Below are 65,326 nucleotides of genomic sequence, written 5' to 3' on the forward strand. Positions count from 1 at the left end.
ATATATAGAACTCATTAATCCATGTTTGGTTTGTTCTTAAAAAAGTAAACTGCTCTAAGACATATTATGTAATGGAGAGAGAAGTTCATATTACGTTTAATTCATTCCGTGGCAAAATTGGCAATGCAGGATTCTGCCCAACGGACTCTGTACTGTCTGTGAGTTTCCTTTGCTGGAAAAGGAGTCTGAGAGATTGACAGATACTGACAAATATCCAAATATGTGAATTATTATTTTCATTTCATACATTGACATTCACAGCTGTAGGTCTAAGTAATATCTCCTAGATTAAATATCTATTAAATCTTTAAAAACTGAGTTGTTGGCTGCTCACAACGCATTTCCTTAATGCAACTCCAGACATAATACAGACACAGCTGATCCTAGACCAGGAGACTTGTATGCAGGACATGTTCAACATGTCAGGCAAATGAAAGAATTTAATTATTTCCCGTATTAGACTACATGTAATACAAGTTGTGCTCTTGTGCCTTGCTGAAATATGTTATGCATAAAAAAGGCTGGGAATCAGGAAAGATGTTTAAGAGAAATTCTGTTTGATATGTGCCTTGGCAAAGATAAGAGAATTAAAGAAGTTGGAGATAAGTAATTTAATTTCTCTGCCACCTCGGTGGAATAGATAAGGGCGTAATGGAGAGGAGGAAAAGGAAACCAAAGGAAAAGGCCAAGCTTTTAGCCTGCATGAAAAGATTGTTGCTGGTCAATAATTAAAACTCATTTCCGAGATGAGAAATGCGGCTTCAAATTAGAGTCTGACGCACGTAGTAAGTACGGATCATTTTTGTGTGTCTATTATGTCCTAGTTTATCAACATCAACATTGCTATGTTCTTGCCAAAAGATACACAGACGAAAATCTTAGTTCGAAAGAGGCAACTCTAATTAGATTGTGGACTCTAATATTAATTAAATCTTATCAGCTCCCTATGTGACTAATTCAAAGTCGGATCATCTGTGTTCTCTTCCACTGAAAGGCAACAAACAAGTGAACGAAATAAAAAGTGAATTTTTGGCTCAGTTTGGCCGCTGGAGTGGTTTTTCACTCCGTTGCTTTTGGGCACAAGCACTCAATAGACACGTTTCATGACTGACAACAAGCAGCAACTCAGTGTGACAGTTCAGACAGACTGATTTCCAAACTCACTAGAAACTCTAGTTTCTCTTATTTTCCTCCAGACCCTCTTTTCTCAGTTCCCATTTTTCTCATGAAGTTATACAACTTCAAATTGTCACACTCAACTTGAGCAGACATGTCTTTATCACAAATTGCGGTGCCTACAGCAACATTCTGCTTCTGTTTGTCTGCACTGACATATCTATATATCTATATCATATATATATATATAATTTTGTGCTGCAATCCAACTGAATGGCAGATGGCTTTACATTTTTTGCTTCAAAACATTTTTTGATTAAAAGAAGGTTACCTCCCCTTTCTCTGAGAGGGGAGGCTCATGAGAGAGAGACATCATGGCTTTCAAATGAGCAAAGTGGCAGTTGGTCAAGGCCACACCCCCACTCTCCACCTTGCCCACCCTCTCTCCTCCTCAATAGCTACAGACACAGAAATGGCACATACTAAAGAAAGCTCATTGTGGGACTGGCTCTGGTGGCTGTAATTCTGCACCAAGGCTGAATTTCGGGAAAGAGACTTCAGATCCAATATTAGGGGACCACTAAGGCCTATATAAAAGAGACTTCAGATCCAGTATTAGGGGACCACTAAGGCCTATATAAAAGAGACTTCAGATCCAGTATTAGGGGACCACTAAGGCCTATATAAAAGAGACTTCAGATCCAGTATTAGGGGACCACTAAGGCCTATATAAAAGAGACTTCAGATCCAGTATTAGGGGACCACTAAGGCCTATATAAAAGAGACTTCAGATACAGTATTAGGGGACCACTAAGGCCTATATAAAAGTATCCAAAGAGCACCTTCTCATGGGACCTTTAAACCAAATTGTGAAATTGTGCTTTTGCACATTACACCTAAGGAGAAATACGTAATTTTCTAGTTAGGTTTTGTCAGATATAGTGTGATTGTGTTGAACCATGGTCAGTATTACAAGATATATGTATATCAAGATAAGATGACTGTCATTGCTGCCCTTGAGAGGACATACTGTATTGAAAGCAACAAGACATTCCTATAACAACGGCAGATTTAGAAGGGAGGAGTAGTCCCTATTTGACATTTACAGCAGTCAGTTTTCCTGTTTTTGAACAGTATAATACAAGTAAATGAAACAGCATTGTGCCAGCACTGATCAAACCAGACAGCATACTCATATCCTCAGAAAGTCAGAGGGATTAAACTTTAATTTCTTTCTATAGGGAGATTGGGTTGTGTTTGGATAATTACATTATCAAGAATAGACAGAAACCACTAAAGTTATATCAAAGTTCATTTTTACTTGCGAACACAACAAGGAGCCATTTAAAGCACTACTCATAGTACAGAAAATGTCTATCGAAAAGCTCTCTACAGCCGCTTTTTATAATTAATGATATGTAGTGATTATACAAAGTCAATATTGTCTCTTTTATCTGGTCAGGGAGGGCATGTCCTGTCCTCAGGCTCCAGACCAGGATATATTAGTGGCTCCCATGTTATCCTTTGGGAGTGCAATCATTTTAATATGCCATTCTTATGCTAACAGTTTTCAATTTATCAAGACAGTAGACTGTAAATCTCAGTTTTCCTAACGGGTTGTTTCTAAATCATTTTAAAGCTGTCTAAAATGTCTTCACTCATCTCACAGTAATAAATGTTTGTCTGTATGCCTTAAGCCAGCAACAAACACCTACAAGATTGAATCAATGGGGAAGAAAGAGATTGTCGGCTTAAAAAAAGAGGCCAGGTAAACTGCAGTGAGATTTCCCACTGGGCAAGAAAGGATAAACTCCCTGGGATTACTTACCCCATTTTTTAAGTTGAAGTTTGCCCAGCAATCGACCCAGTGCCACACAACCTCCTCCCAAGAATGATTACCTGCTGAAAAATCGGACCTACTTACAGTATGTACCACATGCCACCTGTTTTGCTCCCCCTTGCGCTAACAATAACAGGATAGTGAAATGATGAATTGCCTCATCATATCTGTATAAAAAAGACATATCGACAGCTCAGTGTTTTGTCTCTGACTATCTGAATGGAGTGCACTACTAAGAGCTTTTACATATTGTTAACAAAAATATAATATAAAATATATTATTAAGGAGGTCATCTATATATTTCGGCAGCTCTCTTACATTGACCAGAACTATACTTCAACAATAAAAGATCAAATTTACTCTTGTGCTCTTTCCATGTTCAGGTTTCTAGTAAGGGCAAGCTGTGGGCAGTGATTATAAGTGAAAGTGAACGGTAGAAAATGACATGCTACATGTGCATTGCAAGGTCAACAAATGTGATTGAAGCGATCGCTGAATGAACAAAGCATTCTGTATCACGTATTATTATTATTATACACAATCAGCTTTCTCTTGGATTATTCGACCTAAAAGACTTATTTCAGCAGACAAGATAGTTTAGGGACTACATTTAGGTGGGGTTGTATTAAATTATAAAACCTGTGGCAAACCGGTGCATTTTTTAAATGCAGCAGAGCAAATGGTGCGTGGTCAATTAATTGTTGTTCCTTGTCCTCTGCTGCTGAAAAGCAAAGAACATGTGTAAAGTAATGCAAAATGGATGATCTAGCCGTACCAATTTATAACAGCACTGAAGGGCAATGAAAGTAATTTACTGAGCTGATCTTTGCTGCATGGCCATGGTCACTTTCCTCTGCAACTGCTGTTGAGTGATATATACTTTTTCCACAGCAACCAAGCAGAGTGTGACAGATGGAATTGTAGGAAAAAGGGGGCTGGAACAGCTTGCTGCCACACATGCACACACTCTCTCTCTCTCTTACACACACACACAAACACGCACACACGCACGCGCACACACACACACACACACACACACACACACACACACACACACACACACACATACACGGTATGCTTGGTAGGAAGTCTTGAAACTGTCTGCTGCTTGCCCATGAAATAAGCTGCTCCCACACAGTTCCACTACGTGCTTTAATTTTGGGCTTCAGTGGTCAGAACTTCATTTTGTGACCTGCTTTTTCTCAGCTGAACTTCAGAGGTGAGTTTTTTTTTCCCCCAAACTCACTTTTTATGTATCTTTTGAAAGTAAACAAGAAAATTCTACTGACGTCTACTTCCTTATTACGGTACACTAACATCTAGACAATAATCAGTAGACGTTATACTGATACTGATGTGAGCGTGTGAGTGTTTTCCTGTCAAAGTGTATTGTAAAAAAGGGGTAGAGTTTTTTTAATTTTTTTTTATACCCAATGTCTCAATATTTATGAGCTTATAATTACATAATGGCACAGGATGTGCTTTGAGATAATGGCTGTGACTTCAACCCCTTTTGTTACTATTTACCAGCCATTTTAGGATTGTAAAACAAATACACAGTTTTGGTGATATTTGGTTTTAACATTTATTAGACCTGTAGATTCGATTACAAATCATTTTCACGGCATACTAAAAATAGTAGTTATGTTTAGGGTCTACACTGTACATCTCAATATTTTTTACTGTGTAACATATGGGGGGGGGGGGAATCATATCATATATCAGTGACATATCATAGAATGAACCTCATATTCGGCCATGGATCCGCTGCAGCTAGAAATGCACTGATTCTGGCTCTGCTGAAATTTCTCCAGGAACTCTGCACTGGGCCAGTGCCATATCTTGACATGCTCTGTGCCTCTGCCTGCCAAGATTGTGTCATAAAAATATGCATAGTACAGGTGTCGCTTGTTTACATACTGCATGTTGAATATGCTGCTTAGACACACGTAGGGTGATATCGGGCCTGATTTCACAAGCTACTCAACTTGCATTGCTTCCCACACAGTAGCTTACCGGCAACCTGCTATACTAGCTCCATCTCAGGTCAGATTATAAATCATAAACTGCAGCCATCACAGTTTAGTTTATCAGCAATCCTGCTAATGAAATCACTGAATAGCTGCAAGCGTTTACTCAGCAAATAGTTAGAGCAACTTAATGTGAAGAGCATAAAACATAAAATGTCTGTACAAATCTACAAAAAGATCTGCTCATACTGGCAATAGACCATAGTCCTGAACTGAATGATATATTATGGTAAAAAAAATAAGCTTATTAATTCATTTCGACTTTCGACGTAAGTGAAAGAGGGGCGGAAGTGATTAAAGCTACAGACAGAACAGTGTGCTGGGTTCATTTTAACCAGAGAACTATACTGAGGAAAGCCCTCATTTGTTTTCCTAACAAATTATCACTGGATTAGACCTGGACCTTGATAAGATTATAAAATCCGTTAATAAATCTAATTATTCAGCTCATTCACTTCAAATCAAATACATTTAGTGTCGTGTCTACTTTTCAAAATATTTCATACACGTTTTGCTTCTTTTAATCTGAAATCATTTTCTTAGCTTTTAGAGGAAATGAGGGGAGAATTGCTTTGGTGCAATATACCGTATTATAAGTAATACAGCTTTAATGGCCAAGTAAGTGTGAACATATACAGTACAGTGAATTAGAATCCAGCTAAAAATGCAAATGGTGCTGGAATAAATAAAGAATTATTAATAAAACAGTTTGATTATATATCTGAGGTAGGTGGATATGACAGTATATATAATGTATGTATGACAGATATTTACATGTTGAAATTGTTGAAATTTATTTTGCACTGTCCCCAACAGCTAAGCTGCTAAACACAGCTAATCCATGAATAAAATGTGTTTCAGGCCTCTGTTGTTTTCTTATCTCTACATCAAGGCCACCCATACAAATGCTTGTACCTATATTGGAGTCAGCATCAGACTGAACCAAAAAAAGACTATCATGCACATCATTGTGAGTGATACCAAAACAAGTTCTCCTGACGTACAGAATTCCATACATTCTATATGACAAAGTTGATTGCAAAGCTGTACTGATGTATGCTGAGCTGCTGACTGCTGGTTAAAATGAAATTAGTCTTGCTGTCTAGAATCCCCACCCTCTCCGCTCTCAGTCAAGAGCCCATTAGTAAACCAGTGACAGACTCCATTCTGTTCCAGAAATATATAGCCCTTCACTGACCTTGTTTGATTACATCGCTGCTCACCATTTCTCTTTTGTGTGTCCAAGAAAGAACCTCCTTAGTCAAGTTACTTACCCAAGTATCTGCTCCTGGATTGATTTCTGGGTCACTTTCCTCATCATTAGCATCAAGTGTGAGAGGGTTTTCTAAGAAAACCCATCAAAATGGATGGGCTCGTTGCGTTTTTTAACAGCACTTTAACAGGACAATAAAGAAGATTCTTTACTGCCCCATAGCACCGAATAACCACAATACAGCTTTGAGGAGCTGATAGTGTTATTGATCAATACTGTGACCCTCTGACACCATTAAAATCCCGCCTGGGTTTGAGTGCCACTGAGTTATTTGGTGTTAATTATGTATCAGACTCAAACAAGAGGAACCAAGATGAGAAGAACCAAGATGAGAGGGTGTTTTTCACCTTTTGGGATAAGAATAACACAGCACAGCAAATAAAAAGATGACATTTTAATGTGTGTAAGTTCAGATGTTTAATCATGAAAAAATATATCCGGTAGTTTAATCACTTATAAGAAATGATGGCTTTAGAAAATAATTGGAAACCCTATTTGTTAAGCTTTCACACACTTAGATCCATATTCTCTCAACTTGTTCCTCAGATCTGCACACATCACCGAAAAAGAACTGAGCATCTTCAGCGTGACAAGATGGCGAGATGGGAGATATGTCCACTAATCTTGTCTCTGTGACATTTCCTGAATGGTGAAGCGGTAGAAAACAGGATAAAAGAAGAGACTGTGATATCGCTTTCCCTGCTCAGTCATCAGTGTCACATTTCACCAGGCAATAAATGAGATCCCTGGCAGTTCACTTGAGCCAGCACCTCGGCTCTCTGTGCTCATCGATGATAACAAAGAGCGGAGTAAACTGGCCATTTTGTCTGAGACAGGTGGCTGAGTGGCATGCTTGATTTATCTTTGTGCTTGGGTTGACGCTGAAAGAAAGAGACTCTGTTTCCAACACCCTTGGAAAGAACAGTTGTACTGTGTGGATACCAAACACTCAAACTGTGTTCTGAAGTTACATATCAAAGCTGGTGACTCTCATATAATGAGGTGGAAAACAGAAAGGAGGAGTTCTAGTCTGTTCAACAGTAGCGTCATATCTTTTCTTGAGGTTTGAGAATTTTGCCTAAAGCTGTATCCAAATCACCTTAAAGGTGCTGTAGGTAGGATTGGGAAGATCCAGGACTTGCATGAGCAGTGATTAACACGCAGTTAGACCCCCCCCCCCGGCCCTGATTGGTGCATCTGAACAGGGAGCGGTGGAGTTTTGCAAATCACACTACAGGCTGTAGGTGGTGCCAAAGGAGCCAGATTTTTTTTTTTATTATTACCAGCTTCATGTAGTTCTACTGGAACATAGGGTCAGTTTCAGCAAATATGACAGAAGGTTAGTTTTATAAGTCTTACCTACTGCACCTTTAAACCGTTTTCCTTGTGAGATGCTTGTGCTTTATTAGCCCTTTTTAAAAAGCATCTTACTGACAGCCTCAACCTGACTTTTAATCTCACTGCTCAGCTAAAGAATAAGTGCAAACCTCTAACCAGCTATACAAAATCAAATTATAATCATGCAAATATGCATACACTTTTCAATCTAAATGATTTAAACGAACACTGACTCTGCTGTAGGGTTGTGAATATTTAAAGGAAAAAAAAACAACGGGCTATGTAATCATCTACTGCCCAAATTCAGTACAGGAAACAAACATAATCATCTGGTAAATGTTAGCTGCTAAAGCCAATATTCACTCATCCTTTAGACTAAATATTAGATGAGAGCCTAAAACTTTTTCTAATCAACATCAATAAGTAAAGCAATTTGGCCTCGAATTACACACCGCCGTGGAAACTTTGTAAAGGGGTCATTCACTTACATTTTTGAACTCCTAAAGTAATGACCTATACCACTGCAAACAGACAGATCCCAATGACAAACAAACAGGGCCATGTTTGCCCTGCAAGCTGAGCAGCTGTGATTATTCTCCTCTCTCAGCTTGTCATCTGAACAGATAACAGCATATGCATACATTACACGTTTACAACCACAAAGTGTATGGTTGATGCCAGTATGATAAGCAGTGTGATAGACTATTTATCCCTGTACTGAACATGTTCTGCCTTTTGTCTCCCTCCAACGAAGTCAGGGCTCAGCTGCAGGAGTCTAATGGGCCTGTATGCTAATGTTGGATATCCAACTATGATATAAATTGGCATATTTATTTCAGAGCTAAACTGTGACTGCGTATATGCCAGCTTGAGTTAAAAGCATCACAGTTTACTACACAACAGCATAGAAGACTGGAGGCGCATGGAAAACACTGCCTTCTCAATCATTTCAATGAGACTATGTTTGTGTGGGCTCTGTTAAAAAACATTTTTTTATTTATTTTTTTTAAGATAATTTTTTGGGGCATTTAGGCCTTATTTGATAGGACAGCTTAAGACATGAAAGGCGAGAGAGTGGGGGAATTACATGCAGCAAAGGGTCGCAGGTCGGAGCCGAACCTGCAGACGCTGCGGTGAGGACTGAGCCTTTGTATATGGGCCTCACGATTCGATATTATCGCGATAATTATGTTACGATACGATATTATTGCAATTTTAAATATATGGCAATATTCTGTGATGTATTTCATTGTATTACTACCTCTTTTGTGTGTCCCCAAAAGAAAACTGTGCCAGCATCTGTTTTATCTCAAAACATAAATGTTTCTGTTTGTTCATCTCACTTTGATTTTATTGTTCCAAAATGGGATTGTCAAGTAGACAATCTGACCAACACATACTGTATACTATAGAAGATCGATACTTGGCGTCTGTGTATCGACACAGTATTGTCACGGAAAATATTGCGATGCTATGCTGTATCGATTTTTTCTCCCACCCCAAATATTAACCACATATGCTAATGTTACCATTTATCTTACTGCATTGGGGAGGTCTGGTTTGGTAGAAGAACACAGCTAGCAATTTATCTTAAATATATTTCATCAAGGAATATAAATGGAATTGCTGAATAATGCTTACCAGCATTAGTGTCAGTTTCGTTCCACAAGCATGAATGACATCTGTTGTATATAGAACGTGCTGGATGAAGTGCAGCAAGTAAGCCTATTTTTCTTATTATTAAGCAATACAATTTTAATAATTGTAAAAAAATTTCAGAACGTAGAAAACATATTTTTTTGTAAACGACATGACATCCGCTCAAGTAAAGACTGTGGGCATGTGCAGGATGCACAACTTGGAAGCAAACAAAGAGAAAATTGTTTTGTCATTTGCGCTGGTTGAGCAAATGGAGTATAGGACCTCCATTTTGGAGTCCGATGTCCAGTTCTAATAATGCATCTGTACTAGAGATGGATGTCCACCTTCACCTCACCTTTCTACTTTTTTTCTCAGGCATCATTTGGCAGTGGAAAGTGAACGATAGTGGAAAAATAGTCGCAAACCCTAACATGATCCTACGTCAGTCGAACAATAACCATTTATTTGTAAAAATGTTGATCCAAAACTATATTGACAGAAAATGCTGCAATCATTGATAGTGCAAGAGGTCCATTTGTAAGAAGGATATCTGAATGTCGAACTGTGGAAGATATGGCCTATTGTTAGTTAGTTGGAAATGTAAAAACACAATGGCAACATATATCACACCAACTGCAGAGGCTCCATTCAAAAATGCACCTGTGGTGTCTGAGATATCACACAATATGAATACATATTGTATTTATTATATTATCAACCTTTGCAACCAGATAAGTTCTGTTTTCATTGTTATTGAAAAAAAAACAATTCAATAAGAACTTCCTATACATCTGCTGATACAGTATGTGTGACAGTCATCTGTATTCATCTACTTTAACAATATTTAAGTCCAAACTCATAAATCGCACCACTGACTGCTCTGCCATCTTTATTTCCTTCATCCCACTCATCACTGATGGGCTGATGACAGTAGGGAAGATTGTTTTTTGACCGCCTCATCAATCACATGCCCAACGATACTGTGAGTTTGCACATTAAGGAATATACACACATTTGGATAATGTTAATGTGCAATATAATTCACAAGTAGCTGGTGTTATCTGAGATTATTGCTTGACAGAGATATATTTCACAGATTTGTGCAAGGTAAGTTTAAATGCCATGCCATGCTGTTTGTACAGTGGAGCCTGCCTGGTGCATGTATTTAAATTCACAAGTACCTTTGATTTCTTTCTATATGTTGCTACAAAATGCATTACTGATTTTGTGTTTTATACAGCAAAAAGTTAGTTTTAGATCGTTTATTCTGAAACAACATACTGCAGCTGTATTTTCAGTCTCTAGAGAGTAGATTCAAGTCAGTCAGACATCACTGAACATATTCAGGGACATTCCACTGCTAGTTTGATGGAAGGAGAAGAATTAAATGCACTTGACATGTTCATTCTAGCGAAAGAATATGTCGTCCAAACAGCTTGCCTCTCCTCTCTGTTTGTAATGGTTTGTGGATGTCACTGGAGTTCTCTTGCAAGCTGAAAAACTCTTTTTTAGCTCATATTTAAAAATGACAGATATTCCATTCAGCCAGTCGAAACTCTGCATAGGAGGTGGAAGCAAAGTGGCCAAGGACCGATGTAAATATGGTTTTTTTTAACCAACTATTGGATGGATTGATATGAGATTTGCTATTGACATTCACGTTCTGCACAGGGTGGAAACACTTTGGTGATTCTCTGACTTTTCATCTACCACCATGAGATTGACATTTGACTTGGTTCTTACTGAAATGCCTCAACAACAATTGGCTGGATCTCCATGACATTTGGTACACATATTCAAAGTGCCCAAAGGAACATTACTAATGACGATTGTCACCTCCTGACTTTTCATCTTGCACCACCAGCAGGTCAAAGTTTTCACGTATCCAGTGGCATATCTCCTATCATCTAGATGGATTGACGCATACTTTCACATGTTCACATTCATGGTTCCCAGATGATGTATCCTTATGACTTTGTTGAGCCTCTGGCTTTCCCCCTAGTGCCACCATGATGTTTACATTTGTGGTTTTAAGTGAAATTATTGAATTGATTGTTATCAAAGGTGGTACAAACATTCATGTTCCCCTCAGGATGAATTGTAATACTTTTGGTAACTCATTCTATGCTTTGGTTTGTGACCAAAATTCTGTTAACCTAATGCGATTTCCATCAGCCAGCATTTTCATTGTCAGCATTATGGTTTGCTGTCAGCATTTTGTTCAGGCACCTCTGTGCTTGGTACAGTCTCACAGAGCTGCCTCCCAGTGTGGCTTTAGACTCTCATTTGTATATCTTGGATAACCTGTGAGTACAGCCACTGTGTAGTGGATTACACTGCTGCAGTCTACAAGACTAACTGCAAAATATATATCAAATAGATGATGGAGGTCGGATTTTTCATAATCAAAAACACAAGGACATATAAATGTCCTTGGAATTAGGTTATTAGGACCAATAACCTAATTCCAATTTTCTACAAATCAGCAATATACCAGATGTTAGTTTTCGGGGTAACATAACATGATGTAGTATTTTTATAAACAAAGGTAATGTCATTAAAAGTATCTCAATTACAAGTTACCTTCTGACACCAAAAAAAGCTCATTTTCATTGAAGCTCCTAATAAAAGTAAGTTATATTTAAAAGCCTGTGAAGCACGGCACATCAGAGGGAGCAGCCATATGGCTCAGATCAAAACCTCCCCTCGACTGAAAAGAAAACTCTGCTAATGAAACGCTTCCCGATTAACTCAGCCACTCTAATTAGACGGGAATTTATTCCACATCAATATTTCACTATGTCAGCAGAAATGCCGCCTTGGCCATGAGATAATGGAGAATACAGCTTCTTGCTACCAGCCAGCCCCCACTGCCATCACACTATACACACACACACGCACGCACGCACGCACACACACACACACACACACACACACACACACACACACACACACACTATAAATGTGAGTACACACACAGGCACGGCCGACCCACTTATTTAATCATTTGTCTTTTCACACTGATGAGGTATTTTCCCTGGTGCCGGATTTTGAGGGATGGAGTGATGTAAGAGGTTAAAAGTCAAAAGTTGACCAAGGAGGCTATTTAAAGCCCAAATGTAGATAGATACACCCTCCGGATGATTGCAAACGTGAAATTAAGAACATTTTGACTTCTTATTTTAATTACCAATCACCTCACATCTTTTTGGCCTACAAAATAATAAATGTTTCCAGCATGGACCCTGCTGTCCTGCCCCCTGCTGCTGCGCCTGAGCCTGTCCTATGTTTCAACCCTGCCCCCTCCCCGGGATGCTGGCCAGGGTCCGCACACGATCAATTTATGACCCCACAGGTTTAACATCCTCCATTTGTTTCACTATGTCACTAATATTACTCATTATCCTGCCTACCTTGAATATCTCTCCCTCTTTTCTTTGTCATTACTGAGTAGCCATCCTTGTTACAAACAAACCTCAGCTTACATGTCATGTCACAACATTAGCCTAATCCAAATTCAAACTCCCAGATCAATATACATTTGAATTTAAAAATGTTCTTAATGTCTGTATGTTTTATTACCATCCAAATGTCCTACATCTTCTTGTAATGTTTTATTGTACCAATTGTACTTTTTTGGGATGTTATTGCATTAAAGAAATCATTTATTCACATGCAATTCAACATTCATGTTCATTTTATAAGATTATTCAGCATGTTATCTGCATGAAGTAAAACGTCTTCACGAATGGCACAATAAACCATCTGCTGTCAATGTCAATGTGCATTCAAGAATTGTACATTTTAAATATGTCTGTGTAAGTTCTTGATAGTTGCAATAGGGTTAATGTTAGGTTTTGCTACACACAAGTTGGTTTTATGTTTCCTGTTTTGATGCCTTGTGAACTACAAAAAGTAACTGGAGCCAGTTGTTTGTAAGAACTGTAAAATCATATTTACATTTGACCAGTTTGAGGTGTAGGCTTTTGTATTTTTAATAAGTCTGGGTAATAAGGCTTGTTGACGATGTTCATTGTTGATTATATTGTGTCAACTGCAGGCTGATATGCACTTTTTCCTACCTTATGTAGGTTACTTTGACACTGCTATCCATGCACCTTTTACTGGTATTTATTTGTCCTCGTACTGTTACGGTTGTGTTCCAGTTGGACTGTGTGTAGAACTTGTATGTATTTATGTGTCTTGTATGTGTTTATACTTGCTGCACACCTAATCGCCCTTAGGGGACACAAATAAAGTTCAAGTAGAAGTTGAAGGCTGGGTTTGTGACTTATTTGGGCCAGATATTGTAATTGTTTCTTTCTTTGTTCAGAACCATGGCATTCATCATGGCAATCAACACTCCCATCATTCACTGAGAAAATAAACTGGTCCACTGATTGCAACCCTTGTTTCCTGGTGGTTTGTAGCTCAAGTTAGAACCTTATTACAAATGGTCCTTTGAGCTGGAGTTGAACAAGCGATCTAAGGACCATTTGTAATGCCGTGGTTTGATTTACCAACCACCCACTCTCTCCTCAAGAGGCACGGATGTGGTTAAGAGGGCAAACACTCTTAAACACAAACCTCACCCCTGACTGCAAACCGCAGAAGCGACCACAGACAATGCCATTCAGTTCCTTATTTACAACACTGAAAGAAAAAAAAAATGGAACAAAAACAATCTACGGATATAAATATATAAAGTGATGATTTCCCTTCTGTTAAGTAAAACAGGACTAAGGACTTTGAAATAATGTATGTTTTATGCGGTGCATAACCTCGCCAGTGTAGAGAAGAGGAGTCACAGACAGGAAAGCAGGAAAATGAAGCAGGTTGAAGTGGAAATGAACAGAAGAGATAAACAGCAAATTAAGTGGGGGGGGGGATTGAATAAGATTAAAAAAAGCACACGAGGGGAGAGATTCAGATTTTTTTTTACTGCTACACAGGAGTCCTATTATTGATGAAGAGCAAACTGCTCATTCACCTCACTACCAGCACATTCTAGGCTGGTGTGAGAACAATTTTAAACAAAACAGATAATTACCCAAGCCCTTGGGCAGCGGTGCAGGGGAGTGGAAACACGAGCGTGCAGTACACAACCACTTTAGCTTCATTAGCACTGTTGTAGCCAGTGAGTCACTCTGGGAGCTAGTCTGCCGGCGACCTTCATAGTGCACTCATATGCACATTGTGTGCCCTGTTCAATTCTACGGGATGAAGTAGTTTAACTTAATTCACTAAAGATTATTGGCTGAGCAGACCAGAAAATTAAAAAACTACCTAAAACACACATTAGTACATTAGTTTTTTTTTTTTCATTTCCACTTCAAGACTGGAATCATGAATGTTTCAAGAGAAAGACATTTCATTTCTGCTCATCAATGACACCAATACCTCTTAATCCACATATTGATGACAGGTTTGTATTTTCCAAAAACAATTTCAGTTCAGAAGGATAACATCTTTCTGCTATCACATTTTCAAAACGAATTACATTGGGTTGCAGCATAACTTTAAACTTCTATCTGTGTTGACTTTCAAAGGCTAGGAGAAACTTGTGTACTATGACAAACTCAGGAAGAGTCATCTTTAATGATTAAAAACCTGCAATAACTGATTTGTTGGGTCATTTGGGGGCTGCAGAATCATGCTGCAAACACAACACTGACATACTGTATACTCACTTAAGTTGATATGATTAACTAACTTGTTAGCAAACAGCTACCGATTCACATGTCCAGCCGACAGAGCAAATTTGGAGTTGTGTTTGTGTTCATTCTGAATGTGGTCCAAAATGTGCTCTACTTTTAGCTCTGCTTGGTGTTGCATGCTAAAAGAATGAAAGAAACACAACGCAGAGAAACCAAACAACCATGTGGAATCTGAGAGAGAATGAGGCAGCCTGAACTTTAATTTAGTTCAGTAGTCGTCAGTCTGAATGTGTCAGTAATAGATTGGCAACCTTTTCAGAGTGCATACTGCCTCTTCATGTGGGCTGTATCCTGCAGAGGCAACGTGGGTATATATATAATAGATGGAGTGTATCAATTAAATAATATCAATATAGAAAGTCCACTCGTGAAAGGAGCTAGAGGTGGCTAGCTCACCCAGTAGAGTGTTTGCCCCATGTAGACTGAGTCAATTGCAGCGGCCCTGGTTCAAGTTGGACCCACAGCCCTTTCATGTTGCCCCCCCCTTCCTTTCCTGTCTTCAAGCTATTCTGTCAATTAAAGGCCATAAAAGCTGCAAAAAAAATCTTCAAAACAAAACACAGAAACAGAAATGAAGCAAATGATAGAAACAGCAGCCAGAAAAAAAACTAAGTCTCTCAGTTAAAACCCAACCGAGGCCTTTCTGTGTGGATGCCCTGTGTTTGTTCATGTGGCTTTGCTTCACTGTCCTTCATCGCTCCGAGGACATGCAGTTCACGTAAGAGTGAAACTGTTATGCAATGTTACGTGTTTCTGTTGTCTGAGTCTGTGTCATGTTGTTTGACTGGTGACCTATCTGGAGTGTTTATCTGTTGTTTTTTTGTTTTACTGCACGCTGGGATAGACTCCTGCCCTCCACATGAATGAATAGGAGTATAGGAGTATGGCGAGAACTGATGGATCGCTGGAAAGCCTTTCTGAACCAAATGGCAGCACCATTGTCATCATGCAGGTCCACAGAATGACTGCTGCTCCTCACTGAAGGATGAGTCATCACACTTGTCTCTGTCTCTGATGACAGGGGTTTGGAGTCTGCCAGCCTCCTGAACAAAGCCAGCATGTCAGTCTGACAGTTACAAATAGTACATCTGCATATGAAGCTGTATTTCATGTCGCTGGGCTGAGAGGACGATGGCTAGCTTATACTGAATAGTTAAAGGGATTCTTAATAGCTCAATGGTGCTATTTAATTCTGAGAGGATAGCTCATTCATGTTTTATGGTCTTAGTTCTTTAGGAGGATGTCCTCCTTTCTTGGCTCCAAGTCTTACAAGGATGGGATGTTTTATGTGCCATGATGGCCAAAGAAGTGTCCCTTCAATTAAATGCCTTTCACTCCAATTCTCACCGAGGGGAGTGGCTTTAGACCCACTGAAAAGAAACAATCGTGGTGACGTCATCCTGTCCAACTTAGACACCCTCAAACATGCATTAGGAAATGTTAGGTTAGATAGTTCATAATCAATGTTGATATATCGTATAAAAAGGGAAGAAAATCCAACCTTGCTATTTATTCAGTGTGAAAGGAACAAAAATCAATAGCTTTTGTCACAGGGCAAAGTGTTTTTTAATGCATGATGTGTGTTATTTTATTTTGCATGTTTGTATCTGCATGTTTTAAGTTTGTTTCCTGTGTTTTATCATGTAGTGATTTTAACAGCGAGTTTTTCTATTGCCTTGAACTACACACCCACCATGGCAACCAGTGATTATCCCAACGAGCAGCAGGTGTGCAGGACCATTTAAAAGCAGGTGTGGCGCTGAGACCAGAGAAAAGAAAAACAGCAGATCACAGAGAGACAACAGGAGACGAGCCCAGTGTTGCGGAGCGGTGAGGGGGACGACGGACCTGGGAAGCAGCGCTATACGCCTGCCTGTGGTCCGATATGAGGACCTGGGCCCTCATGTATAAACTTTGCGTATGCACGAAAAGCTTGCGTACACTGGTTTACACGGACACGTTGTGATGTATAAAAAATTAACTTGACGTGAAAATGTGCGGGCTGTCACGCAAAGTCTTTTCTGGCTCTGTAATGTGGCGAATTCTAACTGAAAAGTGCCAAAAATCAGCAAACATTACAAAATAAAGTTTCTACTTCACTTACTGGCACACGTCTGTAAGGTTGTCTATGAAAAAAACATAATTATATGCGCTGATACTCCTAAAAGTTTGATCATTTATGTGGATAATGTTTCACATCTTTCACACTATTAACTGTTTACTTCACAGACTACTTAACCTCTGTTAAACATGAGGACGGGAAATAAATGAAAAATCCACTTAGAAAATACTTTCAGTCATCCTTTGTATTTCCCATAGATGAAATATGTTATTCTGTGCAACAAAAAGATGGCACGGAAAAATGCAATAGTGCCTGTGATTCTGTAGTTGCTGAGGCTCAGACATCCATGGCGCACAGGAGGCGGGTCGCACGGCTCCATCTCCCCAGGAACAAACGCTGTGTTGGGTGTACAAACTCATGTGGATGATTTGTAGGCTATTAAGTAAACAAGGTGTACCCGGTCCACCACACACTGGGCCGTCTTGACTGTCTTAATTCTGCACATATATATGTTACTGTAGTCCTATTTACTATTTCATTATTTCATCCATGCATGGCGCAGCGGATCCGTGCGCACTGTCACCTGCCGTGGAGACGCCTGGGCTCACTAACCTCTCCCCCGCTGAGTCGGATCTCCCTCGCGCTGGATTCAGTTTCACTGAGCGTACTAACACTGAGAAAATAAATGGCATTACATCAGTGAGTTCATACTGCTTATTGTGCATACTTTGGACTGACACTGAGATGCATGTTGTTCTGTAACTGGTGTGGTGCTGCCACTATTCTCTTGATTTCCACTTCAACATTAAACTTTTTTTTTTAAATTTCTGCCATGATTTGGTGCATTCACTGCCCGGTCACCATTTGACACTCTGGGCATTTGCTTTTATTGCTTATCCAAGATGACAAACCTCCAAACAGAACTTTTTTGTTCTCGCCTCTACCTCCGCGATCCTCACCTCAACCTCACAGTCGGTGAAGTTTTTTTTCCCGTCTGCAGCGGGATAACCCGTTGTGATTGGACGAAGAATGACATCGGGGGCACATTTATAGTAATTTCCATATTAATTTATGGGAGGAAGCAAGGCGGGGTCGGTGGCTCGTTCACCTGCGCTCAATTTCACGTTGATTGTGATGTATAAAGGAAAGGTGCACAGGACATGGCGTACGCCCGGTTTTATGCGTGAGAATATTTCTGTGCGTAGGTACTTTTCAAGTTTTGGCCGTACGCCATCTTCTGGTATGAAAGCTGCGCAATCTTTTATACATGATGCCCCAGGTGCGTTGTGGTCAGCGCTGGCTTCTCACCCTGAAACTTTTCTAAGGGCGTAACGTGACCAGGAAGCCATGGGGGACGAGGGGGAGAAGGCAAGCAAAAAGTGACACCTTGGTGGCAGGGACCACAGGGTATAGCGGTGCTTTTCAGATTCCGCGCCAACCTCCTCCCCTCCCACCCCTCCGTCCCACACCACAAGGGAAAAAGAAGGAAGAAGGAAAAGCACAGAGGCACGGTCGATGCAAGGAGGAGGGCAGAAACTCAGGGAAGCTGCGGAACAATGGAACAGCAGCGTGGTAGCTGGCATAGTTTCCTGGGCGAGGCTGTGAGTAATAGCCAACCAGCTGGGAAGAGAGATTTTGGGGCGAACAATATCCAGCCCGTCCTCACCCAGAAAAGGACCATATGTGTTGATTATGCAAGCAGCTCAAAACCACCCACAATTACGTTTCTTGTTAGGCAGTGACCTCTCGTAGTAATGATCGCGAGAGAAAACGAGGAAATGAAGCGACAAAGTAGGCCCAGAGAATGTCTCGAGGCATTGACAACACAGCTGACAGGTTAGGCTCTCCCTGTCAATATGTTGAAAAAGTCCACCTTAACATTCTCAGAGAATGCCTGTAGACAGGCTCCGACATTCTGATTCCGCTTTTGGATGCCATCAAGCGGTATCTCTGGTCATAATCAGTCCTTCACTGACCAATCAGCATTCATTAGCAGAATGCTAGCGTGTTATGGGCAACAATAACTCAACCTGTAAGAAATTGAAAGGGCATAAATAGTTCATTCAAATTTCGACCTATAATCCATGTTGAACTTGGAAAAACTACAATCAAATCTGAGATTTCTCAACAACAATCGGGCGAAAAAGACAAATTTAGCCGTCTAGCTCCATAGACTCCACCCCCAGTGGAACTCTGCTGAAACTGCAACCAAAATTCGGTACAATGGGGCTTAATAGGGAGTGAACAGGCTCTCCATAGACAGGCTCTGGCAGGCCTATACTGTAAGAGCGCCAAATTCTGTGTAAAGAGGAAGGTTGGGGTGGTGATGGTGGATTGGTCAAACGAACACATACCTTTCACTCCGGAGACTGGGTTTTGTGTCCAGAGTGAAACCAAAAGTCAACTGTCATTTTGAAGTTAACTGAGTTTTAGGCTGTGATGCAAGTGTCACGTTACATCCTCATTTTAGTAGTATTACATGACTTATTAATCCCTGATGTTTTACTAAACCGAGGCGGCGTCAGCCGATTTTGCCCGGGGCTTCAGCCCCCAATGTTTTGAGTGTAGCCCCGAATGTATTTTGAAAAGTTGACCGGACAATAGCCTATGTAAACGTGCCCGATCGCCTGGCCAAACATACCTGACGCTTATTTCTCCGTGCCTGTGACAAAGCGATCCCTCCCCTCTCTGCTGCTCTCTTTCTCTCTATCTCTCTTTCTCTCTCTCCGATAGAAACAGGATGAGTGGGGAAAACTGTGGTAATTGTGTGTGAGTCTGTGTGTGAGTGGGTGGGTGGGTGTGTGTCCGTCGGTCTCTCCGTGTGCCTGGTCGCGTGTCTCGCTGTGAGAAGTCAAGACTATGAACCTACAGTGAGACCTCGCCCGCTCAGCACGGGTAGGAGAGACTACGCTACAAGACCGTCAATACGTTTTGAGTATAAGGTGAAAGAAAAGGACAACATAAGTTGAAGTACTCCTCCACGACTCCTCCAAATCTCAGAGAACACAGATGGGATGAGTTATATTTTGAATGTGCACAAAGTTTCGAACATGAGCAGAAATCTTGCTCAAACGCATCTGAAATAGTACAGTCCAGGGGTTTATTAATTCATTAAAATGAATGAATGTATTCATTGAGGTGAATAATTGTCATGTGCACATTTAAGGAGGTTACTTCCCCAACAAAAGACGCAAAAGAGGAGGGAAGAGTAAATTATACACTGTAAAAAAAGATTAGCTGACTCAACTTAACTAAGTCAAGTCATCTTGTTGCTTTGACGGAGTTCATTTGAGTCAACTTATAGTGTCGAGTTTATTACACTTCAAAACACGAGTTGATGCAACATGCAGTCTGTTGGCTCAACTTCCTGTATCAAGTAAGTTGGACTTGAAAATATTATTTGAGATAACGTTAAGAGATGTTGGCTGAATTTATTTGATCAAGTTCCTACAACTGTGAATCAAGTTGGCTCAACATTACACAATACATAATTGATACAACTCGCGATTTGTTGACTTAACTTCCTGTATCAAGTAATGTGGACTAGAAAACATTACTTAAGAGAACTAAAAAAAGATGTTGGTTGAACTTATTTTATCAAGTCATGGCAACATTATTATTTTTTTCTCATGCTCTTTTTCCAAGTTACTTGAGTTGACAGAAATTGCTAGATTTAAAAAATGTAAGCAAACTAATAGCTACAAAGAAGTCAAACTTAAACATTAACACATGAAAAAATAGCTGAAAAGATGATTCAATAAGGACCTTTATTAAAACTCCAACAAGTCCAACTTCAACCAGCCTTGCTTCAAAATAAGTGTCAATGAATGTCGAGACGTCAAAAAAAAAGACCTTCCTTGGGACATGTTAAAAAGTTAGCCTTTACACCCTCTAACGCACTTTTGCTTGGGGCTGCTCACAAACTGAAATGACATTGTCCCATACATAAATAATAATATAATACATAAAAATAAGAGCACCCTTCCTTTGGGGGAAAAACAATAACTCTCCGAGGTCAACTGAGTCCATTCTGAGTGAATGTTCAGAGTTGCTGCAGTAAACTGCAGAAAGATTCGTAAAAACAAGACAAAAAAAAAAATGTACCTCTGAGAAACTTGCTCAAACTGTTGAAAACGAAAACATTCAAACATTACTGAAATGTCCACTCTCTTGACAACATCACATGGATTAAAGTTAATACCTTTTGAAATAAGTCAGAACATGAAAACAAGGTGGGGTGACCCACAGAAGGGCAATACATTTCATCTCCTCTTACTAAATAGTGTAAAAAATGAGAATTCTTCCTCTGGGACATGCAGACAAAAAAAAGCTTTCACACCCTCTTAAACATCCATGCTCTTCCAACTCTTTCAGGGCTGGTCAAAAACTGAAATTACACTGTGTCCTGCTTGTAATTTAAAAAAAAAAAAAAAAAAAACTTTCCTTTGGGGGGGGAAAAGAAAGCAACTCTCTAAATGACTTGATCAACATCTACATCCATTCTAAGTGAGTGTTAAGCACTGTTGCAGTAAAAAAAATGGTATCTCTCTGAGAAACTTGCTCACATGTCAGCCAGAAAATTAACACCTTCAAAACATTACTGAAATCTCCACTCTGTTCATGTTTGCTCTACAACATAACATACAAATTAGTGTCTGCAGGAGGCATTACCTCCACAGAGAGCAATAGCATTAAGGTGTTTTGCACCTTAAGTAATAAAACCATCAAGTAAGAAGACATCTGTGTTGCACCGGCTATCTTTTGTTAAGCAATAGAGATCTGTCAGAACATGAAAACATAAAAAACTGTTGTGACACACAGAAGGGCTTTACACTTCTTTTCCTCTTACTACAATAGTGGACAAATGGCAAAACAAATTAGAACACTTCCTCAGGGCCAAATGCAGAAACATCCTCCTGAGCCATCCCTCAAACTGAGGGCATTTTTCCTCTTCTTTAGAAAGTGGATCCTGGGAGTGCACATCTCCGACCCGATTCCCATGAACAGGCGCTGAATCACCTCAAAAGTATATTTAATGTCTTTTGGATAATCAAGGTTCAGCATGTACAGCAGGCCCATCAGGTTCACAAAAGCGTTGGGTACATCACCGAGATGACGCACAACAATCTTTTCCTCGATGACGATGGCAACATCGTTGTAGGAAACTGGAAGGGGCTCCTTCACGTCTTCAACGACCAAAAGGATTCCAATCACCATTCCCTTGATGACGTCCTCCCCAGGATCTGTTGGCTTCATGCAAAAACAAACAAAAAACAAAAAAGGTGCCTGTGCTTTAGACATGTTTTGCTATATAGTGTATCCACACAGGAGGATGCCTGAAATGATATGTGCAGTGGTTGGCTGTCAGGGCCATCAGGGCCTTCTCTGCTGGCCCTGTCAAAATCAAAAATATATTTTTTCATAATTAAATTGTGTGTCTAGAAATCAATTACTTTTTCAGTACGTTACGTACGATTGTATTTCCAGAAAGAATATGGTTATTTTTTCTGAGTAGCTGGATTTTCCATGTCATCTAAACGCATCACAGAACTAGTTTTTGTATCACTGAACAACATTTTGCTGCTCACCTCACATCTTTTCATCAATGTAGAAGGATTTTCCCTCATGTACCATGGCAGTCCCTGCAAAGCTGCTGCTCTCTTTCTTTGGTTTGATGCCTGCAAAAACACGATACGTGACTTCAGTTGATATCAGAACTCTGATTTTTGTCAACCCTCAAATGACGGAAACTGAGCTTTCAGTTCAAAGAGGTAACTTAAACTCTGACCTTCTCACTGGCAGGTTTTATTCAACAAACCCAGAGTTTCTCTCCATCTCCTCCATCTTACAGACCCATTTTCTTATTTATTCAGTCTGTATCAAAGTGCCTATCCAAGCACATTAATTAGAGGAGGATTACTGTCTGTCATAATCTACATCCTGGTCCCTTTCCTCAGTGGGGTTGCACAATTAATGTGGACCACAACTACAACAAATATGCACTTACATCCTTGTCGAGACTCTCCATTAAGGATGTCATTTCTTGAACTTCCTCGAAGCGCTTCAGCCGGAATAACTGAAGAAGTTTATGTTTATGCAGATGGCTGTCCAGACCCTCATAGAACTTATTGCTGTCCATTGACATGAGCCTGTTGAATTCCGTGACGATCTATGTGGAAAAGTAACATTACAGTTTTAGTTCAAGTTAAAAGTCACCTAAATTTTCATATTTCAGCACTACAACTGAAATGTTGTCAGACACGTAACGTTCAGCGGAGACCTGTCTCAAGGTGCATATTTCATTAATATTAACTTCAACCTCAACGATCTGTGTCCTCAGACTGGCAGATTGGCTTGTGTGACAGGTTATTGAGTTTTATTAATGTTTACATCAGACTGATATGTCAGTGCTTTGTTATGTTGTCATGATAATTCATACATGCTAAGTAACAAGGCTATAAGTTTAACAAATCAGTATGTACTACTAAGATTTAAGTAGTTAAATAAAAATATGTAATTCATATCAGTTCAAGCATTATTATATAGGAGTGGCCTACAGGAAAGATCAATTTATGTTTAATGTGTCAAATATTGTGTTATTCATAACAGAGCAAGTTATTGCTTGCGTCTGTTGATTAAAAAAGATGAAATATTTCCATGTTTGTATATTCTGGGTCACATCAGAAGTCATCAAATTACAGGTATGAGGTGAATTGTTGAGGGTGTTTTTACTGTTATCAAATGTAAAACTGGGTCACGTTTGACCCTCAACATTATTTAAGCGTTACATAAATGTGTTACTTAAACAATTTTTAATTTTACTCCCAAATATTTCACTTTAGGAGCACATGTGCTCAATGGGAGGAATGTTAGCATAGAGCCCTGCAATATACACAATACAACATTACTACTTTTCTATGATTAAGAAAAAATGTACACATTTTTCCCGTCTTTCAGTATAAAGGGCAGGCCATCTGACTCATTTCGGCCACAGGTGGCTCCTCTTCAACGATCTCCTGTCTTCTCAGTGCGTATGTGGCATTCATTGCTACATCATCGATGTAGGCCAGGTTTGGGGTTGTTTTTCTCATCTCCTGGACCATCTTTTCTCTATCTTCTTCAAGACTTCTGCTGTCTCTTCCCTGGGGGAGATCTGGAAGAAAATTTGTTTCAGACCGTCTAGGTTTCTTCACTTTGTTTCTCGTCCCTCGCGTGTCCCCAGCACCTCTTTTCTCAGGATTAACCTCAAGTTCTCGGCAGCCCACACCTTTCAATTTCTGTCTGTAATTGCCCATCTTGAACTTTATGCTGTGTTTCAGTTGTTCCCAATTTCTGAACATACAATCGTTGCTGCTCAAGTACTTCAAGGTCTTTTATCAGTGGTTCAAGAATGGCTCCATACCCATATTTCTTCACATAATTGCTATGACACAGACATGCGAGGTAGACTGACTGTACAGATGATCTATATCATATTGGTAAATTTGAAATCACCCAATAGACTGCACAGACCTTGTGCTTTTTTATGTTCCTAGTGGGTTGCAAACTTCAAAGTCGTCTATATACAGTCCTAGGGCAATGCTAACATCTTCTGACGAGAGCAAAAATATTGTCTTTGTAATATAGAACGTCTCTGTATGTTTTGTACTGAGACAAGTGTTCAACTGTTTCAATATGTCCTGTCTCCAAGACTTTATCTAACACATCATTACGATTTAACAGCTCTGTCAGGACTTTCAAAACCGGAATATAAACAAATTTCCATCTTGAAGATGCATCTAAAACATATTCAATCGGCTCAATCACTTTAAAATTTTTCTTGTAAAAAGTTTCTCTTTTGTATTCATAGCCAAAAGGTCCGTCTTTCGACAAGAAACTTAGGGGGTTTACTTTTTTAAACTATTTCTGTCATAGCAGCAGTGACTGCACTGTTTACTGCACAATTATGCTTGATCAGTACACTTTCAATTATTTTTGGTCTTCTACAACTGAGCTAATACTACAAAGCTCATTTATTATTTCCTGAGTTGTTGTTTTAGACACATGCAAATTTGTTTGCATACGCAGTAAGAGAGATGCAACTTTGTGTTGAAGTAAATCATGCAGGTCTTGATCCTCTATGAAATCATCTGTTAAGTCTAGATCGTCTGAATGTGTCTCAAAGTCTGTACTTTCAGAGTTTAAAGTGCCTTGAATAAAAGTTTGATACAGGTTTTCTCGAAAATTGTCAACAGTACAGAGGTGATGTTTCTTACTCTTATGTGCACGAAAAGTACTGTACACACTTGACTGAAAACTACAGTCTTTAAAGAGACATTTAACAGTTTCCTTATTGTGTATGTGTATTTTCAAAAGTCTCACAGTTCACAATTTAACCTTGCAGTCACCTGCTTTGAACGGGCTTAACTATGGTCTCTAGTTAAATGTTTCTTCAGAGATGATTCTGTCACAGGGAACAGGACAGTTTCTTGCCTGATGACAGTGCTTTCATTTATAATGGACAATTAGTGTGTGTTGGTTCGGCGAGGAGAAATTGCAACACTTGCAGGACCACTGCCATTGAGGGGCAGTTGCCCCAAACAGCACAGCCTACACTGAAGTGAAGTAACCCTGTACAGAAAAAACAAAGAAAGAAAAAACATATACAACCGGTATCAGCTAAATTGGGTTGACTGCATAAGTATTTTTCATGTAGTATCAAATACTTTTTTTTTTAAACGCGGGTCGACCCGAACGGCATACACGGGTTTCCTGTTTCCAAACATTACAGGGTGCATACCAGGGGCAGAAAGCCAGATTGGTGAGCTGGTCCGCTACTGCAACAACCTGTATAACCAACAACCTATATAAAAGTTAACAGTTAGCTTTGTGTGTAATGTAATAAAAACCCACCCATCTCGTAGGAGCGAAGCTTAATATTTCATTCAATAAAACTATGGTACAAAAGGAGCAATAATGCCACAGGTCTTATGTTGACAACGTGGACGCAGATATAAGAAACTCCGAAGGCAGTCGTAATATTTACCTAGCAGGCTAGGCTAACGCTGTTGCGCTAATGTTAGCAAAACATCGGCGTAGCTTTAGCTAGCAGTCTAAACTTGTCTCAGGTATATAATGTTCCCACTGTTCACACATTTTTCCGTAATAATGAGGACAGGTCTCGCACCGTTTCACTCGTATAAGAGTATATTATCGGTGCCGAATACTTGTTACAGTCGAATATGAGGCTCAACCCTACATTAAATACTTGCTGTGACAATCCGGCGGCACTAGCCAGTTAGTGCTAACGTATTTCCGAAAAACGAACGAACGAACATGAAATATTCATCACAGGTTATGACGGATAATTTGAGATGGAAAGACATTAGACGACCAATGCACATTACCAACAGATGAACTAACTAAGCTAAAACAACTTTAAATGTACTTACTTGGAGTTCTAAGTAGTAAATTCTCTCAGCTTGACAACAATAGTCCCTCTGACTAAAAGCCCAAATCCCTTTTAACAGTGTAGGATACATGTGGGCTGACTCAGATATAATTAGAAAAGTTGATCCAAAGGAGAATAAATATTTGAAAGCAATACCGAATGCCTGAGAGCCTTACTGCGAACTATTCCATTATGTTTTTATATTTAAAAAGGTAGAAATAAGTGCATAAAAATTCACCTGAATGCATGAAATTAAGTGTTTAATGTTCAAAATTTTCAGACCCCCCATCATAGGTCGCCACACAGATCTGGAACCTTGCCCTTTGGGTTGCCAGGCCAGTTATGATTAGGCCAAATGTTGGTGCCATCTAACTAACATCTACAAATTGGAAGCTAAAATGAACATACACTGGCTATTAACAAGCTGGGCAAGCCAATTGCTGTTTTGCATTGCATTCAGTTTATTTAAATGGGTCCGGGCTAAGCCCTGAACCTCCTCAAGTCCTGGAAACATCCCTGTTACTAAACCTAAGTATTTGTGTTGCCTAAACATAACTAGTTCTGTTTTACAAAGTTTACTACGTGTTAAACTGCGGCCGTTACATTAAATAGAATGATCCCATGATCCTATTCAAGTGAATAGAACGTTCGTTTTGGGAGTCTTGTTGTTTAGGTATGAGGATGTGTGGACAATATCAGTCACGTCTGACGTCTTAAGGTTTTACTTTAGCTTTCCTAACATGACATACAAGTGTTGGGGATTATGAAGGTACAGATTCAATTATTAGCAATTTATCAAATATATTTTATCAATATTAATAGTTATATGTTAGAATATGTGTATTAATAACTTCACCAAATTGAAACGGGGCACCACCATCAGGGACCAATACCTGAACTGTGAAAACAGTCTCATAGGTGGTGTTCTCTTTGAAAATACAGATCTTAATTAATGAATCTGATATTTATAAAGTGTGTGTGTGTGTGTGTGTGTGTGTGTGTGTGTGTGTGTGTGTGTATGTGTGTGGTGACAAGATCACGTGGGTAGCTAAGCCGGCACAAAATGGCTACTCGAGGAAATACACAAACAGGCTATTTAACCCCAAAATGGCAGAGAGAAACCAGATTTTTCCGTGAATCAATGACGAGTGAGACGGACCCGTTTTGTTTACAGTGGGGCATTTATGGGACCAAATAAACGGAAACACACACAGTAAGGAGTCTTAAGTTTCTGCACAGAGAAGGTGTGTGTTATTAATGTCAGTAACCACTATTGCTACAACTTGTTACGACATTGAATGTGATTAATTAGTAAGTGCTACTGTTGCAAATGTCTTACGATTAATATGATTGTGACCAATTTATTGCTGTGAATGTACTGGATCACGGTACTGGTTAATATCTTGTGTTTGATACTGTAGCTTATTGAAACTGTAACGCTACACTGCTATCTCCCGCCGCGGAGAAGTTAGTTACTGTACAATAATAATAATAAACCTTTCGTTCGTCACTCGAACCACAGCACTGCAACGTAACGAAGCCGTTACCTCGTGGCCCTGTGTTGGACAAAAGGATCGGTTATTATCGCTGCAAGAAGTCAGCTGTTGGCCCACAAGAGGCTGAGTAAACATTCCCCTCGTTAGACAACTTCTCAGACCCCTGCCATAACGTCAAGTTAGGTCAGAGTCCTGAGTGAACGAGATTTGTTATTATCACTTCCTCGAAAATCAAGATTCCAAGTGTCTTTCTTTCTCTAAAGTGCGCTTTGCTTTCCTCTTTACACACTAACCTAACACACACACACACACACACATACATACACAGATCAGCTGACGGCCACCCCATAGTCACGCGGTATTGCAACCAAGTTTCACTACCCGCCATCTTGGGGTTAAATAGCTTGTTTGTGCATTTCCTCGAGTAGCCATTTTGTGCCTTGCACTAAAAACTACAAAGAGCCTCAAATCTTGCGGTGTTTCATCTGCCATCTTGATCTTGCGTGGCTTAGCTACCCACGTGATCTTGTCACCTCCCCTCATTCTTTCTCTCACACACACATACACACACCACACACACACACACACACACACACACACACACACACACCACGTTTGCTTGTTTTTGCCTTTGTTGTAGTTGTAACAAGTAGATTTTTGGTGAACAAGGTTTATTGATTGAAGAACTGTTGATTGACAATAATTTGGAAGTTAAATAAATTATATTATACTTTAAAGAGCAGTTGTTTGTGATTATATGTGTATATGTTGTAGTATCAGCTGGTTGAACAGGTCGTGCTTGGATTTTACCCTTCTCGTTCACTTTATAAATATTGGATACATTAATTAAGATCTGTATTTTCAAAGAGAACACCACCTATGAGACTGTTTTCACAGTTCAGTTATTGGTCCCTGATTCCAGGGTGGTGCCACGCTTTGATTGTTTGTCAATTTCGTGAGGTTATTAATACACATATTCATAACTTTATTAATACTGATAAAACCTATTTGATAAATTGCTAATAATTAAATCTGTACCTTCCTAATCCACAAGAAATAAATAATAATAAATAATAAATAACTGTCCTTACAGTAGGTGAAAATAACTATTTGCACTGATTCAGTATACAAAATAGGTTGGTGAACTACAGAATGGCAAGTACTTTACCAAGGTGCAGACATTTGTGGCTGTCAAATCATACTTTCCTTTCACCTGAGTTTGTTTTCAATGATAAAACTTAGATCAGGGGTCTCATTTATAAATGTGGCGTACGCACAAAACGGGGCTGAAAATGTGCGTATTCCACTTCCCACACAAAGGTTGTGATTTATAAAAAACAAACTTGATGGGAGAATGTGCGGTCCTCCACGCAAACTCTGACCCATGCGTATGCACATTTTGGAGACAATAGGAACTGGCGACGCAGATGGTGAGGTTGCGAACTGAAGTCAGACTGTAGAAAGTAAATGTGGGAATAACCATAACTCGTAATATGTAAGTATTGATGTCTCACGCACATTTCTTCACTCCATATCATCCACGTTGTCATGAAGATTAAATACAGCAGTGTTATTGCGCTTGTACTGAGTGATATTTTTTCCATAAACACCTTGTAAAATCCAAATCAAATCTTAAATCAATTTGTTCTTAATATTTAATCGGCGCTGTCTCACCGTCACATTGTCCACTACGGAGCGCAGGAGGAGGAGATGGCCCGACTCCATGGAATACAGGATAGCATCAAATACCCTACCATAACTGCGGAACCGTGTAAATAACTAAATATCTGTCTTTAAAAGTCTGGAAATACAGACGTTAAACTCTCGCAATCCTCGTTATCAGTCCGAACTTTAATATTGTTCGTGACCAAACCTGCATGAAGAAAAGTGTGTTTGCAAATTGTATCTCGGGGTGGGGGATACTACTAGTTAATGCTGTGATTTTTGGCAAGGTGTTAACAATCACAAATTGTTGTAAACATAGAAATACTGCCCGTGTGTAATGCTGCATGATGGCACTGCTGACACTGGCAGGAGGACTATGCCAATGGAAGAATCAGGAGAGAAAGAGACTTCATGGACCATGACGATGACTAGCTAATATGCCGATGTAAATTCCCTAAAGCTGTGCTCTTGGATCAATGTGCTGAATTGGGTCCAGTAGAGAGGACAACACACCGGAACCCTACCATCCCGGTCCAAATACAGGACCTCCACTCTGGGGGCAACCGGCTTTTTCCAGTGGTAAATGGCGTTTATCTGTGTTTTTAAGCCCCCAACGTCTCCTTCCTTCCGTCCTCCTTAAAACACCATTGAGCGTAAATCGCAGAAGTGTTTTATATAAATATTATATGATCTTTATCACTAAGGCTTGTTTGGATATAATATATAGTTCTTTTAAATCTTATCATACAGGTCTGGTATATCGAAGCTGTCCCCGAGTGCCGTAATGCCTGCTGTTTTCAACGTATTATTAATATAGGTAGTCTATAGATCAGGTTTCCATACACTGTGCGAGAACAGGCCAAAATTATAATTCAATTTGCAGCAATTGCCGAGCGTCTGAGAATCACGTCATCGCATAACGAAAGAACAACTGCCAGGGTCATTAACATACTGATCAACATTCATGAGGTGCTTTGCATTGACTATTTATGGTTAAAAATGGGCGTGTACAGGGCAGGAGAAGAGGCTGATTCACATACGCACACTTGTGGGTAATCTGTGATTTATAAAGGGAACATTGCTTACAGATGTCCGTACACACGGTTTTATAAATCTGAATTGTTTTTGGCGTACGCCATTTTTGGCTTTTGGGCGTACGTACACTTTTAGTAAGGATTCTATGTACAGTTTTATAAATGAGACCCCTGGTCATTCAGAAATATTATCACTAAATCAGAAGATGCTGCTTTGACCCATGGAATACATAAATGTACTGTAGGCACCAGTTGTACTGTTTAACTTGTTATCTATTCAAGGGCACACATGCACTGCAGCTATTCAAAATCTGTAGTCAATCAATCTGTTTTCTTCAAAGCCTACTATAATACTCCAATTGTAAGGAAAGCATTCATAAGGAGTACCTCCTGCTCTTTCTTTTTCCTAGACAGCAAGAAAGCTGAGCTTGTTACAACCACAGGGAGATCAAAGAACTAAAAGCGGTATAGCTGGGAAACCTACTTTGGTCCACAAAAGAGGATTATATGTGTTTGAAATGAAGCTGCCCTGTGGACTGTACCACCCAGCTCACCCTCGCTGGCCTAATATCCATTCACCCTACTTGCTGAAAGATTAATTATGAACAGCAATTACCTATAAGACCAGCACAACACAGGCATTGGGTTAGCCGTTTAGTGTTGAATTGTAGTCACAATGGCCTCATTTAATGATAGTGGTGTCATTAATAATAACAACCAATGGTTCTATTAAAAAAGGGAGCTTTATGCCGTTCTACAGAGTGGTGATCTGTTAAAAGGTCAAAGTCGCAGGGGATGATTGCATGCCTTTCTTCTGCTTATCATCTAATTCAGTGATAGTAAAAACAAGTGTGCATTTATCTAGACTGGGCACTGTTAAAGGACAAGTACAATTATTACACAGCAGGTGAAATTATATTCAAGGTGGTTATATTTTTTGTATATGTGGCACACTTATTGTTTAGCTATGAGGAAATAATCTGCCCATTTGACTAAACAATACATATCTCAAATAGTTTGTTTTTTATGCGTGTGGTATTGGCATGTTTGCACCTGTTTAACTCACCCCTGCACTTTCCTGAACAGATGGTATGATCTAGTTTAGGTGAGGCTGAGAAGGTACAACTGCCAGTCAGTGGTGTGTAGAAGGAGAAAATGGGGGTGGTGTTCTGTGGGGATGTGTTTGAGTTGGTTTATTATGTTTACCTCCGCTTGAAGTTGTTTTGTAGAACTTTCCCAAAGTTCGTTTGTGCCTCTTTTCCATTTTAACTGCTCTTTTTGTGTTAAAATGAATGTCTTCTTCCCATTAAAGGGTTTTGTAGCAAGTTTTTTTTCTTCTTTTCTTCTATCCAAAATCAAGGGCCTAAGGATAGAGGGTGTTGTATGCTGTACAAATTGTAAAGCCCCTTGAGGCAAATTTGTGATATTAGGCTATAAAAAATAAAACTGATTTTGACTTGACATTAACCATGCCTTATCCTCTGCTCCAGAGCAAAATGCAGTAGATGTGTATAGTGGGTAGGGATGCACCAAATCCAGGATTCGGGTTCAGATTCGGCCGAATATTGGCCGGAAGGTGTTTACGTAGGTGGACCATTCAATGCAGTAGGCTATGAGAAAGTGAAAATGGAACTTGTGAGCAGAAAAAGTGTTGTTTGGCAGTACTTTCAGACAAAAGAAGTCATGCAAGTCGAGCTACATGTTCAATTTGCAATGCTGATTTGTCTCGTGGTGGCAAGGACCCTAAACAATACACAACATCGCCGCTGTTAAAACGTTTGCTTATGAAACATCCGAAAGAATACGAGTTGTGCATGAAGGAATCTACAGACAGCAGCCAAAATGCAGCAGCTTCAGGTACGGCAAAGGAAGGACAGTCACAGCTAAAAACTTGTGTTAACCAGACAGTGCCTCTACCGGGCTGTCAGCTGTTCTCTCAGCAAATGAGTCTCCCTACAGTGGGAGCGGAGCGACCGAACGGCCAACTGCTACTTGTTAGCTAACGTTAGCTTTCTAATTTCACCCACCCAACATGCCTTCATCATACACTCCATCCATCCATCTAGGTTCTTCATCCGCTTATCCGGGGTCGGGTCGTGGGGGTAGCAGCTCCAGCAGGGGACCCCAAACTGCCTGGAACACCTCCCGAGGGAGGCGCCCATGGGGCATCCTTACCAGATGCCCGAACCACCTCAACTGGCTCCTTTCGACGCGAAGGAGCAGCGGCTCTACTCCGAGCTCCTCACGGATAACTGAGCTTCTCACCTTATCTCTAAGGGAGACGCCAGCCACCCTCCTGAGGAAACCCATTTCGGCCGCTTGTACCCTGGATCTTGTTCTTTCGGTCATGATTAATCATACACTGGTTAGCAAAAATGTACCATACAAAATTGTCACTCATCTGGCGATAGCGATGTGCTTTCGTACGATGTGAAAAGAGCGTGTGAATTCAACATTAAGTTGTTACATTTAACTATTTTAGAGGCTGTGAACTTCATTAATGTGTTTACTGTGTTAATGGAGTGAGGATGGGAGTAGGATTCGGTATTCGAAATTTGTATGTATTGTATTGTATGTATTGTGATAAGTGTATTCAGTAGTCTTCATAACAAAGCAAAGTATATATTCCAATGTTGTTTTAAGTAGAAATGCTGGACTAAAAAAATTTAAGCATATAAAGGATATGGTTATGAAGGAAAATTATTTAGAATTGTTTAACATTTCAAATTCTCATAATTTTTTAGATCAAGGATTAGGCACAAGCCTCTGGTTTAGGGGCTGACATAGCATCATTGAAACCTGTTCATGTAACTATTCTCTTCATCTTTATTTTCTGTTTTAAGTGGAACGACTGCTTGTTTCCTATATTTGACCCTAACTGGGGCCAGGGAGGCAGACCGCCTTTTGAATAGTAAAGTTGGCTCCAGCGGGGCATCTCTCACCTTCCAAAGCCTGAGCAAAAGGGAGCACGATGATAGGTCTCTTTCCCCCCCCCCCCCTCCGATGGATGGGTTGTATGGGTTGAGTCAGACTGCACAAACACTGCCTCTGTGTTCTTGGAGGATGATGGAGTTTTACATCCTTGCTGAGAGCATACATGAGTCCATGGGCATTGCTTACCGCTCAGCAGCCAACATGTCACTTGTACAATGGAAAAGTGACTTGTTGTGTACTGTAGCAGAAAATATAACACCAAGAGACAACATTCACTTACAGCAATTTTCCAGTAACTGAACAATCTTGCAACTGAAGTTATGACAGCAGGAACACACGGTTTGATACAAGAACTGGATAGTAAAGTGCAAGTTAAACTTCCTTTACTATTTTTTACTCACTTTTTTTTTTAGACATATATGAAAAACTACAAGTGAAAATATATACAGTACATATACAAAAATAAAACAAAGCATAGTCAGATAATCAGGGAAAGTATTAAAGCATGCAAAGCAACTGAAACCTATAAAAACGTGCTTTTTTTAGGCAGTGCTTAAGGCAGTCAACAGATGGGTGAAGTTGATTCTGTAGTGTAAGAGCTAAGGAAATATTAGAAATGTGGGTGTCTTCTGGGATTATTCGTCTAAAATGCCAATAATCAAAACATCCCTGGTTCATTTATTTCACGTCACGCACATCTCTCGCCACATTTCCGGTTTGTCATCACTGTTTAATAAAAACAATGCAAAAGCAGACATTGTAAGTTTCAGAAACAGTAGTCTTTGAGCAGATTTAAGGAACGCTATTATAGACTAAGGGTTAAATTTAACTAACAGTGTATTGATCATGTTGTAGGTGATCAAGGGCTGCTTTTCTGAGGCAGTAAAAAGGGCAATCCAGTAGAAATGAGAACAGATTGGTGTATGATTATTAAATGAACAATCATGTCATGCAGGCATACTGCTGTTGTGTTGGTGGTGTTTCAGCGCTGGTTTAAAATACTATTTCCCATTATATATTGTTTCATTCAGTACTAAAAAAAAACGAATTATGCTGATCGTCGATTCAACTATAATATGTCTTTGCCTTGTTAGGTGTTAGTTCAAGTTCAGAATCCTGCAGGCAGCCACATAATCAACATTTATTATTTGCTGCCACCTACTGTCTTGAGGCTTTGGTACAGTACTATATTAGTGAATTGTGACTGCCTGCTGCCTTCTACAGTATGTAGGCTACAGTATACAGTTGTCATTTTGATTATTTTTAACATTAACATAGAAAAAATATACTGGATATTTTACTTTTTAAGTAGGACACTATCATGAAAAATAATTTTTTTTGAGAAAAGAAGATTAGTGACGGTCTCATTGGGTTTAATAGAACACACATAATTACAGATGATGGGTTAATTAAGTTCCACTATATTTTACGGTACACCAAGAAGACGTAATAAGCCATACTTTGTATCAAATTAGACCATCAAATTATGTGGTTTTTATCTGCTATATCAGCTGTATGAACATGAGACCATCCACTAGTTTGAGTAGGCTATATATACATTAAAATATGTTTCTCCGTGCTGCAGCATGTAGTAGGTGATACGAAACACTGAGATTTTGGTTATTAATTAAGGAAATGGTTTGTCTGCTGATCAGTCTCTGCAAAGCATAGAAACTGATTTGTTCCAAACTTTATGTTTAGTGGGCTTTTGATTTTTTCCCACTGTAATATACATTTTATTTGAATCATACTCAGATCTTTCAGTGTACTCCGATTAACTGTAGAAATGTATTTTGTTTCATGTTTTGTTCTAATGCAATGTCATATTACTGGTTTGCTTACTTCGACAGTATCCTGCTGAAACGCCCTCTACCACGGACAGAGGGGACGGGACCATACATGTACATGTGAATGACACATGGATATTTTCAGTTTGGTGAACAAGTTGATAAAGTCAGTTTTTAATAGTTTGGACAGCTGTTTACGGATATCATATGTGCCAACGTGGACATTGACTCTGGAAATGTTCGGTTCATTTAGCTAGAACCTCAATGGCTCTATCTGTCAATCATCAACAATGGCAAATGGGAAACAACATGGCATTGCTGAAATTGTTCGGACATTTCTGATAAGAGTCACCTATGGTCATCATACTCGGATCTTTCAGTACACTGCACCCATACACTGCAGATGTATAATGTTAGTCTCTTTTTGATTTGTTTTTATGCAAAGTCATGCTACCAGTTTGCTTACTTCTGACAGGGAGTCATTTGTTTTTTGGTAGAGTGAGGAGCACCAGTTTTTGTCTGAGTTACAGTAATCATTCCACCCCAACCTTCCAATCATTGGAATATTTCAATACACATATGAAGTGTGATTATATTTCATGTGCATGAAAAGATTTACAATGTGTTGCTGTCTCTGGTCATATTTGGTCATGTTGTGCTAATGAAGATACTGTATTACCTGAAGATACTTGTTCCAGCTCACACCTTAGTACCAGATTCAGGTTCAGGTTACTTTATTTGTACCCTTAGGTAAATTTGTTGCAGGGCAAACACAGTTTCAGACACCACAGACAACATACATTGGGACAATACAGTGTTGGGAAGGATACTTTCAAAACCTATTCCGTTACAGAATACATGCCCAAAAATGTAATTTGTAACGTATTCCGTTACGTTACTCAATCTGAGTAACATATTCTGAATACTTGGATTACTTCCACATTGAATTGCATTTTATAAGTGTAGGAATGCGGCCATCACATACAGCTTACTAAACAGGCCTATTCTGGTGTGTTCTTCTGTTCCAACTGGCTGAATGTGTACCTAAACAAGCAGATAGATTGTTGTATTTGTAGTCCCGAACTGCATACTACAAAAATCTAACCGTAGTCTAAGCTACCACGAGCTAATTTTAGCTAACGTTAGCTAACATGTCAAACGGGGCTAGTCTTTCAACGGCTCTGGGGCTAGTAAATCAGCACGTAGGAAAATGTAAAGTCACACGTCAACTAAAAAATAGCAAGGTGACCAGTAAAACTACAGCAGACGACTACCCTTGGCTAATAAAAAAACTTACTTTAAGATGCTTCTTCAGGTTGGAGGTGGAGGAATTTGGATCGTCATGTAATCCATTGATTTCAACAATGTAACTGTATTCTAAATACCAACTATTTAAATTGTAACTGTAACGGAATACAGTTACTCATAATTTGTATTCTGAATACGTAACGCCGGTACATGTATTCCGTTACTCCCCAACACTGAATAAATACAACAGTTAAAATGCTCCCATGCTAATCAAGATACTACAATATCTAATAAATACCGATACTAAATATAATAAATACTAACCACACTGCACTACTGTGATGGGTTTAAAGCGATGCAAACAACCCAGAGATCTGCCTCTGCAAAGCATACAGATTTGTTCCAAACTTTAGATTTTTGACTCTGCTATATGCACTTTATTTGAATCAACTCAGATCTGTTAGTGCACTCAGGTTTTGGGGCACTCATTTCCTTTAGAAATGTAATGTTTGTATCTTGCTGTTTTGTTCTTATGAAATGTCATATTACTGGTTACCCTACTTCTGTCAGGGAGTGATTTGTTCTTTGGGTGAGGTGCAGGGAGTGTTTGCTTGAACAAATTATGGTGTGCCAATGCTAAAACACAAATGTCAGATGCTTAACTGAGTTAACCAGTGTGGCTCTCTGAATTTAAAAGCTGTATAGTAGCATATTGATTGTTCCCCCCGTGGAAATGACAGTACATCTTCATGATTTAGTGTAGAGCTTAAAGAAATGTAAGACTAAAGAAATAAAGAAATAAGAGAAAATAAAAATGTGTTTGCCAAGTGCTGTGACAAACAACTTAATGATATAGTATATACCACTCTTGTGGTTGTCCTTTGTGTTGCTCTCTAGTTTTGTAATATATCACTTCTACTGCACACTCCTTTGACTAAAGTCTGATTAAATTCAGAGTGTGATGTGATAATGTGGTTAAACTAGAACTGGCTTGAATTTTGGGCTGATCTGTTTGACTTTTCTAATGATGATCTGGATTTAAATCTCTGTTTTTATTTTCAACCTATGATTCTGTGCATTACTGATACATTGCTGTGCTTCCAACCTGCAGTATAAGGCAAAGCAGGAAAAGAAATACATGAAATCCAATCACCTGTCAAAACAATGCAATAACAGAGGGAATAATCAGATCAGGTTTCATATAAAGTGTGAACTGTTTGCTAAGATGAAATCCAAAGCAGCTATAATAACAATGGATCAAATGACTATGTGTAGCTGTTCGACAACTAGCCTCGCTCAGTACTAAGCGACCTTGTTAGCCTAGCTAGCTTGCTCTGTATTTTATTATTGCTGTGAACAAGGTGATAAATGCCGGTTTATCCGATTTGCATACAATCAAACGAGTTCAGCATGGGATACTGGATACTCACCCCAGCTCTACTAAAATCTATGAAGATTGTGAACATACAAGTCTTGATTAATGGAAATACATTTCCGAGATAAAGCTTGACATCCAGCACATCAGGCTTTGTCCCTCCGCTTTTGCTCTCTGTGTGTTGCCGTTCTCAAAATCCCATCGCTACAGGAAACGACACCAGCTTTCGAGTTAGCAAGCTACAAGCTGAAAATGGCAAGTTTTGAAAAATAATTCCATCTTGCAAAAGGCAGGCCTGCTTGGATCTTTCTGTGAATGATTGTTAAGATTTACAAAGAATACGTTTACAGCATTTACTCTCTAACTGGGACGTTTTGGGACAGATTGGCCGGGATTGCTAGGGACAAAGTACACGCGACGATACACTGGTAAGACCAAATTATGTTTAACCATGTATCCAGCTTATATATATAGCTAACGTTACAGTATTGTGTGAACAGTTAATTTCATATATGTTGGCGTTTTCTTTTGTGGGGTACAAATGTTCCATCAAAGCAAGTTCCTTACCAAGACCATTTTGCAGAGCAGCCGTCGCTGCGTCCGGAAATTGGCGCCCCCCCCCCAGGGTAATTGTGATTGGTTTAAAGAAATGCATACAACCCACAGCGATGTGGAGTAAGGTCTGCCAATGCAAGACTATGCACGTACTGAACTGTAGAATACGCCTGTATGAGCAAATAAATAGTCTTATCTAAAATAACTGATCCAAACAAACGCAAATAGACCTCCACTGAATGTTCCTGTCTTTATTAAGCTAGAGTGCACTCTGAGACCTTCAGGTACACTCCTCCTGACAGATTTTCTGAAATGTTAGCATAAAAGATAAATGGGCCAAACCCTTTAATGTATTGTACTGTATTGTATTATTGATATATAATATAATATAATATTCTCCCATGGTTTGTCCCATGCACCTGTTCTCTGACAGGGCAATTTTTGCATACCAGGAAATGCATGTCAAACAAGCCTGTGCTGTTCCCTAATGGGTGGGGACAAACAGAGGTAAAAAGACAAGACATTTCCTTGTAGACATTCTCTATGCTGGACTCAAATATAGAGCAACCTCCCACAACATAAGGTATGACACCTTTTTAACCATACATCATACCCATCGAGAAAATAATTAACACTGTCGTAAATATGTTTTGGTAAAAACGACAAATAGATTAGTTAATAGATTTAAAAAAAAAGGGGAAAATGCAACAGTTAAATTATAGCTCACAATCTGCAAGCTGAAACATGTATGCTAGGTCTGAGAACTAGTCTGAATAATGATAGCTCGGAAATAGTTTTTTGTTACACGGATTTATTTTAGGACTTTATTTTAACCTTTGCAATAGCCTACATTTATTCATGCACGTTATCTCTAAACATCTAGGTTAAAGAGGACTTCCGGCTTGGGTGTCTACCTTCAAGATAAAAGTGAGGAGGCAATTAAAAAGGTTTTATTTATTTTTATTTGAGTTCAACAACCATTTAGTGAAATAAATGATTTATCATTGTTGTGGAGTATACCGATGAAATGATATTGAAATATGTGTGGTGTTTTAACTGTCACAGTCAGAGTAAAGATTAGACAAATGAATGGGCAAAAATGGATCTATTCATTTTGACCACGACCCTGTCAACATAATTTGCCTTGCTACTGCTGAACTGCCCCAGCAAACGAGAAACATGCGGTCCCAAAATGCAAATGTATAGCCTAAGGGATTTTTAAATCATATAAGTTTTTTGTGTCTACACATCGTATGTGCCATAGAATGAAAGGGCAGAGTAGCATGCGTTTTTACTTACATTTGGTGCAATAAGTGTACGCTTGGCCTCGCTTTATATATACCCTAGTTTAATATATTGCAATGTTGCGTTTAGCTGTGGAATAACATTGATTTAGGCTTAGATTTGTGGCGATTAGATTTTATTCTGAAAGATCAGATCGGAAGTCGTATTGTTATTGCCGTAAGCGGAACACAGTCGTCATGTTTGTATCGTATAGGTAGCATCACTGCTGGTATGTAGCTACATATTAGCTCGTGTAAATGCTGCGGGTTTTTTTTTTTACACAGGCTGTTCTTCTTTCTCTGTAATCATGAACAGGACACAACTGAAGCGATCCAGTATATTGAGGATGGCTCTAGCCGGTTCGGAAACAATGGACCAGGACGGAAATGACAGGACTTTCATATTCCGTGCTGTCAGAATAGGAGCTGTGGTTGCACTGTACTGGTTCATTTCAATAACTATGGTGTTCCTTAATAATTATCTGCTGGACAACCGAGACCTGGACGCGCCGTTATTTGTGACTTTCTATCAGTGTTTGGTGACTGTTGGACTGTGCTGGCTCATGCAGCTGCTGTCCAAATTGTGCCCGGGATTTATCGACTTCCCCTCGGTCAAACTCGACTTGAAGACGTCACGAGAGGTCCTGCCGCTGTCCATTGTGTTCATTGCCATGATCACCTTCAACAACCTGTGCCTGAAACATGTCGGAGTGGCTTTCTACACGGTCGGTCGTTCACTCAGCACAGTGTTTAATGTGCTGTTATCGTACGTTATCCTAAAACAAACCACATCATACCAAGCCATACTGTGCTGTGGGATCATTCTAGGTATGTTCACTTTTCTTTCTGTCTGGATGTGAATTGTAAAGCAGCATTTTCTCTTATACAAATTGTAAATTATTTGTCAGACTTGCATTTCAAAGTATTCTTACATTTGCTGAAATAGGTCTGTAGGTAAAAATAAATCCTCCACTCATATCATATCAATTCAACTCTCAACTAATATAAGCATGGCCAAAAGAGCAAGTTTCAACCTATCTCTACATTTTGCAGTGAAATGTCAGTGTTGAAATTCAGCTGACAGCAGCTTGGCTGCTCTATTGTCAGAAATGCTTGGTTGTGTACTGTCATATCACAGTCCTGCAATGTGTCCATGCTTCTCAGGTGGATTCTGGCTTGGTGTGGACCAGGAAGGCGTGGCAGGGTCCCTCTCCTGGTCAGGTGTCTTCTTTGGGGTGGTGGCCAGCGCTTGTGTCTCTCTAAACGCCATCTACACCAAGAAGGTGATGCCAGCGGTGGATGGAAACATCTGGAAACTGTCCTACTACAACAACATTAATGCCTGCGTCCTCTTCCTCCCGCTCATTCTCGTGTTTGGAGAGTTGGGCCATCTCGCCCGCTTCAGCCTCCTGACTGACCTCAGGTTTTGGGGCATGATGACGCTCGGAGGAGTGTTTGGTTTCGCCATTGGCTACGTCACAGGCCTCCAGATCAAGTATACCAGTCCACTCACGCACAATGTCTCAGGGACAGCAAAGGCCTGTGCACAGACCGTTATTGCAGTTGTGTACAACTCTTCCAGTAAAAGCCTGCTGTGGTGGACCAGTAACCTGTTGGTTCTTTGTGGCTCGTCAGCCTACACTTGGGTCAAAAGTCTAGAAATGAAGAAGCCTCCACCTCACAGAGACCCTCCGGACTTAGCCAAGGAAAAACTGCTGCCAGGGGAAAAAGTCAACTTGGGAGTGTAACAATTGTAACTAGGCTGAGAAACTTTCATTTTTTTTTTTTTTTTTTTTTTATACAGGTGGGGTGAGAGTATGAAATAATGTAACATTTAGGACATGACTGATTCATGTTTGATGTGAATATGCACACATGGAATCAGTAATTTTGGTTGGGTTTAATAGTCTTTGGGTTTTATACAGTTGAAGAAGCCTGAAGAAATTTGTGTGTGTATGTGTGTATATGTATATTTTTTATATATATATACCTTTTTTTTTTTTTATAAAAAGCTATTCACATGCATTTGGGGCAGTATAACAATTATTTTAAAATGAAATGACTAAGTAATCTAATAATATGTCTTTTATGGTCCAGTCTACAAGTGAAGAAAACAAAATCATGTTTTTATTCATAGGCAGTGTTTTTCCAACATAGAGACATTTTTGGGCCCAGGTCCCTAATGAAAAATAACCGTTACTATATTATATTCCATTGTATTTCAATTATATTTTGAACTGCCACCTGCCTCCTGAGTTTTGTGTTTTCCTTTAGATAAATAAAGACGGTTCCACTATAAATTGGTGCATAAAAATGTATCAGAATCCAGTAAATGAAGTTTATGGCGCTCAATATTTGCTGGGGAGGACCCTCAGACCACAGCTTGATATGTGCCCCCCCCCCCAAAGGTCCATTCTGAGCCAGGAAAAACCCCTGATATGGAGGGTATATTTACTCCGATTGAGGGTATTTTTTTTTTTACACATTACGTTTTAGTTATGTATTTAATTATATCAATATGAAAAGTGTATTAGCGGGGGTGTGAAACATACAAGTGTATGTCACTATCTTGTTAAGGTTTTTAAGGTAGTCCCTGGCTGAGAACATGTCTGCTTTCTCAAATATGAACAAAGCCAAGGCAGAAGGATCTGTAATATCCTGTAGTTAGGTAACTTAGGTAACCTAACCTACTGTAGGTAATCAGAAACCTTGTGTCAGTGGGGCTGACATACGATAGGCCTTTTTATCTCCAAAGAAAGAACTCCTTAAGCATTTTTGCAGTCATAGACTTGTACATCGTTTGCTACAGCGCAATATGTTTCTGAGCTGGTCATATTTTAAATTGTAAACCCAGGCAATGGCATAAGGTCTATGAAAATATATTTGCGTTTCAAAACAAAAGTGAAACAAATTAAAGAAGAGCCCTATGGAATATCTACTAATAGGTCTCTCACGTCTCACGTGTTGTTTGTATATGTACATGTGTCAGTATATTTACATGTCAGCAATGTACAATCGCACCACAAGTGAGAAGCCTTTGTTTGCTCTCGTCATTCACTCTTAACATTTGGCAGTTCATACCAGGTACCTCTTTACCAGCCTGAAAATGCCATTGTGTTTCTTCAAAACTAGCTTTTCTAAATGTCCTTGGATTGCTGTAAGATTTGAATTGAACAAAAACACAGCCAGGGTGCTTTTATAACAGAAAACATTAAAGATGGTGTACAGTTGAACTGTTTCCAAGCTTTCTTATTAAAAGGGAACATTACGGTTTCACTGTTAAACAATGACGTAGGGGGTTATTTGTATTTATAAGTGTGATAGGTTGGCATTCCTGTTAAATACAATATGGATGGTTTATATACTGCACATATTTTGTGTCAATCTACATTCTCTGAATGCAGTTTAAAATTTAGAGACTGTATTATATCTTCAAATGTAATCTCATGATAACAAATGTAGCAAAGTCTGAGTGTTGACACCATTATCTGTCTTATACTTATATGTGAGGGTTTGTGAGAAGTCAATGAAGCTGGTGGTTGTTATTTTTGGCATTCTGGGAGTTGAAACTAGACAATAGGCTCGTTCAAGATGAACTGCGCCTCGCCTGTAAAGTGGAAGAGAGCAGGCGGCAGCAGCAGGGGGCGGTGACAAAAATCCGCAGTCAGGTTGGACAGTTTCTAGCCGATTCCAGCAGCCTTCAGGCTGAACAGGAAGTCACAGAAACAATGTGGTCCGATTCCGATTTAATAAAATACCCATATGTCAGCTTGTACACAGTCTCCAGTTTTAATTATGACAGAGTAGCTGTCAAAATGCTCTACACGTGATCTGTTGCTGATGTTAATAAACAACGCACTGTAGATGATCTGTAATCTGAACGGATTTGGTCTCTCTGACTTCTAAACATAACTATCAACACGACACAACACGTGTTCTGTACAGAATAAGCCTTTAAATCGGACAAATGGCAATTAAAATCCCTCCAATTCTAAATCAATAATAAAGTTTATATAAAACGTCATCATGTTGAGTCAATTCTGAACCAATCAGCTGTTAGATCAGCTGAGAGGCTGGCGTTTCCCAGCATGCCCTGGGTCCGCCTGGGTCTTGCAGTCGGTGAAAAGCAACTGCGCTGCCTGCGTCTCAGAACTGCGGCCGACCTTGATCTCGTGAGGTTATTGTTGCCCACGTGTGCGTGACGTCAGAGCAAGTCGGGATCAAGTCGGACACAAATGTAACCGGCATGCATTGGGCGGCGATCGGCGGTGATCGACTCTGCGCTGACCTGACTCATCTCAAACGAGCCTATTGACGCTCATGTCATGTCATGTTGATAGGGCAATACTGTGTTAAGTAAGCCTGCTTCAAGCGCAAAATCACGAAGCATCTCCACACACACAGTTATTCAGGCGACCAATGCTTGGCGCATGGAACAGCTGACCATACAATGTCTCTGATAAGTGAGCATATGTGAATATTTTCACACCTCCTGAAGTTGATGTTTGATATGAAGGCGGAAGAATAAAGTAATGACTCCTAAATGAGAGCATTGTTAATGTGTTTATGACCTCCATTATTCAGAGCACTAAGGAAGGTAAATAGCCTTAGGCCTGCTGAAATAAATACATAATGTATTAACAAAATAAATAGACATACTTCTAAGTTACTCTATGTAAATCATCCCATTTTTAGGTCACCACTAGCACGAGGAACAAAACTAGTACATTGTTGAGGATGGCTGTAACTTGTGCTATCTACCAGCAAACTACTAATACTAGTGTTTGAATCACGCAGCAACATCCTCCAGCAAGTCAATGGGATAATTAAGAAAACAAGAAACATAATTTTCCCTTTTAATTGTTCGAGAATAAAATCCAACGAGTTTGTATGACATACTGTATGTGTGTTCCTTTTACTGGGACACTATCAAAATAAACATTAATAGATAATTACTGTATAAAAGCAGCATGATAAAAAATGACAAACGTTAAAATGGAATCATATATTCCAATGATTAAAAATAGTTTTATTACAAAACGTATTCTTTAGTTATTTAATGGAGGTAAGGAGGGTTAGTGGATGTTGGAGCCGGGTTGGATGAAAGTCTCTGGGCTCCAAATGGAATATTTCTCTGAGCAACAGGGGTTGCTAAAAATAGCTGACAGAGCACCATGGGCAATTACATGTACCAAAAAACACTGGTCTCTGATGTCAAGAACTCATTTCAACAGTGAATGTGGCCTTGTGACACCAATGAAAGTTTTATAACTTGTCATAATATGGAACACATAATCCTCCACCCGGCATCTTTCTCTCTCATGTCTGGTCTGGTCAGGTTCAACATGACAGGACGAGGCAAAATCTTCAGTAGTGATTGACAGTTCAAAGGCTGCACGTATAGTTAGTAGTCACTTATGTTTCTTTATACTGTATCTGTCAGCTCAAAGTGATGGTCGAAATGTGTTTGTTGATGCAAGAGTTTATTACTACTGGGATATTTTTAGTTAAAAATCATGACTGCAGTATCTTCTTGCTGTGTGTAGAAACACATTCTCGATGCAAATGCAATTATAGTGGCATACTTTGGGCCCTATCTGGCATCAAAGCCCGACACAAGTGTCTTTGCTATTTTAAGACCGTCCAGCGCCCGCGTCGTTTAAATATGAAATGCACCTTAGCCCATCTTTGCGCCCATGGGCGCGCTGGTCTTACAGGGAGGTGTGTTCAGGTAAATTCTTGACGTATTGCTATCTTGAGGCAGTGGGAAGTGCTCGCGCCATTGACCAACAAAAACCTGGTCTAAAGTCAACAGCGCAGCATTTCATTGTTATTTTAACACCGCATTAGTAAAATACACCTAGGCTTATGCAGAGTGCACACACACTATGCTTGTTAAACAAACAGGGTGAGCCAGCAGCACACAAACAAGCAAAATATTACAAATAAAAATAATAAGGTGCAAATCTGCCATCATAATAGCAATGGGCCAAGGTCCAAACGGGCCTGGCTTTTAAAGGGAATGGGAGATGACACTCTGACTGGTTTATTGCATGTTACGCCCAAAACACACCTATGAATTAATGAAGACACTAAGTACACCTCTTTTGAACCATGCGCCCGGACCCTTTTTTCCACCGTCAACTAGCAAAAGTGGATTTGGACACGCCCTAAACGAATGTCCCATGCGCTACACGCGGTGTGCTTAGAACGTTAAAATAGGGCCCTTTATGTTTCTAATGGCATCTTAAACCTGCATCCACTGATTATTTTTTGGCCACTTGAGGGCAGCAAAACAAGAAAACACTACCCTGATACAATATCACCTCATAAAGATGATATGGCAAACGCGTCAGCAAACAGTTGCTTATATGGAACAACATTAGCATTTATTTAGAGTCGTGTTTCTGGCCACAAGACGACTCTAAGTACAATACTCACTCTCTTTCTAGCTCTGCTTTAGTCTCCACCAACTCCTGAGAAAAATGTCTTGTCTCTTTAGCTGCTAAGTTATGTCCATCAGTTCTTTAGATTAGGAGTTGTTGGAGGTTTATTAGTCTCGCATTGCCAGACCTACCTCCACAGCGCTGCGGAGGAGGGTCTGGCTAGTCCACACAGCATTGTGGGATGGGAGAAAAAAACGTGCTCTGGCATTTCTTTAAACCAATCACAGTCATCATGGGCGGTGCTAAGCTCCGCATGGAGCCGCTGCAAAATAGCCTCGGGAAGGAACTTGTTTTGGTAGAACGTTGTATGTTCAAAAGTTGTTTTAGTCGTGCGAGAAAAAACTCAGATTGGACAGACAATCTAGCTAGCTGTCTCAATTTACCACGCAGAGCTCTGAGGAGCAGTTAACCATAGTCCTCAGAAATCGACTGGAGATTAAAAACACAAAGCAGGCGGAAGGAAACATCGGCGAGAAGACATGCATCCGGCGGAATTTCCTGCAGCACCGGAGCAATCCTGGAAGTGGAACGTTGTGGACATAGACTAGAGGTTTTGGACCTGAAACATGTTCGTTATGCAACAAAATATCGAGGGCCAAAGTTGGGTATCCACAATGTTTTTTTGCTTGACCATGTACTCTTTTTCTTTAGTTTTTTAGTTTGTCAGCCACATACTGTATGTACAGGGAGGGAATTATTCATGTTGACTTGTGGATACTATCTACTGTAAGTCTGTACTTAATTCTTCGAGCACCTTTGACACTAATTAGAGATTCAATTTATTTGACAAATCTGCAATTTTCATATACTGTATTCTCCCCCCCATCCCTCCTGCGTGTTTGCTCACACTCAGTCAATCATGACATATTTTCACACCTGCTGCAAACCATAAAACAGCATACAGGTCCCAGATGAAGAAAGCTTGTATAGAAACCGCAAACATCTAGCAAGCTAATGACCACATTTTTCTATATTAATATTCTACTTTTTGTTGTCTCATGTCTGCTAGATGTGTAAAGAGGCAATGCCTTGCTGATATATCAGCTTTAACAACATAGCGAGATTATGTAATGTCAAGGTTATATATGATATATGAAAGTTTACCATCACTATTAATATGTATGTATTGTACAATGATATGACCAGACTATATACACATTTTTACAGTAATTAGCAAACATATCTGACAAATTTCCATTTTAAAATCCACACTCGTCTTTAATAATATCAGAATAAAATACCAGATAATGATTTCATCAAATATCACAAAACGTAACAACAGCCTTTATAAACAGCAAACAACAGTTGAAGTCATTTAAACGGATCAGACTCACATTTGCTTACAACCTACTGTAATCTAGAAAATGAGAACAGATATGGAAACATATGGAAACTCTTACAGTAGGGAACAGCTTAGGTAATGAAAAAGCAACCTTGGGCATGCAACTGGTTGTGACGATCCTGTCAGCCTCATTGCTCCTGGCAAATCTGTGCAGCCTGACATCATAAACATGTCATTTCATAGAGAGGACATCTGTTATCTGTCTTCTAAGAAGTTGTGAAATTGTCCTGTCCTGTCATGTCCTGCATGACAGCTGGTGTATGATGAAGCATCAGTAAACACATTTGGCATGATACACCTGCAGATAGGCTTGAAAAAGAATGTTTTTAACTTGCTGCTGAAGAAGGATTCACGTCTGTTCTTTCCTTGAAACCTCTCTCAGTAAACTGACAGATGGATTCTTTTTTCCCTCTGGACTTCCTTCATCACCCTTTACTGTTTTCCTCATTAGCATATTTTTATTCCTCTCAAATGCACTTTCCACTTCCTTTGCCAACAAGTATTTTACTTTTACTATTCAGCACGCAGCACTCATTCCAACCCGGACTCCCATCGAGAGCAGATAAACAGGAATTATTTGGAGACCTAGCACTGACTTGAGCTGAACAATTTCAAAGCAAATAAATAATACTAAGCTAGTGCTACTTTCTTAGGACGTCTTTGGAAGTTTATTGCTGTGAGATTGGCAGCCAACATGCTCACTTTCCCCAGAAGGAAAGTGCCCAAGTCAACTATTCTGGACCCCAAACTCTACTACCTCCTCCTAAATCTCTTTTTTAGTGTAACAGCTTGGCCACATGGTGAGTAAAAGGCATTTCTTGTCGTTTTTACTGAATGTTGTTGCTTACAGTACATACATATCGGAGAGTCTTTATATCACATGGCTTTCTTTGTGAAAAAGATCTTTACATGTAACAAGAAATAAACCTATTGACTTAATTGCTGACTAACTGTGGAGTTATTTTATGACGATGAGTCACTTCTGCCGCTAAGACTTGTCTCAGTTCATGTTACAGACTCTCTGTGCCTCAGTGAAATAATGACACATAATTTATCCTGGTTTAGCTTCGTATACAGCCCCTGCCAATTAATATAGATATTGGACACATTAGTGAGGGTTCAATATCTGGGAGGCTTTTACATTTTATTTAGCACAGCAAATCCATAACTATTGAGGGGTAGAAGACCTGGGATGATGACAATTTGTACAAGATGACATAATAGAAACATACTCTAAAGGGACATGTTTGTACCTCTGCTTTGTTCACTACATTTGTAGAAATGCTGTAATCTTTCACATTATCGTGTCTACTTTCTTAGAACCATAAAAGGTTCTAAGGTCTTAGTTTTCAGTAGGGGCATATCAAGTTTGATGCCACTGTCCTTTGTTTTGGTAACAGGGGACAACTGCCCAAGCTCTGAGTGGAGCGTCATGTGCCGTCCATGTTGTGAGTACCACCTGATCCAGTGTCGGTGTCCCTCAAAAGGGTCGAGGGTCGGCTACACTGTCCCCTGCTGCCGCAATGTTCTGGATCAGTGTGACCCCTGTATCATTCACCCAGGTATACTGTCATCGTCGCTTATAGATATTCTTTTATCTGTAATAATCTGCGAGGTCCTTATTTTGTCTCTTGTTCTGCCATCGCTACTCGACATAAACTACTTAACTTCCTGCATATTAGATAATATTTCCTAGGAAAAAAACTACCAGACCCTGGGTGTTTGAAACATTATGGTTTTATTCAGCTGTGACTAAAAGTTGCATGTTGACTTTACAGTGTTTGGGATGATTGCTTTAATGTTAGTTCTAACTGCTTTCTGCTTCTGTCCTTGCAAGGCTGCAGTCTGTTTGAGAACTGTAAAACCTGCCACAATGGAACATGGAAAGCCAATGACGACTTCTTTGTCAATGGAAAGTATTGTACAGAGTGTCGCCGAGGCTGGAGTGGAGGGGACTGTAGAAGTGAGTTGGATTGTTGTAACGCAGTATTGATGTAAGGGCTTACTCTGCCACAGAATTGGCAGAGTCTACGACTATACGGAAATACACAATTAATTGATGGAACACAATATTTTCAGCCTGTAATCATAATCAACTCTGTGGTTTTCAGATTACTGTACCCAAATTTGTAATACGCCATAAGGACACTTGGTGGCAGCAACGCTTTTTTGTTTGGTTTTAGCCTGGATAGAAATAGTCAGCTGTTAGTTAGTTGTAGTTTACGTTCACTAAAATACTGAAATATTGCTAAAAATTGAAATCATAATTATCAGCATTGTGCTACAGCAGCTACCATACCCAAAAAATCCAAATGTGCACTGGTACATCCCACAGCAACATGCTGCTATTAATAGAGAAAAGTAACATGCTTGCCAATCCCATATTCTCTCATGATAATTTTCCATTGCTATTTTTTCATGGCCCTGGGGAAATTGCCACTTGGATGCCATTCTGTCATGTACTTTAAGTTTGACATGCACAAAGGAAGGCATGGAGCCATTGTGCAACTTCTGTTGTCCTACATAACCTGTTTAGAGTCTGTATAGGGCCAAGTGGCAAAGCATTCCAATGAAATATGCTGCATGATTTCAATAATGCTTTGCTGTGGGGTGTGTACAAAAATGTTTGTGAACGTTAAAATATTACAACATTATATGCCAACTCAAACGCTAATTTCAATTTCCTCAGCTGGTCCAGAGAGGAATGGCAGCAATCAATTTGTAAAGTTTTAAACATCTTGTTTTGTTTTTTTTATTCCTCTGATGTACGGTACACACATGCCAGCATGACTACCAGCATGATGTTTACAATCATGGTTTTTGAAGTGGCTGGTTGGAACCCGTCATCTCATACATTTTTTGGAAGTGATCTGCCCTCCTACACAGCATGTCACGTTACTGATCCGTACAAATGTTCAGTGCTACTGTGATCTACACACATTTGATGAGAATGTGAATGCACTAAGTGAAAGTGATTGCAGTTCTCTTGTGGGTAGTATGTGGAGGCGTCATTCAGCGGGCCCAGGGTGTCATAGCCATGGAGAGTTACCCAATAAACGCCCGGTGTGAATGGACAGTGCAAGTGGAGAGGGACAGCACCATTGAGCTGAGGTGGGTCACTATTTTCAACGCTTGAAAAAAGAAAAAAACGTGCATGGGACAATCAATGTCTGAAACAGAAGAAAATGGTCTTTATTTGTGATGGGACCACAAGTCATATTGTTATTAAAGGGACTTCAGGCGATAAATAGTGAGAAAAGCGATTTTACTTTCTGTGCAAGGAGTAATGAACTGAGAATTGAGAATAGTTTACAGGTAGGATTTGTATTGGGCTAAAGTCAGGGCAATATTTACAAAAGTTTATAATGCTACTTCTTTCATCTGGTGTTACTGTATGTCTGGGTGCAGTAAAAAAAAAAAAGTCTCCATGGCACATGATTTATGTTATACACAGTGTCTCACAAAAACAGCTAAAGGATTTAGCTGGATTAGTATGATGAGGATAACCTGACATAAGAAGATGTGTGACAGGTTTTATCCAGTGCAGTTAACTACACAATCCTGCTTTTTTGAAACAGGCCAACAGGTTTTAATTATGTGCGCTGGATACTACTTCAGCTCAGGACATTATCACTCTGTCAGCTGAAGTTGAAGCAAACAGTTGTAAAAGGGTTTGCACCATTAAATCTAGGCTTTTCAAGAAATAGTTCTGGTGCGTGGAGCCAAAATTAAACTGTTGCATCTCATAGGAAAATTCCATACAAACTGTTAAATACGCAAAAAGTCGTCCAGTCATAGAACCACCATCGGCACAACTCAGCTGATGGTAAAAGCAGAGTGGGTAGATAGCCATGCATGAGCCCACATAATAGAAGACTGATGCTAGGTCTTTTGAATTGGATTGAACAGTATTTGAAAGATAATTTCTGTTTGTTTATGACGCAGGTTTTCACTGCTGAGTCTGGAGTCTGACCATAACTGTCGTTCTGACTATGTTGAGGTGCGTGACGGCAGCGACCTGAGCTCCCCTGTGATTGGCCGGTTTTGTGGGGATCAGCTGCCCTCTCCAATAAAAAGCTCTGGGAACCTCTTGCACATCCTGTTCACCTCAGATGGCTACAGCAACTTTGATGGCTTTGTTCTTACTTTTCAGGAAAGTTCAGGCAGGTACAATTATTGTTACTAATGTGAATGCTATTTACATAAGACACTATAACAGAAACACTCACCTGTAAAATGCAATCTAATGCAACTGCCTAAAAACTAAATACTCCCTTTTAAAAGCTCAAGGTGTGATACTCTGCTCTCCCTCCATTCGTGCAGCACCTCTCTTCCATTGCATACACCATATTTGCTCCAGGGGCTTTTTCTTTCCTATGCTGTGTGAGCAGCAGCGATGTGAGACAGACAGTCAGCGACACAGATTAATCATACTCGTCCCTCTCCATTTGCCCTCTTTGAAGCAAATTATGCATCTAACTTGGATCCCGTTTATCCAGTCTTTCACCTCGAGGATATGAAAGGTCCAATATGTAATACTGACAGCTAGTGTTTAAAATAGTTACTGCAGTACAAATTCAAAACACTGAAGAGAGTCGTCTCCCCCGCCCCCTCCTCCCCAGACTCGAAGTTCCACGTTGGTTGCCAGGCTGAGACCGCAGCATTCAACAATGTTACACAGCGGAGTAGCTAACATTAGATGCTAGCTATACTGACAGTCATAAAAGCCCGCGCTCACACGGAGCTGTGTACCCAACTGACAGGCACACTTTTTCGGCTTAGAATTACAGTAGGAACTGTTAAAAACCCGACAACCTCGCCTTTTTATCACTTTTTTCGACAAACTATACTTTGACTTTTTTATCACTTTTTTTGATAAACTATACTATGACTTTTCCATTACTTTATTCAACATACTATGACTTTTCCATTACTTTATTCAACATACTATGACTTTTCAAAATGCTAAACTATGACTTTTCTTTTTTTTTCTCTATCTATATTAAGTTTTGCATTGCAGTGGAGGTTTGTCTTTCATTTATCACCAGTAAAATGTCTCCACAATTTCAGCCATCAAGAATCCAGTGTGTGCACCTCCAGAACAACCGGTGAATGGATATTTTCTGCCTGTATATGGACCAAAGCAGGAGCTTGTAGCTGCAAACTACCAGTGCCATCCACCTTTTACACTGAACGGCTCCCAGCAGAGGATTTGCCTGCCTAATAGCATGTGGAGTGGCACAGTTCCCACATGTATTAAAGGTATTTTTCCTACCTTACTAGCTTCTGGTCTTTATTTATAATATTTGTACAGTATAAAACCCACATACTGCATGTCTTGTGGGAGTTTGTTTCTTTTCTCTTTCAAAAACATACTCATACAGGTCAAACAAGCAGAGCCCGGTGTTCCCCTCCACCCAAATTGCTCAATGGCTACCACAGACCTGCTCCTGACACAACTGGGGGTGCAAAGGCCATTGAGTTTTTCTGTAAAAATTCCTTCATTCTGACTGGAAACCATCAGAGTACCTGCCTCTCTAATGGATCCTGGAGTAGCAGGCCGCCCCAGTGTGTGAGAGGTAGCTGTTTTCAAAAATACATTTGCGTTGCGAACACACGGTTACACACACAAAGTGGGCTATTTCCCACATCGTTACTATGTGAGGACGTTACTATATGAGGACGTTACTATGTGAGGACGGTACAATTTACTATTTGTTTATCCCACAGCCCAATTTACATATCCTCACAAAAAGTAACAATTTATCAATAAGAGCACCATGATTAATGTAAAGTTAACATGGCCATTTGTTTGTAAAGATGAAGCAGTAATGTTTTTGATTTTTTTCTTTATAATGAATACATTTGTCCCAGATATTTTATGCATGTAAATTTTCCTATTTACTCAGAATAACTTAACCTTCTGCTCACAATTATTTATGTTACTGAAGTCGAATTGTGTACGCAATGGAGGCTCCGGAAGTGATTATTGTGCACTAAGTAGTCACCTGCTTGATTTGCCCACACAGCATGTCGAGAGCCCAGCGTTTCTGGACTTGTCCGACAAAGTGTTCTGAAGCCCCATCAGATATCAAGGTAGCCACTAAGATACTGTGGTGTGTGTGTATTTGCATGAAAGCTACCATGTGTAGACTTGTCATGCAAGCAGCATTTTAGTTTGTGTTCTGATCCCTTAATTTTCCATCTAGCACCATCAAGTTTAACTGTGCAATACAGGTCGATGTTGAAGCAATTTATAAGCATTAAACTGAACAGGTGACAAGCCCACAATTTCCTGTGATGAGTTTGTATTGTTCTCTAAAATAAAATCAGGCACCTCTAAGTACAACTTGCGGGTTCATTATTGAACAAAAAAAATAAATAGCACAAGATCCACTTACAGGAAATTGGAAATGGAGTTTGCTCCCTCCGCTTATGAAGGTGACAAAATGTGGTTGAAAGCTCTGATGAAATTCCAGTAAGTGGACCTTGCCTTTAAAGCAACACTACTTAATTTTTCCCTCTTCGGTCCCCCTACAGGTTGTCTCATTGGAACTACAGCACGCGCTGCTGTAGTTCCAATGAGACAACCTGTAGGGGGACCGAAGAGGAAAAAGTTACATAGTGTTGCTTTATGTATGCATTGCTAATGTTTTAAAAGTGCTATTCATTTTTTCTTTTCCACATCTCTCCAGGTACAACATGGAAGATTTGTTGTCAGCTGGTTTTATTCCATTCATATTGGATAAACAGTCAAAAAAAGACAACACCGCCTTTGTGGAGCTTCCTCGTGGCCTCCACCCAGTCCACACAAGCATTGAGTACAAGTGTGCTTCCCCGCTCTACCGCCACACAGGAAGCTTCCAACGCAGATGTCTGAAGTCTGGCAGGTGGAGTGGAAGCCATGTTTCCTGCTCACCAGGTTAGAGCAGCAGCAACAGCATAGACCCAGCTTATGAAGTGAAACTTGAGTTTCTTAAAGACAAAAACCAACAGATACTTATGTTCTACTTAAAAAAAAGGTAAATAATATATATAAACAGCCGCACTTGGTCTGGTTTGGCCAATACCTAATGTTAGCAAATGTTAGCAAATTTTAGAGAGAGATTGCTCTATAGGTTAACTAAAGGCCCTGAAACACACAGTCTCAACCACCAACCGTTGGCCTAGTCTGTGAGGTGTGTCCCGCACCGTCGGCCTTCTTCGGCCTGTTTTTGGGGCCGCCAGCGGTTGTCAGCATCGGCAACCGATGCCGACTTCAATTCCAATTCATCTGATTAGCTGTTTAGCTTGGAAACAATGGTGAGGAAAACAAACAAATGCCTGTGACAGGCGCACATAAGGCTGCTTTTATTTTTCATCTCATCTGATCAATCCAATATACATAAGAGCTGTCAAAACGGGTCAAAGATTACGTTTGAATGTTCCTTCTAAAAACACACAGGTTCGAACTATTGGAATAACTTATTTTGCACATGTCCATAAGATGGCAAACGTAGCATACAACGAGATATAAATAAGTACTTGCTTAGGCATATTTATTTCAACATAACATGTCTTTTAAAGGATCTCTACATACATATTACAAAACACATTACAAAATAAACTAACGTTTAATAAACTAATATCCTACAGCATGATATTTAATATAAAGACCGTAATAGACCTCTCTCTGCGCCCTCTGCACCACTAAACAATTAGCCTCATAGCAAGCAAGCTAGCTTACAATTAGTGAAATGTAAGAACTTAATGTTTAATTCACACGCTCTTGTCAAATCTAAGGAAAGCACATTACTATCGCCAGATGAGTGACATGTTTGTTTGGCTTATTTTACGGTAACCAGTGTATAATGAAGGCATGTTGGGTGGAGGAAATTAGCAAGCTAACGTTAGCTATCAAGCCAGTAGCGGGTCATTCGGTCTCTCCGCTCCGCTCCCACTGTAGGGAGACTTTTTTGCCAAGAGAATGGATGACAGCCCGAGAGAGGCACAGTCCAGTTAGCCATCTCCCGGTATCGCTGTCTTCCCGGCGGGGAGTGAAGCAGAGGGGTCGTAGGCTCTGTTTGGTTCTGCCGCTGCTGGCTAGAGCAAACTCTGTTTTGTTGTGGGTATATCATAGCAAAGGTATCCGGTTTCCCTTGTGTTGTTGAATGATGAATAGATTACCGCCGCCTGCTGGTATGGGGAGTTATTTCATTGCACGCATGCACAAAACGTATATGGTACTTGGTAGTTGGCTGTAGTCTGTGCCGTTCTCTTAATACATCCATGAGTCTGTGTTCCAGTGCTAATTTTTGGCACAGACAAAGGCGACGAGTGGTAGTCGGCGGCCGTTTGGCTTGGTGTGTCAGGGCCTTAATATTAAATTGGTGATTTCAAGACTCTTGAGTGTGAATGTTCATTCTTGATCTTGGAAATTGTAGATTGACCAAAATATCTTAATTCAGTTGCAGTTCTTAGCCAATCTCAATGAAAAGATTGATACCACTCTCATGTCTGCATGTTAAATAAGAAGCTATCAGCAACCAGCTATCTTAGCTTAGCATGAAGACTGGAAACGGGGAAACAGCTATAGCCTTAGTAAGCCACTGTCCAAAGGTAGGCCTAATCTACTCATCTTACTCTTGGCAAGACAACTAATAAGCTTATTTCCCAAAATGCAGGACCTTTAATACTTCAGAATGTTTTCCATGTAAAGGAAAATGCAGAAGAAATATGTTTACCCTTACCTGAGTAATATATCTTGAATTTATATGAAAGGTTTTAACCAATATTGTGCAGATCTTTTTTCTAGCAGTTTGTTATGAAATAAAAATTTTGATACACTCTTTTTCCTCTCTGACTGTTACCTTCCAACAGTTTGTGGCAAATTGGACACTTCCAGTCGACACAACCTCACAGACACACTGTGGCCTTGGCATGCAGCCGTCTATATCCGGTCACCTCCTGATCATGCTGCCAGCACACACAGGCCCCGTGGAGTAACCATGTCTATCCAGCAGGGGGCCTCAGAGGAATCCACATTCTGGTACCTTGCCTGCAGCGGGGCTCTGCTCACCCAGCGTGGCGTCCTGGTGGCAGCTCAGTGTGTGGTAGACAAGGACAAGCAGCAGACCCTTCACCCAGCACATGTGAAGGTTGTCATAGGCATGCAGTACCAGACATCTAAGAACCGGCTGAAAAGGCTGCACCACCACAGGGTACAATGTAGTCGTCTACTAGTCAGAAAAGTGAAAATCCATCACACATTTTATATTTTTTGCTTTTATTAGATGAGTGGGTAGAAAACTGGGCTAAATTAGTTTAAAGGCTAAGGCATTTCTTATATTTTTTTCATAGAATGTGTAAGGTCCTAACTGCCAGTTGAATTAATAATTTAAATGTTGGTAAACATTGGCTGAAGTATAGATGTCTAAAACACTTTTCAACCACAGTTGTCCCATTTTTGACCTTGCGATTACCAAAACCAATGTTTATTATGGTATTTTTATTTTAAGGTTATACAGTGCACAAAAGTTTCCCATGACTGCAAAATCTACCAAACAGCAGATGCAGTGATACAGTATTAAAGTGCCCATATTATGCTCATTTTCAGGTTCATAAATGTATTTTGAGGTTGTACCAGAATAGGTTTACATGGTTTAATTTTCAAAAAACACCATATTTTTGTTGTAATGCACATTGCTGCAGCTCCTCTTTTCACCCTGTGTGTTCAGGTCTCGGTTTTAGCTACAGAGTAAGACATCTCACTTCTGTACCATCTTTGTTGTGAATTGCGCATGTGCAGTAGCTAGGTAAGGAACACATCAGCTAGCTAGCTGTTTCTCTAACTTCAGTCAGTACAAGGCAGGATTAGCCGGGAGACTTCTTCTAAACGAGGGCGCACTTCCAACTTTGCGTGGAATACCTGCAGAACAGGGACCTGTAAGTAGTTCTTTTGTAGATTATGGTGAACACGTGTGTGTTGTAGCAGTGTTTTGCCATTGAGAACGAAGGGGCTAACCGCTAGCATGCTAGCGCTAGCCCCCTCGTTTCGGCTAGTGACGTAGAAAGCCCTGCAGGGTACATTCAGAAACCCGTATCTCACTCAAAACAGCATGGATGTTTTTTTTTTCCAAGTTTGTATGCGTGTGGAAGCACCAGAGACACAAAATAGTTTTTCATATTATGGGCACTTTAAGCAAGGAATATTCCTTAAATAAATACAATCTTCTGGATAGGTTATTGTTTGTAAATGGAACAGGAAGAAATCCTTGGGCATTTCGATGTGCACTTAAAGTTTTACCGGGATACAACAATATTTGATTTGGATTTGAAATCTTTGCGCATCTTGACGCGTATTATCTAATCTTCCAAAAACAACAAATGTTGGCACTTTTTTTATTGACATCAGGCTTTCTTAGGTATTCTAGCTTCTTATTTTCATCCATTTTCACAGACTCTCTCTCTCTGTCTGCCCCAACAGGTTTCAGACATTTTAGTCCATCCAGATTTTTACTCCGCCCCCGACTCCAATGTGGCTGTGCTCAAGCTAAAAGACAAGGTCAAGATCAATAAGCATGTGTTGCCAGTGTGTCTACCCAAAGTGCAAGGTGGAGAGGTGACCGCACAGGAGGCTTACACTGCAAGGTGGATTTTACCAAACGATCACAGGCACCTGAGCCGCTACACTCCCCCGAGCCAGACGAGACTTGTTGAGTTGGGTGATGTCGTTCAGTGCGAAAGAGAATTTGCCCAAGGAGGAGCGCATACCACAGTGATTAGTGACAATACACTGTGTGTCATTAGGAAGCCGTCCAGTCCTCAAAGCCCTTGTCCTAATGTGATTCCAGGGATCACAACCATGCCAGCTGTGTTTGTTTCCACAAGTGGTGCCTTATTGGGTCGCGAGGAGACTCAGGAAGCCTCCAGCACAGGCTGGCAGCTTCTTGGTTTAGAGAGCTTCAGCTATATGGAAGAGAACTGCTACCAACTGACTTACACAGTTCAGACACGAATAGCCAACTTCCGAGACTGGATAGAGAAAAACATGCAGTAGATTTTTTTTTTTTTTTTAATATATCATGAGAAGGTGATTCACTGTGAAATCTCTCAGTGGAAATGGTGGAGATGGAGCAGATAGTAATAACACAACATTTGCGGTGATAATTCTGTACCTGCTATCTGTGTTAATATCATGTAAGACCTGTTTTCCTGGCTCTACTTGGATCTCGTATGCGTGCATGTTATTGTTCTGTATTTGGGCCACCTCCACTTCAAACAACTCAACATGAGCTGGTTAAGAAATACACCCACATACTCATGAGCTTTGAATGTTACCTTATTATATTTGTGAGGTGCAATTTTCACAATCTTGAAGATAAAGACTGCTCTATAAAAAAATAAAGCAATCCACCAGATACCATTTTGAGTCTTTGATGAACTGCAATCCACCCAGCTGGAACTATTTTAAATAGAGTTAATGACGTTATCTCTGGCAAGAAAGAATTCTATACGTCTAGATCCAAGCTTAAAACCCAAAGTTGTTTTTATTTTCTCATTTCATTTCTGCTTCAGTCCTTTACTTTTGCGTTATTATGTCCTTATGTCCTGGTTTGTAGATACTATTGCTATCATGAGTATAATGTGGCATAATATAATAAAAAACGTATATATAATATAATATATAATATAATATAATATATTCAAAAGCAAGTTTCATATTAAAAAATTGCTTAGTAGCCAAGTTCTTGTGTCCATCCTGCTGTTTGATGAATGTGGGAGCACAGTACCTGTGTGTCTGCGCCGTGTTTGCATGTGAGGCTGTGCATCACGAGTGTCTATGCAGACTGTCCAACGTGCTGTCATTGAAAAACACACTGAGAGGATTTGCTAAACATAGCTCTTACTCCTGAGACGCAGGCACCCGCTTTGCTCTGTTCGGCTTTGCGCAGGATACCTTTTAAGCCCAGCCAATTAAACAATGAGTAGCTCAGTCGGTCTCTGCAACTTGCAAACTGTTTGCAACAAAGCAGTTGATGATTTCATTTATTTTATAAACCAGATGATAGATCAAATACAGAAGTTAAGAAAATGCATTTGACTGCAATTGTAAACCCAAAAAAGTGACTCTACTGCACATCCCAACATCATAGAAAAAGCCACCTGAGTAAACACATGCAAATGATAGTGAATGCATTGTTAATACAAATACATTCTTTAAATAACTTTTTATAATTTTTCTGCATTTGAGTTGACAGTATGGGCTTGGGTGTTAATGTTTTGCACTAGCAGAGGTAGGTCTCCATTTTACTGAAATGGGGTGAAAGTCTGCTAATCTATTGCTATTTAACTGAGAGAACACCCCACCCACACCTTAGAGGAGGAACTGACCTCCCATCGCAAACCCCCACCCTTCTGTCTGTGCATCAGTGTGCATGTGCAGGGCGTTTGTTGCAAGAGGGAGGTGCAAGCATTTCCATACATCAGAGCAGGAGAGGAGGAACCTGCTGCAACACCTGTATGATTTCTCTCCAAAAACTCTGCAAATCTTAATGCTGTTTTAATTGTACCAACACTTTAAGGAAATTAACATTAACTCCAATCAGGAAAGCCAACAAATTTAAGACAAGACTTCCACAGGTGAGCATTTTCCATTTAAAGATGCTAGACAATTATACTATCATTTTCTTACAAGAATGGTTGTACCTGTATCTAACTGGAAAACAGGTAATTACAAGTAATAAAAATGTAAAGCTAAACAATTCGGCCTGTTATTTCCCTCAAGGAGACCCAAGCTCCATCCTCTGTAGCGTCATTCCTCGTACTTAAGATGGTTGCTTGGTTAGACATACACTGTATAGTAGGCTATGAAGCTATTAGGGAGGAGTTGTTGCAATGTTGCTTGTGCTGTGACCCAATTCTAAGCATACCTTAATGTAAAGGTTGGTGTTGGCTTTTATCGTTGTTATCAGCCTAAAATACTAGAAACCCATAAACTGTTAGTGAATTTAAATATTAATGACTCCACATCTCAGGACATGAACAAGTCAACCCGTGACAGTGTTTCTTAAAGCAATGCAAAGCCGCTGGCCTTGGGCCACATGTGCATCATTAGAGATATGGTGTTCTGTGAGATTCACTCCCACTACACCCCCCCCCCCCCCCCCAACACGACACAAGGCTACAAGAGGATGAAGTTCAAAAGAATAGCCCGAAGAGTTGTTCTGTAAGTCCTAAGTAAAATGAGTTAGATGGGTTGCATATCAGACAGTTTCTTATTTTTGTATGCTTGTTGTTAGAGAACTGTAGAGAACCAACTACAGACATAATTCACATAGCATAAACGTAATAATGATTTTAGAAAATTTCAATTTGCAGCATAAATTATTTTTCAGTAAGCAGGAATATATAACAAATCCGAGAGAAGTCCTGTAAAAAAGATGTTGAAGGAAAAGGGTCCCTCGTATTCAATTGTGCATCAAAGAAACTTTCAAGCAACATCAACGAAATCACTGGAGACCCTGAGGAGAAATGGCCTTCCATGAGCTCCCCAGAAAATCTCATTTGAGAAATGTAGGGGGAGCTCGAATATCCTATATTTTGGTGCCACTCTTTTTTTTCTTTCTGTGTGGATATGTTTTTCTGTATATTTAGGTTCCTGAAATAAATAATAGGCTAATAGTAAAGCACTCGTTAACATACGTGTTTATTAATGCATAACAATTTCCGATAATTTGTTCAGATCCTGCTGTAGCCATCCATGCGTGGGGGCGTACTCACGTTGCCTACTGTTTGATGGTGTATTTTCTTTGCTGCGTTACCTACGGAATGTTTTACTGTGCGGCGAGCATTGGGTGTTGTGTTTAGAGAAGCAGTTGGAAGGGTTATCTTGCTATGTTTGGTTAGACCAACATTTGAGGCTGTGGGTTCATAATTGTCATGCAGCGCAGCCTAGGTCTGGTCTGTTTAACAAAGTAATGCAAACCATTGCCTGTCCACTGTGCATTGGCATTTAATTGTTTCCCGGCGAAGAGCGATAAAATGATACATTGCAACTGTGAATATGTTTTCTGTTTCTTTGTGGTCCCAGGCTAAATATTCTCTATTAAAATGTGTTGATAGTATATTTTTGCACATAGGCAGTCACATTCATGTACACATGTACCCCCCCCCCCCACGAAAGCCACGGTGGAACACTGGATAGCATGCAGCAACTCAGAGGTCCTGTCCCAAAAGTTGCCAGCTTGCCAAACTTTCCAAACTTTAAACAAACCTGGATGTATTGAGGCTGGCTTGCTAGCTAACAAGATACAACATGTAAACACGATTTTGGCGCTGTTTAAAGATGGATTTTTCTTTTTTTAGGGTCAATGGTAGCTGGTTCCCATTGCTTCCAGCTAAGCTAAGCTAATGACTTTCTGGAACAATGGTTTGAATGCACAGAGATGGAAATTGATATCAATCTTCTCACCTAACTCCCTGTAAGACAGCCACCTAACATATCACCCCTAGCTGCATAATTAATCTCTGATTTGCCTTACTCTGCGTAACAAAGGACAAGGAGACTTTGTGAAGCGAGTCTGAGTGGAAACGGCATTTCCTTTTCAACTTCATTCCCAAGTGGAGGGCATGATGGCAGAGCAAGTCAAGAGCTCCTTATCCATCCGAAATTTTTTAATTGTACATTTCCTGCATCAGTAAGAGCAGTTAACTCTCATAATCAGGAGCTGGTGCTCAGCTCTGGCCCAGATCCAACTGAAATCTCTGCTCTTACAAGACATGTAATTAAAAACATCAGTGAATCAGGATGATCAGCCATGCATCATGCCTCTATGACCCAAAAAAGGGTTGCCATTAGTGGCAACACTCACTGCACAGCCTTCCCTGATATGTGCATCCACTGCGTTGCATTTTTGCATGTATTTTATAGCGTTGAAATACAGCATTATTGTAATTGTTATTTATATTCTTATTAGCATCTTTATTTACAGTCTGAGCCACCTACTAAAAACAGTTTCCCATATTTCCAACATTTCAAACAAGATTGATTTCTGTAATGTGATTTAAACATGTTAATTGATATATAAATAGTTTAGTACAGTTGAATGTTTACCCCTATCCCCTCGGCCTGACATCAATGGATATCAATTGATGTTTTCTTCCAGAGTATTCCAGAGAGTGTTTATGATTCATTCATTCATTTATTGATTCATCCAGTGAGGTTGATGTCTGGTGAGTGTAGAGGGAATCCATGGAAACACTCCTTAAAGATTGTGATCTGTGATTTGTAGACATGTTGTAAGTATTCTGCTGTGTTCATGGGCAGCAAGGAGGTCTGCTATTCTGGCTGTTCAACATTTCAAAACGTTTGGGGTTTTCATAGAAAAGAATAATAAATATATCAAACACTGCGAAAAGTAACAGCCCTATTTTAAACAAGCACCACCACAATTAATTTGTATTTTTGCCTAATTAGTCTGAAAATACCCAGAACGTGAATGATTTGTCATGCTTTTGAGATCTCAAGTGTAAAAAAGTACCCATCTTGAGTTTACAGTTCGTGCTTTTTTATCTAATGAAAAACCCAATATCACATGCAACAGTACTTCCAGGGAAAATGAAATGTCAAACATCATCAGCATCATAAATCATTACTTCTGCGTGGTCCTATAAAACACAAAGCACTTTGAATTAGTATTCCTCTGACTTGCAGATTAAACCGATAATATGTATTTCTTTTGTAAAAGTGTCAAGACGACCGATTAAATATATTAGCTATAGACTTCGAATAACACTTCTTGTGAAGACAGTTTATATTCTTTCACCTCATTTGCAATTTTCTCACTTGTTCTATAAAGAAAAGACGAGCTTTCGGTGGTAATGTTTTGCATGCAGAATAATTACAATGTTTTAATTTAGCAATCACTGAAGGAACATTTTATGTTTCTGTAATTATGTTCATAATGTCATGAACTTCTGAAGTGAAAGTTCTGTGGTTGGGGTATGCACTGAGTGCAAGAAATGGCTGTAAAACCTGGAAACTGCATTCAAATCCTTTAATTGGCTATAAATATCAGACAATTGATGAAAATTGAAGACTTCAATCGAAACATGAATGGCATCTTTCCTAATTGTCAAAGTTTGGTTATATTTTCAGTCTCCAGAGATAATACCCATCTAGTTTTGCAAAATGTGCTTTTCCTCTGCAGCCTATGGAGTTTTCTAAACCTGTAAAGCATATAATATTTATCTGACAGCATGAAATCCCTAAAAGCGTTGGCAGTTTGACATTTTGGCACATGGAACCATCAGAGGAGCCCATTAATCCTCTTTGTTTTCGGCCCATTGAATTATCACTATTTTACTGACTGACTGAACCCCGATTGTGGTATCCTAAAGAGACGAAATCTCTGCAGTTAATGGACTTTCCACATCCACAGCAACCAAGAGTCTATGTTATGCAACAGCGGTTAGAGCATACTGGGTGTTGTATTCTTTTTAACATGTATTTACAGTATGTAGAAGGTGTAAACACCTCTAAAGGTACAATGGGAACAGTCCTTTGGATGGTGTGTGATTCCACTGTGAAGATATATTTTACATAAATGATACAAGAATAACTCTTATTATATTTGGGACACTATCATTGACAAAACCTTTGAAGCTTACTGTATAAGTGTTTCTCAGAAACAGAAAACAAGAACTGGCTGCTATGCCCCTCTGGGCGTGCATGGTAATTAGCTTAACTCCAGGCTAAGATAGATGACCTGTACATCTGAGAACTGAGTTTCCTACTCTTTCTACTGTACCTCTTTCACTGTACCACTTATTTGAAGATTACTGAGATTTTGGTTAAAATGAAGTATTTATTGAGGAGGTCTGTGATGTTTCTGGTCTTTATTGTTTACATTCATTAATTTATTCAACTGAAACCACTATAGCAATACTGCCAGTATAACATTTGCTGCTGAATTGATCGTTTATTCTGTAGTTTTATGAGTGTATATACATTATATACTGTGGTGTAGTGGTAGTTGATGTGGGTGTACTACTAAGTAGATGAGTAGGTTACCGAGGAAGAAGTGGGTATGGCTTTTTGGCTGATAGGTGGTTATACTGTAAACCACCAGAATAAGAGGTGGGTATACCACTGTGTACTAACCACTACACTAGTGATTATATATTATTTTCCCACTGGCAGCATAAAGACATTTTAGTCAGTGTCAATATTTACAGTACTTACTGCAGTATCTGTCTGAATGTGCTTGAAGCCATTTTCCCGTGTACATCAATGTGGTCAGCCTCTTGGCTGATAAGTCAAATATATTTTGGTATGAAAATGGTTTCTGTAGGTTTTTGATAACTCTTGGTTGTTTAGGATTACAATGTTTCTCATACTGGCCACTCATAATGTGGCCCTGACTCTTTAGTCTCTGTAAGTTGAGGCCAAGGGACAAAAGACTGCACACAACATGCCTCATTCAGGCATCTTTTACTGGCTATTTGGCAACATTAAGTTAGTTACTAACAAATTAGACACCATATACAAAAGCTGGACAAAAGCCTACATGTACTTTCAGGAGTTGTCTTGTGTCTCTCTGAACTAAAACTTACCTATCAGTATAAAATGGGTGATTGTCAGAACTCTTTATATTGAACTTGATTGAAGGAGAACCTAGACCACACAAATATGGGTATTTTAAAAATGTTTTTTTTTCCTTTGTTTGTTCTC

At 39.7% G+C, this 65,326-nt stretch overlaps 2 protein-coding genes across 5 annotated transcripts; both read left to right on the top strand.

The window, feature by feature from the left end:
- The first annotated feature begins 39,020 nt into the window (after positions 1-39,020).
- slc35c1 (solute carrier family 35 member C1) lies at positions 39,021-41,806 on the top strand. Of its 4 annotated transcripts, none has more exons than XM_078263687.1 (4): positions 39,068-39,125; positions 39,426-39,469; positions 40,142-40,653; positions 40,990-41,805. In XM_078263687.1, the coding sequence occupies exons 3-4, from the start codon at positions 40,173-40,175 to the stop codon at positions 41,571-41,573; spliced, it is 1,065 nt and encodes a 354-aa protein (XP_078119813.1). In that variant the 5' UTR covers positions 39,068-39,125; positions 39,426-39,469; positions 40,142-40,172; the 3' UTR covers positions 41,574-41,805. The 4 variants fall into 4 exon arrangements, with proteins under 4 accessions (XP_078119637.1, XP_078119813.1, XP_078119724.1 ...); XM_078263598.1 differs by having other exon boundaries at positions 39,095-39,125; positions 39,426-39,489; XM_078263511.1 differs by lacking the exon at positions 39,426-39,469 and having other exon boundaries at positions 39,021-39,125.
- Positions 41,807-48,035: 6,229 nt separating this feature from the next.
- Positions 48,036-59,012, top strand: pamr1a (peptidase domain containing associated with muscle regeneration 1a). Its single transcript, XM_078263811.1, has 11 exons — positions 48,036-48,413; positions 49,014-49,175; positions 49,451-49,576; positions 50,610-50,724; positions 51,559-51,776; positions 52,684-52,875; positions 52,998-53,192; positions 53,643-53,709; positions 54,309-54,535; positions 56,473-56,813; positions 58,079-59,012. The coding sequence occupies exons 1-11, from the start codon at positions 48,308-48,310 to the stop codon at positions 58,649-58,651; spliced, it is 2,322 nt and encodes a 773-aa protein (XP_078119937.1). The 5' UTR covers positions 48,036-48,307; the 3' UTR covers positions 58,652-59,012.
- Positions 59,013-65,326: the final 6,314 nt, after the last annotated feature.

This window comes from Sander vitreus, chromosome 1 (assembly GCF_031162955.1).
Source record: "Sander vitreus isolate 19-12246 chromosome 1, sanVit1, whole genome shotgun sequence".
Lineage (NCBI taxonomy): Eukaryota > Metazoa > Chordata > Actinopteri > Perciformes > Percidae > Sander > Sander vitreus.

Bases quoted from the DNA above. Each gene is read 5' to 3' on its own strand.
- slc35c1 (XM_078263422.1), top strand. From the start codon at position 40,134: ATGAACAGGACACAACTGAAGCGATCCAGTATATTGAGGATGGCTCTA. The intron at 40,654-40,989 runs GTATGTTCACTT...CATGCTTCTCAG, and splicing joins GTGCTGTGGGATCATTCTAG to GTGGATTCTGGCTTGGTGTG.
- pamr1a (XM_078263811.1), top strand. From the start codon at position 48,308: ATGCTCACTTTCCCCAGAAGGAAAGTGCCCAAGTCAACTATTCTGGAC. The intron at 52,876-52,997 runs GTATTTTTCCTA...ATACTCATACAG, and splicing joins AGTTCCCACATGTATTAAAG to GTCAAACAAGCAGAGCCCGG. The intron at 53,710-54,308 runs GTAGCCACTAAG...ACATCTCTCCAG, and splicing joins AAGCCCCATCAGATATCAAG to GTACAACATGGAAGATTTGT.